General features: G+C 49.5%; 5 protein-coding genes across 9 annotated transcripts in view; 1 reads left to right on the top strand and 4 right to left on the bottom strand.

The window, feature by feature from the left end:
• The window catches only part of LOXL2 (lysyl oxidase like 2), a 40,983-nt gene extending 35,012 nt beyond the window's left edge, over window positions 1-5,971 (bottom strand). The window contains exons 1-2 of one of the 3 annotated variants that reach the window (XM_082072448.1): window positions 5,900-5,971; window positions 133-258 (exon numbers count right to left, since the gene is read on the bottom strand). The gene's annotated coding sequence lies outside the window, so the exon portion shown is untranslated. Of the gene's footprint in view, window positions 1-132; window positions 259-3,475; window positions 3,583-5,899 lie in introns of those variants that run through there. The other 2 variants (XM_082072449.1, XM_082072450.1) reach the window with 2 other exon arrangements.
• A 9,480-nt stretch (window positions 5,972-15,451) lies between these two features.
• ENTPD4 (ectonucleoside triphosphate diphosphohydrolase 4) lies at window positions 15,452-23,293 on the bottom strand. 3 transcript variants are annotated; one of them, XM_082072672.1, is made up of 13 exons: window positions 23,236-23,293; window positions 22,271-22,389; window positions 21,806-22,003; window positions 21,191-21,396; window positions 20,698-20,848; window positions 20,508-20,611; window positions 19,829-19,888; window positions 19,450-19,604; window positions 18,456-18,622; window positions 17,924-18,248; window positions 17,203-17,288; window positions 16,816-16,977; window positions 15,452-16,551 (listed from the first exon to the last, which is right to left on the bottom strand). In XM_082072672.1, exons 2-13 carry the CDS (start codon window positions 22,276-22,278, stop codon window positions 16,323-16,325), a joined length of 1,851 nt encoding a protein of 616 aa, XP_081928798.1. In that variant the 5' UTR covers window positions 22,279-22,389; window positions 23,236-23,293; the 3' UTR covers window positions 15,452-16,322. The 3 variants fall into 3 exon arrangements, with proteins under 3 accessions (XP_081928798.1, XP_081928800.1, XP_081928799.1); XM_082072674.1 differs by having other exon boundaries at window positions 19,474-19,604; XM_082072673.1 differs by lacking the exon at window positions 23,236-23,293 and adding an exon at window positions 22,800-22,982.
• A 7,117-nt stretch (window positions 23,294-30,410) lies between these two features.
• SLC25A37 (solute carrier family 25 member 37) lies at window positions 30,411-42,575 on the top strand. The gene is made up of 4 exons (XM_082072446.1): window positions 30,411-30,705; window positions 37,308-37,536; window positions 38,740-38,796; window positions 39,353-42,575. The coding sequence occupies exons 1-4, from the start codon at window positions 30,490-30,492 to the stop codon at window positions 39,871-39,873; spliced, it is 1,023 nt and encodes a 340-aa protein (XP_081928572.1). The 5' UTR covers window positions 30,411-30,489; the 3' UTR covers window positions 39,874-42,575.
• A 7,401-nt stretch (window positions 42,576-49,976) lies between these two features.
• On the bottom strand, window positions 49,977-54,472 carry NKX3-1 (NK3 homeobox 1). The gene is made up of 2 exons (XM_082072687.1): window positions 54,181-54,472; window positions 49,977-52,488 (listed from the first exon to the last, which is right to left on the bottom strand). The coding sequence occupies exons 1-2, from the start codon at window positions 54,422-54,424 to the stop codon at window positions 52,100-52,102; spliced, it is 633 nt and encodes a 210-aa protein (XP_081928813.1). The 5' UTR covers window positions 54,425-54,472; the 3' UTR covers window positions 49,977-52,099.
• Window positions 54,473-67,417: 12,945 nt separating this feature from the next.
• The window catches only part of STC1 (stanniocalcin 1), a 9,955-nt gene continuing 8,404 nt past the window's right edge, over window positions 67,418-68,968 (bottom strand). Inside the window, exon 4 of the mRNA XM_082072597.1 lies at window positions 67,418-68,968. This exon is cut by the window's right edge and continues 1,262 nt beyond it. The gene's annotated coding sequence lies outside the window, so the exon portion shown is untranslated.

Raw genomic sequence — 68,968 nt, 5'->3', positions numbered from 1 at the left:
AAAAAAACAATCAGAAAATCAGATATACATACAGAGACGCAGCAAAACACATTAACCAGCCTGCCGAGATGCCACAGAAACTCCAGGCAACCAGCCTGAAGTTCCAGTTTAAAGCTCAGTTCTGACACTGACCTGCTGCGGGACCTCGGGCAGGTCAGGTCCAGGGCTGTGCCTCAGTTTCCCCTTGTGTTAAACAGGGCTGGTGATCCTGCGCTTCCTACTGAGGTGCTTTGAGACCTGGGGACCAAAGGCATTTGCCTAAGGAACAGACAAATGATGTAGAAAACATGTGGGTTACAAGTCAAGCACTGGACACCAGGGGAGGGAACAAGAAAAGCAAGTGGAGACTTTACAACAGGTCTAACTAAATCTCAGGGGTGAAAGGAGGAATATGCAGCAAAAAATTATTGGAAAGCAAACATTTGGTTTCAAGGAGCCAGGTACTTTCACCTTGGTTTCACGAGGTTGAGATTTATATATTTGCATCAGGCATTCAGGGAAATACTGCTATGGAAATGATGTATTTTTCACTTTTTTGCAGGTCAGGAGGTGAAGCTGAGAGAGAGAGGAATAAAATAAGTCCTGCCCCATGCCAGAGAGAGGGTTTCCCAAAGAAAACGCGGCCGACAGCACAGGATACATGTGTTCTGTACAAATAGAAGGCTCTCTGGTCAAGGCACATTAGTACTAGTCAGACATGCCCCACTTCAGTACCTACCAGCACGGATTTCAAAAGAAACCTCTTACAATGTTTTCTCATGGATACAAGATGCTTTTTTAGCCCAGAGGATAAACACATGGGCAGAGCAATTGCAACGAACAGCATACAAAATGCAAGTGACCCCCTTAGATCATGACAGAGAAGAAGAACATGTGCTAGTTATAAGCAAGGATACCAAAGCGGGGATGTCTAACCTCAAGCCTCGTGCTCTTTGGAAAAATCTGTTTGAGTTTTAATCTGCTTTAAACATCTGTTTTGACCTACTTCATTTCACGCAGCTGTTGTTTCTTGCTACTGCATACACTGGATTTTAAAAGCCTCAGCAAATGCTCATCAAACTTAAGTGGAACTGAAACAATCTCTCTCCAAAAATTAAGACGAGGGGTAGCAGGGCCCTGGCTTAGCTGTGAGTTCTTCCTAAATAAGTCATTATAGCTTTCCCATGGCTGTCCCACATACACTAGAATGTTGTGCTGGTTCTATATTGCCGGATTCTGAAACACCTGGATGTTCTTGCTGTGTATCAGGATATTTGAGAAGGCAAAGGCAGATAACGTATGGTGAGTGGCCCTACGGTCAGGTCCCGAAGGACCTTTAGCTCTCAAGACATCAGAAGGCACATCGGTTTAATTAACAGAACACACCAAATTCCCCTCTAAATTACAGTTTTATCATACTCCAGAGAGCCCAACAGTAAACTAAATAAGAATATTTTAGTGGAGAAAAGGCTGGACAAACAGTGTGTAACCAGCAGGTCAGCACGTGTTCCCTGGTTCCAAGGCAAACAGTGACCAGGTTAATAGGGGGTGTCGTGATCGGAGGCCAAGGAACAGCTAAAAACTGCACAAATCCAAATTCCAGGACCGCTTGCTATTCAAACCAAAGCTCTTGAGTCATTTTGCTGAAGGATTTCAGCCAAAAGACACAATGATGTGGGGAAACCATTCAGAGGCAGGATGTAATAGCTCCCAGCTGAGAGCGGTGCTCCCTTCGGTGTTAATTAACAAAGCAGACAGAGCACCGCACCATGTCAGAGCCGTTTAAAGAAGTCACAGCACTGGGAGATCCCGTGGTCCACGAGCAGCTGGAGGGTGGCAACAGACCTCAGGTCACTTTAATTGATACCAACATTAGCCAGGGAGACGCTAATTTAAGATTATAGTAAATGTAGGAGGTGTAATTGTCACTCCTGGCAAAGCCTTGTGAAGTCAGACACCCCAAGAACCTCAAAACTCCAAAAGACGACTGCAAGTGGGGTTTTGTTCCCCATTTAACAATAGAAGCGGGGTGAGGGAGGACAAGGTTGCCCCAGAGCTCCCTGCTCCACAGAGGCAAGTTTGACCAGCAAAAAGGAACTTTAGCAAGCCCGTAGGAACCCCATCCCAAACCCTCACTACGGCAAATCAATCAGGACACACATTTTGTGCTCAGGCCACAGGGCATCGTGTGTCACCTTTGTCAGGACCAGGTTGGGCTGGTCCAAAAAACCATCTCTCCTAGTCCAGTTCCACCTGTGGAAGCAAATCCCAGAGGAATTCTCCATGAGATCAGAGCGGCCACAACCCTCCACGCTTCGGGGACACCACCGCAGTGTGTACAGCAACCACAGCTCCCTCTTCCCCCAGGTCGTGTTACCGGCTGCTTCAAAACAGCCCCACATTCAAACACCGAGAGGAGACAAAGCTCGCACAGTGTTTGCATCACCCCAGAAATACCACCCCCCTACCCACAGGTCTTGTTCATTGAGGTGCTAAAGAGAAACTATTCAGACTAAGTCACCATGTCAGGAAAAGCAGAAGCCAGTGGAATTTGAACACGGGCAGGTTTTAGTGCTTCTACAACCCAGGTTCAGCGGGGAAACTTCAGGAGCCCAACAACAGACTCATTAAGAGCATTTAAACACGGACAGTATCCGACAGCAGCCAACTACACACACACAGCTGTGGCAGCATCATTATAAGCCACAACAACAAAATTTAATAAGGAAAATGTTTCAGTAAACCTCTGCAAGAGTTGGACACATTTTTTTCCTTAAATAAAGTTGCACATGAATTCCCAAGGAACAAATCTAGGCTTAGATCTGCAGGACGTTTGGTTTGGGCTGGCTATTCCCTTTATTGTGGGGCTCATTCCTCCCCTCACACCCTCTCCTTTATAGCCTCCAGATTTATTAATGACGTCATGCTGAAAGTATATATTTTGGCCTCCCCATTCAAAAGCATCCAAGACAGAACATTAAAAACCTATTGAATAAAGTCAGCGGAGAAGCCAGGAAAACACTCCAGGTCTCCTGGCTCCCCGTCCTGCACTTCAGGCTGTAAGACGATTCTCCATCGCCACATTAACATGTAATTTAAAGCTTGAACGCTCGCTCCTGCTGGCTGCTGACTCAGTCCTTTCCAGGGCTCTGGTCTAAAGTCTTGAAGGGGGCAGATGGACACAGGTTTATGGGGAAACACGCACCAGTTCCATTTCAGAATTATCTTGAGCTTTTACTTCTTCGGAGCCTTCACCAGGTAAAATTAACAGGCTGTTCACCTTCCCAAATCAACAGCGTGCTCCTCCCAGCAAGGACCCCCTTCTCAATGTCACCACGTCACCTCAGACCAAACCAGGAACACCAGCTCACTCAAGACAGAAATAACATGAGTTAATTACTACTAAAGAACCTTCCGGCCTCTGCTTCCCATTCAAAGGTACCTACACACGCGCCCTCTTTACTTCCTCCCAAAATCTTAGTGAAGTACGTCCTACCTGGAACAGAAAACAGTTTGGAGTGTTTGCCAGCTGATGGGGATAAACTACAGCAGACAGCACTTAGAATAGACAGCAAAAAAAAGATGTATATGGCCCAGGAATGTATGTTGAAGTTGTTGCTGTTGAAACTAAACACAAGAAGAGAAGCTCTGACAGACACACACAAGTTAGGAGAGGAGGAAAGAAAAGGCACTTGACTTGTGTTTTAAAAGACAGCTGCAAGTCTACCAACAGAAAAACCAGTGTTTGTGGGAGTTGCCTAACCAGAGTTCTTTAGGTCTATTTCTTTAACTGAAGCAATTCATGTTTGCTTCCAGTTTTAGCTCCGTGATGCATCCATTTATCTCAGAAGGCAAAAATAACTTGCCTGGGGATCAGATGGACACACTCAGCATCTTCCCTCCAAGTCACAGCTGCAATTCAAACAGGCTTCATTTTGGGAAGCTCTTTATTTTCCTTGTCTCTCCCCTTGCCTGGTGTCAGAGAACGAAGACGAATAGAGATGTGAACTGTGACATCTCAGGCTCCTGGCCAGCACCAGCTGGCTGCTCCACAGACCTCGGGCCGTACTCTTAATAGGAAACAGAACGTATTCCCAAATATTCTTCATAGTAAACACGTATCTGGACACGCGTGCTCCCAGAGGATTGCACAGAAAGCGCTTTACAAACCAGCGGCTTGATCTGCTGCATCATTCCATCCCCTGGCGTTGTCCCAAGACAGGACATCGCTGGCTTTTTAAACAGCACCAAGGATGTCATGGAACAGTTCAGGAGGAGAGAGAATAAAAGGTTAAAATAAATAAGGAAGAAACAGGAAAAAAAAACAGACGGGAAGTTAGTGATACAGTAAAGAAAATGAACTTAGGAGTCAAGATATTGAAAATAAATCCGGAGAATTACTAGGCATGCATTTTGGGTCTTCCCTTACCTTGCAAAAGGATGGTATGCTCAGCAAAATGCACAGTTTCTCTATTAAATCACTCTGCTGAAGACCAAGGCTTTGTCCTCTACTGCATCATCAAGACTGTCCAACCTTGGTGGCTTTTCTAAGCTGCTAAAGCTTTCTGAAACATTTATGTAAAGGCCTCATCCCTGCACTTGTGCCCCAGCACCACACTGGGCTTGACTGGAGAGCAAAGAGTCATCCTGAGCCTCATCACCCAAGTGAAGTATCCAGCTTCATATTAGTGACCCATTCTGGCTTCTCCCTCTGCGTTCTGCTATTACAGTAGTTCATGGTAATATTTTATGTTTCCTAACTGCTCTCTAGCTTCCAACCAAGGAAATTCCACCACTCTGGGTAGTTCAATACAGACAGAATGGAGCTGGCAAGTAGGAACCCTGAAGCAATTATTTTCAGCCCCTATTCAGTACAAATTTGAAAGCACTGCAATGTCATCTTCATGAGTTGATTATAGAGATGCTAAATAGTTTTCATACTATGCCTTCAGACAGCTAAACCAGCATCTTTATTGTCTTCTCAACTACCTAGGTGTATAAACACCTTGGTGTTTATACCTTTTTTACCCACACACAGTAACATCTGTTTAAATAAACAACAAAAATGAATGTAAAAGAAGGCAAAGCTATCTGTGTGCATGCTGAAGAACCACAACTCCACCTGGATCGGGTTTGTTGCAGAGACAAACACCCCACATTTCCATGCTGCAACTTTTCAGGTGGATATTGCCGCACAACCTGGAGTCATCTCCAAAAATACTGCAACTGCTGCACAATGAAACAGCCTCAAGAAAGCTGCTGGGAGGCTCAGGGCTCCTTCGCAAGGGGCTGCGAAGCCCAAGCAATGACAGCAGAACAGTTTCTTAAGTAGAGAGATAATTGTTTTGCACTTTCTGCCAATGGGAAACATCTGCACTGGAGCCTTTTCCCCTGAAAGAGCAGAGTTATTCAGAGAGGAGCATTTAAACTGCTCCTGAAGTTTAGCTGGTAACATTTACACAATGCTGATGGCATGTGTTCTAGCTTTCTGCTCTAAATCAAGCATATTTTAATAATATTACGGAATATGCATTGCCTGAACTTGTAGACAGTTTGCAACACGTCTTTTTTATTTCATCTGTGCATGCCTGTGAGCAACAAGGGGGGAAAAGCTGTAACTTGGTCACAACATGTGGCAAAGTGACACTGGATATCTGTGTCATCCCACCCCACCAAACCAAGTCTCAGGGGGCAGGAATTAGGAAAAAAATATCTCCCTTCTTCCCAGCCCTTTACATCTAAACTTCATACTTTCTAACAAACTAATGGGGAGGAAGAAAAGACATTCAAAGAGAAAAGAGAAGCAGGGGAATCAAACTTTCAGCCCCGAAGCAAGAGAGGGTTAGAAATGTTTAAACTAATTAATGAGCTCCTTCAACTCTAGCAATAATTGGGCTGCTCTGGGCAGGATGGCGTTTACCTGGGAGCCAGCGGTGGGTTGTGCGGGGTGACCTCGCTCTTGTCCCGCTTGGCGAGGTTCTTTCTGTGCCGGCCGAGTGGTCCCCTCTGCGCTGGAAAATATCCTGCAGGCTGAGAAATAGGCTGCGAGGAGCTGCTGCTTCCTGGCAAATTTCACTAGAATTCGCCAAGCAAACCCCTCCCAAGACCCGGCCCCTTCAGCCTCAGCTCATAGCGGTGATATCATGGGCTTGTCTTGTAATCCGAGCAGAAGGACTGCAAAAAAAGAAGAGAAATGGGGGGGGAAACGTAGCCAGAGCTGCAAGGAAGGAGGCGCATTAGGTACACGAATGCTTTCTCGGGACATTCCTAGAGAACAAATATTGCGAATCACACCAATACTGGGGTTAAATCAATAATACAGTGTGATCACAGGGGGTTTTAAGCACCCCAATTTGATGCAGAGCATCACAGTGCCAAGCACCCCATGAATACAGAGAAGTGCAGGATCGTACAGCGCAGCATCTTCAAACCCGCACCCCCGCCCGCGCTCTGGGGAGTCCCCATCGTCAAACCCGCACCACTGCCCGCACTTTGGGGAGTCCCCATCGTCAAACCCGCACCACTGCCCGCACTTTGGGGAGTCCCCATCGTCAAACCCGCACCCCCGCCCGCACTTTGGGGAGTCCCCATCGTCAAACCCACATCCCTGCCCGCGCTTTGGGGAGTCCCCATCGTCAAACCCACATCCCTGCCCGTGCTTTGGGGAGTCCCCATCGTCAAACCCACATCCCTGCCCGCGCTTTGGGGAGTCCCCATCGTCAAACCCGCACCACTGCCCGCACTTTGGGGAGTCCCCATCGTCAAACCCGCACCCCCGCCCGCGCTTTGGGGAGTCCCCATCGTCAAACCCACATCCCTGCCCGCACTCTGGGGAGTCCCCATCATCAAACCTGCACCCCTTTGGGGAGCCTGCAGCTCTCCCCACTATTCAGGAATCACCCACCTTAACCCTTCGCCATCCAGCAACTGCTTTTCCAGCCGCTCGATGTTCTTAAAGCTCACACGGACAGCAGCTCAAAGCAAGGCACACACGTAAAAACCACCTAGATCTGCAGCAAGTTACTCCTTGATGTCCCAAAGACTAACCGGATGCTAAAAATCTTCATTAAAAAATGAAAAGACCAATGAAAAATCCCAATCTCTGCTGTGTCAGGGAATTCAGAGCATCTGTGGTGTGAACAGAACCAGTGAAATAGGAACACTGCTTTGAGCTGGTTGAAACGGTTCTTCTATCAACAAGAAGTTGCCAAATCAATTAGACATTATTCCGAGGCAACTTTAAACTTCTGCTGTTGTTTCAACTGGGGGTGGTTGTATCTTAAAACTATCCTTTTTTTTTTTTCCATTTAGGCTTTTGATGCACCGTAACTATTCTATACACTCCCATTTTTCTGTTACTGTGAAAATACCAAGAAAACAGTGGCTTTCAAATCTCTGTTACAGAAAAGACCTTGAAACTTTGTCTTCTGACCCAGTTTGAGACAGCAACATATTCTTTGGGAAATGCTTACACTGCAGAATAGAAATGTATTTTCTCATCACCTTCGACCTTGGGTTTTTAAATCTATGTTCAATGGGTTTTCAAACAAGCCTGGAGAAAGAACAGGGGGTATTCCCAAAGGCTGATTTTGGAAGGAATATCCCCATTTATTTCAGTATATTCATATTTGTAAATGACTCTCTAGCAAGCCTTCTCATAGCACAGGACCACTGCATCCTCTTCTAGGTTAATTCCTATTATTGGAACGGGACATTGCACTGAACTGGGTGCCAATAGAAAAGGAATCCGCAACATGCTGGCAACAGCCAGAAAGCTCGTTTGGAAGCGTAACGCGGCCCTGAATAATTTAAGGAATGTCATAACTCTCCACTGAATGAACTGACAATACCAGAGCAGCTCAGCCTTGCAAGAGACCATAAGGTGTTCGGCACAAAGTCTCTCTTGCTTTTCGTTTAACAGACTCTACACAAAGTGGTCTGGTCAAGAATCAACACGGGTCTGGTTCAGCTCAACACAATGGGCCCAGTACTTACTGGTTTTGGAGGTGATACCTACCCAGAGGAGACTACACCATCTGATAATACGGTAATGGACATGACAGCCACGTTGCCATGAGTTGGAAAAGCCTCCTGCAGGGTCAATTGTGTTCTTAAAAAACAAGAAAAAGAAATATTAGAAGGAGGACAGTTGTTTCTTGGTGTGATACACAGCACATCAAGATGTCAGGACTTAAACCCAGGATGCCACGGAATCAAAGCTTGGCTTTTCTCCCCAGAGAAGCCAGCACCAGCGGGTTTTGCCCACCACAGCGCCCTAATTCTCCTGTCCCCACTCACAAAAGCAGCGAAAGGCTGCAGATTGCAATTAGCACCATGGCAATCAGCAGGATGCCGGACTCGCCTCGTTCAGTATCAGGAACGTCGTTGCGCAGCAGAAGCTCCGCAGAGTTATTTGGGACTGGCAGGAACCCGGAGGCAGTTTGGCCAGGAGGAATGTGTGAGCGTCTGCCGATCGGGGCACGGAGAAACATGACAGGCTGCCGAAGGAATGTTTGCCGAGTGCCCGGGTCGGGTAAGGATACGAGCAGCAAATGCCATGCAGGCTTCCAGCTGATGGAAGGGTTTGCCGGTTGCATAAAGCGAAGCATTCAGCAGGAATTCAGCAAAGCTCTTCGAGGTTAACACGCTGGATTCAGGGAGTTTGCTGCCCCCTTCATATTGCAGCTGGTTAAGACCAAAAGTGGAAAAATTAGGAAACTGCTCAAAATCATGTCATACAGAAAAAAAAACGCTGCTTGAACTGGATTTGCATCATCTGGTCATGCAAACAGGCAATGAGGGAAACCACTTGCCAAGCCCACCAGCCACCCTGTCACCTCTCAACCTGTTTAATTGCGACCTCATTGCTCTTTGGGCTCTGTGGAGTTCGCTGCCGTTCTCCAGAACGGACGCACAGATCTGCCGCCCCATATCCCATCCTCTCCCTACAAAGGGCCGAAGATGCACCCTGTGGCAGCAGCACCATCGCTAACGGCGGGCACTGCTTTGCTGCATTCAGCAGCTCCGCAAACATTGGATATTTTAATGCAAAACACTTGTACAAGCACCAGCATGGCTGAATTGGTCTCTTGGCTACAAATGCAGCGGCTATTCCACGTCCACATCCTTTACCTGCATCTTTTCTTCTGCATCTGCCTGCAGGACACACCTTGCCACACAGACAAGCAGTCACAGTCACGGTCTACGCTCCCAAAAATTAGGTACGCGCTATTAGGTTCTATAATCTCTCGTCTCCAATTTTGAGTTCTTCTGAAAAGGAAAGGCTCATTGCCTCCCCAAACCTCGTGTGTTCACTCTGTAGACTCGCTGGAGCCGCAGGTCGACTTGCCCTTTGCAATTCACGCAGCAGATCCGCTCAGCTCCGTAAAGGTTGCTCCGCACACAGATGATCGAGGCGATACCTGAAGAACTGCAGGACCTGCCCGCCCTGTAAGAGCGTTAATGACACGTGGCAATTTTCACACCAATTGGCCCTGGTGGAAAGTTCCCACAATGTGTAATTACAGAGCTCAATCCCTGCTTTTCAGCTTGCAGGCCGGTGAAAAACACCAATTACAGAGCAGTATGTCCAGGCATCCCCCAATTTTATGACGGGTTTAATCCCTACTGAAATTTCTACATCAGGAGCTTGGTAGTGACTGAACTGACCATCCAGAGTCCCAGCCCCTGCTATTTGGTTCTTACTGCCAATGTGCTGCCAAGGGGACTGTCAGCTTGCATTGCTCCTGTTGAGGGAGGGACCCTTGCGTCATAAAGCTTTTCCAGCCTACAAAACCAGGAAAATGAGATTCATTTTCCATAAGAAGTAACTTCAGTCCTTTGAGATCAATCTCTGCATGTGCTCCAGTGCAACGGTCAACGCAGCGCAGATGATGACCACATCACGATTACTTCCTCCATCACCCGCTTGATTTTCACATCAGGTGGCTAAAGGCACAGCCGACCTCCATGCTCCACAAAAACACTCAGAAACAAGATCCCCACCATTAACAAACCCATCTGAACAGGAGCACAAATCAGCTTCACCAGACCTGCAACAGAGTCTTCCAGCTCTCAGTTTGACGCATCCTTTAGAGATTAACGCACCTTCAGCATCCATCAGCTACACCCATCTCTGAGCAAACAAAAGGCTCATACACCCAGGTGGGTGAAAGCCTGAAGCCCTGTGAATATTCACAGCAGATACGTTGCTGTAGGGGACCCAGGGGCTCAGAGGTGACGTCTGTTCTTGTGCACGACAGCAGCACTTCCTTCTCAGCCCCTGAACAGTGGAGCAGCGCATACCCAGATAAAGCACATTCTTATATTTCTTTCCCTCACCTTTCAAGAAAGTTAGTACTGAAATCTCCCAACAGGAACGTGAGCTGCTGGTTTTCCTAGGCCAAGGAAGACTTGAGCACAAAGCACTTAGCAAGTACTTTTCATTCGCTATCTCTAAGAGCAATTACTCAGAGATCTGAGCTGTCTCTGAGCACCGATTCAGCTGTTGAAAGGCAACTTCCCCCAAGCAAGGTCCTGACAAAACGCAGGCGGCTGCAATATCTGAGCAGGACGCACCAGCATCCTTCCCCATACCTACAGCTTCCGGACAGCTTCTCTCTTGCAGCTCAGCCATCCACAAGATGAGCACAGAGGGGTGCAAAGAGCTTTGCCCCTGGAAAACACGAAAAGAGGTGTCTAGAAAAAGAGTTCGAGAAATCCAGCTTCAGCAATTCAGGATGGTGGCGACACTGTGGGACCTCATTGATGACACACACTAAAAGTTCAGGAAGGAGAGCTATATTTTTGGCTTCTTACCCCGAAGGGATGGCAGAGGCGCTGAGGTTTCCCATCCCTTCCCACTAGATGGCAAGAGTCCCCCTCCTAACAGCACAGACACTGCGGATGGGGATGAGGAGCCCAAAAAGGGACTTGTAGCCCTGACAAGCAGCGAGCAGATAGAACTGGGCTCTCCTCCAGTCTGCCAGGATTTGTTTTGCTATGGCTGAGGAAGCTGCATGCAGGAGAAAGGCAGAAGAAGGGAGGAAACGAACAGAATAAGGCATTTGGTTGTAAAAAGGGGGAGGAAGCTCAAGAACACAACGTACTGGTCTCCATTACTCCCACGCAAACCTCCTCAACCTTAAAAGGCATTATGGAAACATCTGGTTTAATGTCTTCTGGGCTGATTCACCATGACAGGCCACAGAACATGTCCTAATAAGGACAATCTCTGCTGGTGGTTCTGCTCTTACGCAGAAACTTGAACAATGAGCTCAAGGACAGAGACTCCACTTGCTGAATTTGCTCACAGAGAGGGCAGGACATGGGATGCAGGAGGGAATGTGGTGGATGCATTCATTACACACCCTTGCGTCTGATCCCACCGTTTTATTAACGCCCTTTGTTCCTGTGTGATCAGGAAGGAGCTGAGGAGCCTCAGTTTTCACAGCAGGTGAAGCCCCAAGAGTTACCCAAGATTACCACCCTCCAAAATTGGGCCACATCAAGCTGGAGAGGCCAGAGAATGGCTAGAAAACATGGCACTGTTGGAATCTCATTTGCAACTCACCACTGGAGTTATCAGAAGAGAAATGCTGGCAAAGAACCATACACGTGAGAGCCAGGAACAGAAAACATCTGCAGCCTGGAGGTTCAAATCCTGCTCATCATTTGTGGCAGGGAACGTAGAGCTGTAGCTCCTTCCAGGACCCTGGAAAGCATTTGGATTTCAAGTGTCATGTTAGTGTTTTGGGTGCATTTCTATGGTGCTGAGCACTCCCTTTTGAACACCAAGGCTCTAAAACGTATCTCCAGCAACACAAACCACTCATCACCCACCGTTAAACCAGTCCCAAGCGATTTCCCAGCACCACTTCCCACCAGTCCAAAGACCTTCAAGCACAAGCAGGCGAGAAAGTCATTGTCATCCTCCCATTCTTTAAACAAAGGGAGGGTGACCTGAAAAAAACCAACTATCGGGACCAGGTCCCCTGAACACAACACACAGAGGCTGGTGGCCAGGGACAGGGACACAGCAAGTCCTCACAAGGCTCGTTTGGGCTCTCAATGAGCTTCATGCGTTATTTAGTAGCAACAATGGCAGAAACAATGGGACAAGAAAGAACACGGTGCCCCCGATCGAGCAGGCCATCGAGTCGCTATTGACTGCCCCCTAAGTGCTGCAGAGACCAAAAACCCTTTTGTTTCCACAGGCTCTGTAGGGCTCGTGTTCCCGGAGGAGCCCTGTGCTTCATCCCTTCCCACCCTCTCCATCACACTCTGCCTTTCTCATGGGCGTAACTTGTGCCTCCCAACCACTTCTTCTTCCATTAGGGGCCACATTTGGCCTTACTTGGCCATTTTTCCCCACACAAAACCACAACAACACAAAGAAGAGCGATATGTTTAAGAGGCCGTGAAGCCAAAAGCTTTGGTATCACCGGCCTGTCCGTTCCAGGTCACTGGGACGGGTCAAAGAGCGGGGCCCTCGCCCCCACTCTGCGCTTTTCCGCGGGCTTTACCTGCCCCTAATGGACCTGGAGAAAGGACGAGGTGAATAGGAGACGCAGAAGAAAGGAAATAAAGCATGTTAATGCAGAAACAGACACAAGCAGATAAACATTACCATTGCGACTTGGGAATCCGAGCCCAGCAACAGGCGCTGAGTGAAAACAGTATTGCTAAGTCTCTTAAAGGAATCGTGTTTCCGCTGGTGCTGTTGTTTAATGCAGTCTCTGCAGAGCAGGCTTGTCCAAGGGTGGCTTTGAAAGGCTTCCTTTTCTTTCTTTTTGCAGCTCCAGATAAAGGTGGGGGGAAAAAAGAGCTGTAAGAATAATATGGACATGTTACAAACTTCTTCCTCATCCTGCAAAACCCTATGAGGGGAAGGGAAAAAAACCAAAGAAACACAACAAAAAACCACCACACACACTCTAATTCTAACGGTTAAGACACTACGGTCAGATTTTCAAAGGAGCTAAGAGCTGAATTTGCAAACCCTTGCCACGGGATGGTTCAAACACCAAAAAGCACGGCGGTCTTGTCGATGCGAGCGTTTAGGTTCAGTATTCACTGATCACTTTTGAAATCTGCGCCTCCTCCCCTTTAAGCTTTAAGCTTGTGGGCTTTAAGCTCTTAAAGCAATTAGAGGCACTCGCACATCTGTCAGCCTCAATAAAGCCAACACGCAGTGAACTCGCACAGAGGCCTCACGCAGCCCGTGTGCTGAAACCTTGCGTTGCCTGGTGCCAGTTTGCTGCCCTGATGGTCAAGATTGTATTCAAACCCGGTTTTTGACGCCCTTTCTTCTAAAACACGTTTTCCCAGGACAAAACCCCTACTCTCATACCCTAAACTCAAACCCATCCCAGATACAGCATTAAAACCACCTCCTGAAAGCATCAAGTTCCAAGTTGTTTGTGTTCTACTCTTTCCAAGGTATAAAGCAAGGACAACTGACCTTTTTAGATCCACAGCCTAAGAACCTGCTGAAATTCCCCTCAAGACACTCAGTCCTCTCCAAGCAACAGCAGGAATGGATTCTACACCCCTATGGACTCTATGGGGTGGTCTCCATGCCCTAGGAGCGTTGATAAATCAATCCAAGGCAACCAGTCTCTTTTTGGCTTGTTTTTCCACTCCAGTTCTTGGCTGTAAACCCCTCTGCACATTTCACTGCCTGCCACAGCATCCCACCCCACTTCTACTGCACCTTCTCCACGGCAGCAGCAAAACCCACAATCCCACCCTTTCTCCAGAGCTCCAAACCTTCATTTTGGAGCTGGATTAGCTCAGATGAGCAGTAATGTGCCCAAAGAGCACAGCACCATCCACTCAGCCTCCTGTTCTCCCAGCCCTGATAGGCTCTTGCTTCTAATGAGTATAATCACTTTCACCTGTGCACCTTAATTAACTCAGCTGCCTCTCACTGTGCCTCCTACACCTGAGTGAGATCAAGGGGTGTCACTCTTTATTCTGAACCAACTCACTAGAAAAAGCGGGACAATACCACCATGACCCAGGAGGAGAACAAAGTCAATGGAAAAAAAGCTTCCTGCCCCATTTTCCCCGAACACTTTCTCACCACCATCCATCACCTTATCTCCCTTCCCATTCCAAACACTCCTGCTCCATATCTTCATTCCCCAGCGTGGTGCTTTCAAAAAACCTGAGTGTGGAAACCCTAAAGCTCCATGTGAGCACAAGCCCCGTCTGTGTCCGTTCTCCCAGTGCTGTTCCTGTTCCTCCTGCATTCACCTGCGGCTCGTTCTACCAAAACCTTCCCGCTCTGAGGCCATAAAACACACGCTCCAATCTTCACAGCCAGGGCTGCTCCATCCTACAAGATAAAAAAGCAGCGTTGAAATCCTGCGCTCGGTTCAACCGTGACATCCTACATAACTTCAGACAACCGTTTTTCCTTATAGCACCTTGGTTAAGGCCGGAATAGTTGTTTTTGTTTTTCTTCATGACTGTCCATTATTTAATAACAATTTGCTGGCTTTATTAAAGAATAAATTTTAAAGTTATATATTACAATGATTTCTCTCTTTTTGACGTTCTCTTAAGTGTTAAGGATGCCACTAGGAAGAAAACGCTGCAGCGTCTAAAAGGAATTTCTGGTTTAGGTCTGACACATTCCTTCTTTTTTTCATATTTTTATGATTTTCGTAAGTTTCTTTATTGGTCTCTTTTGGGTTGGACTGTTTTCTGCTTGCTGCACTCAAGACTCTTTTGCTAAGAGATGCTCGGCGTCTGCCTGGATTTTGCCAAGTCCCACACTGATACTTCCACTATCATGGAAGGAGCTGCTTTATCTAAGGGTGCAATTAAAAGCTCCGGCCTCTCATTTTGGGCATCTCAGAATCGGGAAGTACAAGCTCTGTAACAATGGGCACTGTCAGCTTCCTGATAATTCTTATCAGCCCAGGACTGCACCAAGTTTGTACCACAGCTCCTGACTGTGTATTATCTAAGTGCTCGAAAAGTAGCAAATTGCAAACCCAGCGCTTGGATTGGAAAGGCACAAAGGATCCTTTATAAAAAGGAGTCATTGTTATTTCTGAACGTTCAGTTCAAGATTCTGTTGCCATTTCAAGAATTACCTAGATACATGATGGAATTTTATGACTGCAGCAGCCATCTCCAGACACGGGTGGAAGGGATGGGAGGTTTAGCACCTAAATTTAGCTGCAGTTCAGCAGATCAGGCCTAAGTTCCCTACACAAAGGCAAAACCAAGCATATGGAAAGCAGACAAACCAGTTCAAAGTATCTAGACTTTTAGATGAATAAACTGCACCTTAAATATGACCAAAATGGTATGAACGTGTCCAGTTTCCAGCACTGCAAACAGCATCCAGTTTTCCAGCACATTCACACCTACTAGAAGAGAATACAGTTTGGCCAGTTGGATACAAGCAGCGAAAACAAAAGGGATATTGTGCAATAAAATACCCATACACCAGAAGTTCATAAAAATCCCACTTTTAATCATGGACAAATTTGCTTTCAAGTAAAATCAACAGTTTTAAATAAAATATAAATTAACAAATCAGAGTACCCAAAAAACAACAAAAAGAGACACTGTGCATGTCTACTCTAGCAGAAACAGAAGTCTGGGCGTATTCCAGTTCTCTTCACCTTACTGGAGTTTCAGGGAGATCTCTGAATGATTATGAAACAGAAATAAAGGATTAAAAACTAGTGACTTTTGCCACTACGAGGATATCACTTCCGAGACAAATGGGGCAAGTGTCACATAACCAAAACTGATTTAAGCAGTTTTGTGGAAGCACAGCATTGGGTGCAATAGATTTTTCTTCTCCATCACAGTACTTATTCCAGAATATAAAATCAGATAAGCTGTCCTAAAAGGTTCTCTTACTGCTTTTGAAAACCCTGCACTTCCTTTTCTTTGACTGAGCAGGCTCAGAATCAAGGAGTCAAGTGATATCAATCCTGGAATCTGGAAAAGAAAAGCAGTCCTCATTCACCCCAGCTAACAGCATTTCACAACCTCACCCAAAGGATGAGAATTCACACTCATTCTCTTACCATACATAGCTTAAGCTGCTACTACTCATTTACTGACAAGTCTTTGCTTGTCCCATTACACGCAAAAGTGCAATATTAAAAATAAAACACATAATTTTTGGCAGATATTGTCTAACGAGACTAAGCCAAGTTGACCCCGTTTTCCCACGTTTCCAAAGCCCAGCTGTATCCCACACTCTAGGCAATCTGCTTCTTCAATGGTTTAAAGGGACAAAAAGGAGGAACCCTGAGGCAAAAATGGCTTTTTGTGTAGCAAGTCCAATAAAAAGTCTCCGCCGCAGTGTCTCATAAGGGTCCTGCGATCTTCTGTGCTGGGAGACCCTCCTCGATCCAGAGGGAAGAGGACGAGCCGTTCCGCAGCATCCGCCGGTGGATGCGCCGCAGCCTCAGCAGGTAAAGCAGGATGGAGAGCAGCACGATCAGAAAACAGACAAAAAACAAGTAGTGATTGTACACGAAGGAGAAGCTCCTCCAGTGGGAGTGACTGCCACGGAAGTTTTCTTGCTGGATGTCTCTGAAAAGAATCAAAGGGATAACAGACCTAAGTTGCAAGTCAAACTTTGCCTCCAAATTATCCTACCAAACAATACAGAGCCCGCTTGAGTAGAATCATCTTTATAAAGCATTAATTGAGCTGCCTGAAATACATACTGAGGACATATACAAGGCATTACAACATCATCAGCTGCTTCACTCTCCCCACGTTTCTTCCCTTCACAGGACTCCCACACCTTCCACCCCAACGCTATTTCCAGATATTTGAGAAAACAGCTGGTACCTTAAAGGTAAAAACCGCGTTCGGTAAAGAATGGCTCCCAAGGTCCACTGCACCTCTTTATCATAAACCTGCAGAGCTGTTTTCAAATTGTTGTAACTCACAGGAAAAGAGAAGCCGCTGTGAAATACTTCATACATCCAGGCGGACTTAAAACACTGGTACCTATAGAAAGAGCAGCACAAGGTCAGACCAGCAGCCAGAGAGTCCCAGAGCACCAGGGAGCACAATTAGACACATAATTACCAGTACTTTGTAACGGCTGATGCAATATTTAAGGTTATATTCACACCTTCAATGATTTCATTAAATGGATCATTGGGACATGACCTCGACCTCTCCCTGGTGACTCTGCGCAAATGAATTTGCTGTACAAACACAAATACTCACTTCAATCTGTGGAGATCAGCATGTGATGCATAAAGACCACGGTCAAAACGCTCCCGGAGGACGGACCACTTAGTGGCACAATAATCCTTCAAGGAAAAAAAAGAAAGACTTCAACATTGCTTCTGCCTCCAGCAGAAAAAAAGCTGGAAAACTCCAAAAACCAGCTTGCCTCGCACTGCTTATAATCCAGATCACAATTTTCATGGTATTTTCTGTAACATTTTGATCCATACTTGGCACATGCAGTTAAATTATATCAGTAGCACTTAAAGTCTTTGGTCAGGTACCTGGAGATGTTTTTAGGGCATTAAAGCAGCTCATATTCATTTATTTTATGTTGTAGCCTTACTTGAAACTGTCCCAAACAGACTGAGCCCTGTCAGGAATAACACCTGAGAAACTGCTACAAAATGCATGAAGCAAGAGGAATTAATTTTTCTAACAACTAATACATTCCTATAAAGAAGCAAGGGATGGAATCAGCACAGATTTCCTCATTATCAATAGTTGACTACCATTCCCTCTATGGCCCATTTTACTATTGTGCCTTAAAACAAGAAAGAAAACCCAGTGAGGAAGAATGATGTTCTGCGATAGTTCACTGCAGGATAAAAGCATTTTGGATCTTCAGAAGAAGAGTTTTGTTGCAAGACTTTCAGAACAAAACGCTTTTGGAGAGTTGTTTTGATTTAGAAAAAGCTTTCCCTCCAGAACACTTTACCTTTGCAGCTTTCATGAACTTGGCAGCATTGTAATCTCCTCCCATGCGTAACACGTCCTCGGTGCAGTAGTAGAACTCTGAGAAACCGTAGAATTCGCTGTTCTGGAAGTGCACAGCAGGCTGGTAGACACCATTCAGGGACGTCTGCGTTTCATTGGTCTTATTCATGAAGGGCTGAATGATCTCCCGACACAGATTGAAGTCTCCCGTTCCTCGCAGATACATGATCTGTCCGTTCTGCTGGATCTCGTCCTGAGCATCCAGCGGCAGGCAAGGATCTAGGTAGGGTAGATCAGAACTCATGCCAGTCTGTTTGCCCAGCAGTCTGTAGAAAATAAAAGAATAAGCACAGTAACAACTCAAAATCAGAAACATCAAGCTCTGAGATAAAACAGCATCAAATTTAAAGAAACTTCAGCATTGCACACAGAGAAATTAAGTTTTATATCAGGACTTTTTGCTAAATATATCCAGGTTAGGGGCTTCCTGAGCCCAGTGATGCACAGAACCATATTCCCAAGCAGACCCTTACTTGTTTTTAAGCACTGTGCTGGTGAATACACTGTCTTCGTATCTCTGGCGCGCTGCATTTCCTCCAAAGCCAAGGAACGTGGCTACGTAGACTCTGTACACGTGCTCAGTCTGATGAGCGTCACAGCCCAGGTTGAATTCTGCAAGTAAGTTTTTGGCTACTTCCTCCTGTATGAACAAACACCCAAGATTAGCTATAAACAATACGAACCAGAATCTAAAAAATTAGGGTTTTGGACAACTGCGTGCCCTTGACATCTTTAAACTTCACTCCTTACTTATCTGTATCTATAATTTATACAACCTGTGATAATAAAAACCCATCATTTCATGCGAAGATATATATCATTATAACGATGCATTGAGAGTCAAAACATAGGGCTTTTATGTTGTTCTTTAGATAATTTCTCAATGAAGCTAATAGGAGGTTATTCAGCTTCAAAATTCAGGAATTCCTCTGGAACTCAGTGAACTGAAGTTACAGCAATTTATGCTCCATTTAAGACTTGTAACAAAGATATTTGCTTCCTACAATAGATGAATTGTGCTGAGGATGTAGATGATATTTATATAAACTGTACTGTTACCCCCCGTGTCCGGTTAATTCCATTTCTTCCAACCCAACTTGAAAGAAAAGGTCATATTTTATACAACTTCTTGTATAGGAACCACACAATGTTTTGTTTCTAAACTCCTACAGTCTCATAAGAAATTCAAAAATGGCACATACATGCACACACACACAGAGAACGCATGCCCACTTAAATGAAAAAATTAGTGGCAAATTATAATAATGAAAGTGAAATAAGTGTTCAAATGAACAAAATACAAATGAAGTGCTTAGCTGATGAAGGATTTGTATTTGCCTTCTTCTCTTGCCTTGGTTTTGGAACGTGATGTAATGAAGAACAGGACTCGCAACAAAGAAAACCAAACCAACGACTATGCATGAAAATAAACCAAAAGGAAAAGAAGGAAGTTGCACAGATAATAACCTGCTGCGAAGAGGCAAAGCTTACAGTTTTAGGGACTTCGTACGCTATCTGAGTCGACACGCCGCCCATGTCGAGAATACCCACTGTCCTCTTACGGAAAATGGCCTCTTTGTTCTCACTGCCTGGGACGTGCACCTCCACAATCGCCTCATCCTCTGCACAAAACCATAAAAGACCAAGGAGAAATACAGCTGAGCTGGGCCTAAAGTTAACTTTCGGTTTTTAGCAATGCAGATCATTGAAGTTTCACAAAAAATTTAAGCCAACATCAGCATCTGCACACGCACTGTTCACTAATATCTGTCTAAAATCAACAGGGAAAGCACAGGGAGGTACTCAAAGTCCTCCCTAAAATCCAGTTCACAATTAAGATACTTACCATCATCTGTGTGTTCAAATCTCCCAAGAACAAAGTTGATGCCGATCCACGCGTACACTCCTACGTGCATAAGAAAACAGATTTCAGGAGTATCTGGTACATATCATCTTAAAAACAGTGAGGGATCTTTTTCCATGTGAGTTATTACGATATATCACTGCTCATAGTTTATTACCTAAAATATTTACAAGTTAAACATTCCTGACAAGATAGTCTATTCCATCTCTCCCAAGTCAAGGCTATAATAAAGTCCTAATTCTATGTAATAAAGACAGTCTGATGTGTAAATTTCACCAAAAATAAGCACTTTATCTTTCAAAGTGATTTTAAGCTGCTCACACCAGAACATCGCTCCTTTAGAAACTGTTTTTCCCTGCAAAGTTTCTTCCATCAAGAACATTGTGCCTTATCCTCACCCCTCCCTCCCCAAAGCTGGAGAAAATAGATTGAAATTCCTGCTAAACACAGAGAAGTTGTTTTCACGGATAATTAGAAAACATTTAGACAAGTTAGAGGATCACAGCAGATGATCATCTCCACACTCCACATGGTGCTACTGAGGAATAAGGTCTCCCAACCAAACTAGAATTTTAAAAAGCAACAGTAACAACAAAATTATCCAAGTTGTACCGTGAAAATAATAAACATTTCAAAGGTCGCTTTTCCAACGTTAACCTACCTTCCTGCTTCCCTGAAATAACCTCTGCATGCGAGTCCGAAAACAGAAAATCAAAATGCACGGGAATATCAGTGAGCAGATCTTCAAGTATCGCCTTCTGCTGGCTGCAAAATTACATTTGGGGCAGTTAAAAAGAGTCAGACACACCAAGGTCACTATTCTAAAGGCTAAAAATAAGATGTGCAATAACCTTTCTGGCAGAATCCTCATTCCTGCAGTACACAGAATGTAAAGAGGCGTCTCTTTGTGTTTTGCGCGTGGCACGTGTTCGGCAGCAAAGCTCAGAAGTGGAGAAATATAATCGCTGACCTTTTCAGGAGAGCTGGCAAACTCCGATATGCCTGGTGAAACAGATAAATACGAGGGTGAAACAACTCAGGCATCAGGTATTTCCTGGTAAATCTCAATAACCAACACAGCAGAGAAATGAGCAACCCAAAGCCAAACCCAGGAAATCGGCTACAGGAATACAAACCAAGTTAACAGTTAATCATCCTCCAAATATGAAACAAAAACCTGCATTAGGTTTATTACCTATTTATATAATTGCTGGGGGGGAGTGCCACGCTGACAACTCACAAGTGTCCTTTACCCAGAGACTTTAAATATGGGCTTCGAAAAAGCAAATTTGGGACAGGCAACTATTTAGAAAATTGCATCTAATATTAATTTCTTTCCAGTACCTGGTTTAATTTTCATAACGACCGGTTTTCTGGTTTTGTCCCTCATCTGCTTGATGTCCAAGAGATCGTGTGGATTCCCATTGTGCCGTGGCCAACAATACACAAAAATCCTCGAGCCGCTGCTGCCACAGTCCACGACGATCCCATAGTTCAGATTGGGGTTGTTTGTATCTGTGGCTTCAGTGTCAGTTACTCGGGCAAGATATCTAGAAGAAAACCAGATGTTGGGTTGAATATAGAAGTTTTTCTCAACATCAGACAACGCTTTCCCGATAGGAATCACTCAGTTTTCACTATTGCTGAAGGAAGTGAAGTGCCACCAATAAGAATCAAATTCCCACAATAAATACTGAAAGCACTTTTCAAAATAATTTACCATGCAACATTCTGGCACCAATAGTTTTACTGAGCTGCTACAGACAGATAAAATATTAGAAAACTGAATTATTGATAAGTGATAATCAACTTAGACAAGGAATGCTTCATAAAAAGCAGGAAGTTTTACTCATCCATTTCCCCCCCTTCACATATTTTACAGACACAACCTGCCAGTGTTTTCTCTTTCGCACCAAAACTACATTTTGTTCCTTCCCAAAAAGCCTCTCCCACTCTCACCTGTGGAACCTTTTGTCCCTGTACGCACGCCCATATTTATTGCGGATAACAACCAGCGAGTAGTAAAGCAAAGAGACGGCAGCAGCGAGAATTCCTATGACGAGGATCTGCCGCAGGGTGGTGTTGAGAATCCGGGGACACCCCACCGGGGAGATGCTGAAGTGCCAAGAAGCAGGAAGCAAACACGAGATGCTGATCCTAAAATTCAAAGGGGATAATCTGCTTTAAAAATGGACTTTACTACCAAAAAGAAGCACAGTGCATTTTAAAACAGGCTAAGGGCAAACAGATTCTTTACAAAACTTCTTACTCTGCTCTAGCTTTGCTCATGCTCTGGCTTGAGTGTAACCGAGACACTATTCCCACCTTTGAATTCATCATTAGCCACGAATTAATGATTAAGTTCCCTGTCCTTCACTCAACAGACATCACAGCTTGATCTGACAGTTCCTTTGGGATTCTTACCTCCCCATTTTGGGATGCGAGGAGCAGAAAGACCAGCTGGTGCTCCGACATCAGCCGGTCACCTCAGACTGAGCAGGCACGTCCCCCATTCCCAAAGCCATCGTTCTTCTGTTCCTGAGCTAGAAAGAAAACACAGATGATCTAGAGAGCGTTCAAAGGGCACTGTCAGCAGATGGATCTTCAGCCCCGCTACCACCTGCAAAGCCAGTCCCCAAGATGTAAATCACAGGATCCCAGAATGTCAGGGGTTGGAGGGCCCTGGAAAGCTCATCCAGTGCAATCCCCCCATGGAGCAGGAACACCCAGATGAGGTTACACAGGAAGGTGTCCAGGCGGGTTGGAATGTCTGCACAGAAGGAGACTCCACAACCCCCTGGGCAGCCTGGGCCAGGCTCTGCCATGCTCACTGAGAAGAAGTTTCTTCTCAAATTTAAGTGGAACCTTTTGTGTTTCAGTTTGAACCCATTACCCCTTGTCCTATCACTGGTTGTCACCCAGAAGAGCCTGGCTCCATCCTCCTGACACTCACCCTTTATAAACAATAAGGTCACCCCTCAGTCTCCTCTTGTCCAGCTCCAGAGCCCCAGCTCCCTCAGCCTTTCCTCACACAGGAGATGCTCCACTCCATCCTCTTTGTAAGGGCTCCAGACATAACATAATAGAAGCAATATTTTAAAAACCCCACGAACGGTGACAGTTCAACACAGGCCAGGACTGCCCGTCCTTCCCCACCGCCCCCGCCGCTCTCACCGCCCACACACGCCCCCCGCCTAACAAACCACCAAGGCCCCGCTCCGAGCGGAGCGAACAGGCCCCAGCAGCCCCCGGAGGACCCTCGGCCCTTCCTCCGGACCCCAGCGGCGGGCAGGCCGCACGGCCCGGCCCGTGTAACCCCCGTGCCCGCAGCTCCGCTCCCGCTCCCCCATCCCCTCGGCCGGGCCCCGGGCAGCGGGCACCGCGCTCACCTCCCGCCCCGCCGCATAGCAACGGACACCGCGCCACTTCCGGGGCCCGCCGCCGGACGTGACGCACGCACGCACGCATATACGTGGCGCGGACGTTCGAGATGCTGGGCTGGGAAAGGGATTCCCCGGGGGGGGCGTGGCCACGGGTGCGAGGGGGGACGTGGTTGGTGGGGGGGGGCGTGGTTGGTGGGGGAGGGCGCGGTGGGTGTGAGGGGCGTGGCCAAGGCGCGGGGGCGTGGCCAAGACGCAGGCGTTGAATTCATGCTTGTTTAATTTATTGATTTAATTAATAAATTAATTAAAATAATTAATAAATTAGTGTATAGCCTGGGGGCAAATGCTGCGGGGTTCTGCAAGCTGTAGATGGCATTGCTGGCATAACCATAAACATAAATACAGTAAATAAACATACAAGCAGACACTTCTAAATACAAATATACACACAGAAACATTCGTTTATATATTAAATGTACGCAGTGCATGGTAGCAGCCATAATAAGCATCTAAATGTTTATATTTTAAGTAATAAATAAATGAATCTGGTTAAGTAAAATGAGTTAAAAGCCGCTTGGTGCCTCGTAGGAGGAACCGTCCTGCGCGTTGCCACTGAGCGGCAGCACCAATGTGCCCACGCAGCGCTGGGAGCTGGAAAGAAAACGTTTATCCAGGCAACGATAATGTGTTAATAACAGGATTAACCTCGTGGAGAGGCCGGGGAGCCTCGCTGGAGCGCTTCCCGGGATGACGGGTTATTTTGCGTGCTGTGTTTTGCACACCGGGTTTTGCTCGTCGGGGTTTGCACACTGGATCCTGCACACCAGGTTTTGCACGCCAGGTTTTGTACACTGGGTTTTCCCTGCTGGGTTTTGCATACTGAGTTTGGCACGCTGAGTTCTGCACACTGAGATTTTCACACTGGATTTTGCACATTGAGTTTTGCACAGTGAGTTCTGCACACTGAGTTCTGCACACTGAGTTTTGCATGCTGGATTTTGCACGCTGAGTTTTGCACACTGAGTTTTTCACGCTGGATTTTGCACGCTGGATTTTGCATGCTGAGTTTTGCACACTGAGTTCTGCAGACTGAGTTCTGCAGACTGAGTTTTGCAAGCTGAGTTTTGCACGCTGAGTTCTGCACACTGAGTTTTTCACCCTGGATTTTGCACGCTGAGTTTTGCTGCATAACCAGGCTGGGACCACAGCTCCGCTTCCCACCATATCTCACTGCAGCTCCTTTGCCATGCGCTGAGAACGAAGTCACTTTTCTCTAACACGTTTTTGCACAACAGTTAAAGTGTTTCAATTAACTTCTCATAGAAGCAAAGCAGAAATACACTAAGCCACACCATGCGTGGTGTGCCACGGATTGAGGGCAGGGGAGAGGGATTTGCTGGGGCTGGAGGGAGGACTCCAGGTCTGCAGCTCCAAAATGGGCGAGACATTTGGTGTCTTCAGGATTTTTGCGTTTTAACTCTTGTCCATGGGTGTATATCCCTTGTTACATTGGGCCCAAACGGAGCGGGCAGCCTTGAACTTGCAAGGAAAGCTGCGCTGGGTGTGCGCTGGCAAGAAAGAAAATGCTTTGGGACGGCAAATTATGCCTAATTAATGAGAGGACCTGCAAGGAGAAGGAGCTTTAGGACCGTCCTGGCATTGCACAGGCTCCCACCGGCCACACAGCAGCTGTCACAGCCCTTTCCGAGCTGAATTTCACCAAAAAGCAGCTGCTGCAGATTGCGCTTGGGGGAAATGGCTGCGGGATGCTGCCGGCATGCATGGAGACGAAGGCACAAGCAGGAGCATGTTGGCGGCAGCAAAGGCTTTGTGGGCTGAAAGAAACACCCATCAAACCACGCAAACAAAACCGCAGCGCTGGGGGGTGGTTTGCTGGGAGCTCAGGGTGGATTCTGCATCTCCAGGGGTCGCCCTGGGCCGAACCGGGTGTTCGAGATGCTGAAAAACGTGCGGGAGTTGAAGAGCCGCCCATAAAACCCTCATTGCCAGAGTCCGCGGGCGGCGCAAAATGGAGGAATGCGCGCCGGTTGTTTCTGAGCGTGCTAATTGTTTCCAGATGCGCGCTCCTCGCAGCGAAAACATTGGTTGTTTGCGAATGTATTTCATTCCACCGTTAACAGCACCGCCAAGCGGGAGTAAAACCTTTCGTGCCGGTCACACAGACCTGGGCTCTGCCTCTGGGCTCCCAGCGTTCTGCAGGGAAGTTTTCCCCTAATCCTGCTGTGCTCACCCTGTGCAATGCAAGAAATTTGGGTTAAAGCTGCTAAAATCCTTTGGTTCGCTCTGAATTGGCGCCTGGAGTGAGCAGCTTGATGCAGAACCAAAGCGCTGGGGCATCAACCATTTCCAAAGAAAACCCATGTGTAGGACACGCACAGGTCCCCCCTGAGCCCCCGCTGAGGTGTGTGCGGGGTGCCTGGTCACTATCTCGGGGCTGCACGTCGCCCATCCCACCGCACCCTCCCCAATATCAGCCCCCGCCGAGCACCGGGACCAGCAGATATCACCCAGCGCTGAGCTGTGTCTCCCAGCTGGACTGTTCTCCTTGCATTTTTGTGTGTATTTGTTAGAACACCCCTCTGCCCATTTCCAAGGGCATCCCTGCTGCTGGCCGCGCTCACTCTGTGGCGAATAAAGCTCATTTCTCCTTTGCTTGCACTGCAGCAGCAGGTTAGGACTGCCCGCCAGCCACGGCCCCATTTGCAGAGCCTTCATCTCCTCCTTTTCTGCTCTTTTAATCGCACAAAACCCTGCCCAGAAGAGGCTGGTTAAACAACATGACCAAGGCCATGCGAGGGGTCAGTGGCAGAGGAGGATCGTCCCCAGCTCTAAACAACAAGCCAGGATTTTCTCCTTTCTTTCTGGTTGTAATTTTGCTAAGTGCTAGAAACAAGGCAAAAATAAATCAGAAGGGCTGTAGCCAACCCCAGCAAACAAACCCCGTGGGATCCTTCCAGCCGCCTCTGCCCAGTGCCACCAGTCACTCCCGGCAGCACCACCAGCATGTGCTGCGCCTTCCCCATTGTTTCCCCAGGGCTTCAAACTAGAAAGGCAAGTCGATGAGAAAAAACTTGGGTCCAGGAAGTAATACAAAAGCCAAGCTTAATTATACACATTGGGTATTGCCTCTCCCTGTGCCATTCATCCACGGAGCGAGGCAATGGTAAATTAGGTCAGGTTATGTGAGCACTGAAATAAAACCCACAGGCCAAATTCCTGGTGTCCACACCTCCTTTACCTCCGAGGTTGCATAAGTGTCGACATATGCTGGATCTGTCTGCGTTGCTGAGTTTTCAGATTTCGGCTGTTTTGGTGTAGGAATAACCCCGCAGCATCACTAGGGCTCAATTCTCTCTAATTCAATTTGCATTCGTGTTCATGGCTCTCAATGGCATCAACCTAATACGCTGTGGTTGATGTGTTACATATAAACGCTGGCTATGAAACAAATAACTTGGTCATCTAGAGTGGTGCTTTGGTGAATTGAAGCAAAGAAAAGATGCTCTGAGTTTGTACCGGAGCAGGATTAATGTTCTGGGTGCCTGATGTTCTGATATTAATCCACCTACCGGCACCTCGCTGTGCTGAGCAAGGGCTTAAAGCCAGGGGATGCTTTCCACGGATGCTCTAATAAGTGGGTCAGTCCACCCCGAAGACAAAACAATACCCTTTGGTTATTTTTATGGTGTTTGATAATATAGAGATGAAAAAACAACTGGAACGCATTGTGTTTCATAGAGCTTGATATTCCCCTGCAGCTGCTTCTACCATAAAATGCACCCGGGAGGGCAGGAAAACCCAGGTTGGTGTCAGAAAATCCCTTTTCCAGGGTGTCTTCTGAGCCTTTGACCTAAGGATGGTTTGGGGGCATGAGGTCCAGATTCACTATTGAAATTGTTTTGAGCATTTCTAAGGAGGGATGGGGCTGGTGGTGGCCAAGGGCTGGTGTGCCGTGGTCCCTCTTCTAAAGTGAACACTTTACACCGTGCCATAAACAGGTGCCTTTTCCTTTCCACGATAGAATATACAACTACCTGTCATTTGCTGCTATGTGGCATCGTGCTGCGGGGGGTGAAGTTGCGTTCTGTCTCCTCCCCCGAGCTGGCAGCTTGTGAACAGGATAAACCCCCCCAAAACACAAGGTGCTTGAGAACTTGTAGATTTGGAAAGCGCAAAAAAAAAAGCAGACGTATCTCGCTGGATCTTGCAGATAAGCCACAATTTCTGCGGTTCCCGGAAGGTGGACACTCCTGCGTTATCGACGCGGGTGCAGCCGCCGTGTCCTGCAGCTCCTGCCTGGCCAAGAACCACGATAAGCACAACTGGATCCTCCTGATCAGCTGGGGAGCGCCCGGCAGATGCTCTGGGGGCTGCAGCCGCCTTCTTTGGGTGGCTTATGGAGCATTTCGCTTCGTTCTGCAGGTTGTTTCTCATTTCTCATTACATTCGTGTTGCATTTCTGCTGTGCAGAAGCCCCATGAAGAGGGTTATACACCAGACCCGTGGGGCTGATTCATCATTTAGCTGCTCGCAGTGATGCAACGCACGTGCAGATTGCGGCGGCGCATTTCGCATCGACTTGTCGGTGTGTTAATATAAATGAGCGTGCTCCGTGCAGCCTGCAGCCAAACTGTGCTTCTAGCGGTGCGAATGGCTTTGCCCTGCGCTGCTTCTCTGCCGTGATGGGGTTTGGGGCTCGGGGAGCACCCAAGGGACCCACAAACCCCAGGGGAGCTCCGGGGTGGGATGCACCGAGCAGTGGTTGTGCCCTGGGAGGCAGCGAGGGAATCGTTGCGCAACACCGAGTGGTTTTGTAAATGGAATCGAGTTCGCTCTGACGATGACTCTTATTTACCATGCCAAGCACGGATGGCAGGAAACCACCCAAGAGACACAGGCTGTTCCTTTTCCCGCCGGCGGGATGTGTGATGTGACAAAGCCACAAGCCAGACCAGACTCCCTGCCCTGTTTTCCCTCCACAAATGATGAATATTTTTGTCCCTTCTTCACAAACACAGGGAAAATGCTCAGTTTGTGCATCTCTTGGGCACCTCTGGCTCCCAATGCCCCAGGGTGTCACCAAGCAGGGGCAGAAAGGAGCCCTTAATTCAGGTTAAAATATAACCCGTTCCTACCTGGAAACAGCGCTGTATGTCAGACTGATTCATACCAGGGAGCAAGACCTAAGACTGTAGGGGAAAGGGCTCATCAAGGTAAGTGACACTGCAATTTCCCCACCCTCCTCGGCGCTGCCGAGGGAAGATCAGCTGCTGTTGACTGTTGTTTGTGGAGTAGAAAACCGAGATAAACTGCGTGGGGCAATACTGGAAAGTGTTTCTCTCCGGGTTTTAAAGCATCTGTTTCCTTGAATAAGGCTGCCTGACGAAAAGGAAGCTCTTGTGCCCGTGTTTGATTTACGCCTTGCAGACGGGGGTGACCAGCGGGGAGGACTCTGCTGGAATTACGTGGGTGCACGTGGCTCTCCAGCTCCAAAATGTCATTTCAGCTGGAGAACACAGTGTCAAACCATCTGTCAGCAACGTGTATTTTGTTTAGTGTCTTTGGGAGGTAACAAAGCTGTGATAATCCAGGAGATCCTGCTACGGGGGCAAGATGAGGGGGAAAGGAAGGAGAGATGTAGCGATCGCTGTGTTCACTTCCACATTGTTGAAGGATTTGGTCTGATCTCTGCTTTCTCCAGGTTTTGGGACTGGTTTAATGGGACAGCGTGATGGTGAGGATGAGAACGGACCAGGCTTTTCTTGCCTCATGTGCGTTCATTTCATGGCTAACAACAAAGCCACTTTATTTTTTGGCTTTTTTGGGCCCTCGGAGGATGGTTTTCTTACTTCCCAAGGCTCAAGCAGCAATAAATTGCTTTTGCATTATCTCAGCGCTTCGTGCAAATGGTTAACCTTGATTCCTGTACATGCTACGCAATGCCACCTTCCCAGCAAGGTCAAATTCCAAATCATCCTTCAAGGAGGAATGAAATGAAATGAAATGAAATGGAAAGTCGGGGCTGTTCCCGGAACCCTGGCCCATGAAGGCTCTGCCTCCATCTCTTTGAGTCTGGTCAAATGTAATTGGTTTGGGCCGATTTTGTGGTGGAACAAAGAGATAATCCAAAATACAGGGGAAAGCGGAGGTTTTTGGGAGTGCAGGGCTATGGGCTGAGCTTATTTCTCCTGCAGACAGGAGATGTGGCGAGGGATGGTGGTCCCTGCGGATCCCATCATCCCAAAAAGGCTTTGCAGGGAGGGGCAGCAAACTCTGCTGAGCCCTTCCATGGGCTTTTCTTGCCCAGGCCAAGGCTCAAGCCCACGCAGGGGGGATGATGTGGTGTCTCATCCCCCTGCCCTGGCCATGCAGGGCGGGGAGATGGGAGAGGGCACTGGGCTCAGGGTGAGCCAGAAAACCCCAAAAAGCACAACCAGAATTAAATCCTATTGGAGGCAAAACGCCTCGGGGAGAAAGTGGCGGCAGTTTCGCACCCCGACACCCTGCGGGGCCGGCCCGGCTGCTGCACGGTGCCCCGGGGGGAACCCTGAGCCCCCTCCTGCCCGCGCTTGTGCTTGCCCGGGGACACACACACAAGTGCGTGCCTGGGGGTGTCCACTTGTGCAAGGGGCACGGCGCTTGTGCAAAGGGCACAGCGCCTGTGCAAAGCGGCGCAGTGTTTGTGCAAGGGGCGCAGCGCTTGTGCAAAGGGTACATCGCTTATGCAAAGGGTACAGCGCTTGTGCAAAGCGGCGCAGCGTTTGTGCAAGGGGCGCAGCGCTTGTGCAAAGGGTACAGTGCTTGTGCAAAGGGCACAGCGCCTGTGCAAAGCGGCGCAGTGCTTTTGCGAGGGCCACAGCGCTTATGCAAAGGGTACAGCGCTTATGCAAAGGGTGCACCGCTTGTGCACAGGGGCGCAGTGCTTGTGCAAGGGGCACCGCGCTTGTGCAAAGGGCGCGCTCGTACGGCGGCGGGACGAGCCATGCGGCCCCGACCCCGCCGCCAGAGCCAATCATACTCCTCCACCCCGCCGCCTCCACGCCGCCATTCGCCGACGTCCCCGCCAATCTCCCTTCCGGGAGACGGCCCGTAGCGGTGCCGCGTCGCGATTGGCTGGCGCCCAGCGGGGCGGGGCGGGGCGCGGGCGCGGCTTTAAAGCGGGGCCGGGGCGGCGCGGGAGTCCCGTGCAGGCCCCCCCCGGTACCCACCCCGGGACCCCCAGACACCGGCACCGGGCGGATGGAGCTGAGCTGCGGAGTGGGGGGCAGCGCGGCGGCGCCCCCGGGGCCCGGCCCCCCACACCCCGCCTCTGCCGCCGCCCCCGCGCCGCCTATGGAGGGTACGGAGGAGTACGAGAGCCTGCCCAGTGGCGCCTCGCTGGGCACCCACATGATGGCCGGGGCGGTGGCGGGTATCATGGAGCACACGGTCATGTACCCGGTGGACTCGGTCAAGGTGCGTGGATGGGGGGGGGTGGGATCTCCGGGATCTGCTCTGCCGGCTGCCGGACTCGGGGGGTGTGTGCACGGGGGGCGTGCAGCGGGGTACCGGGGGTGTGTGCACGGGGGGCGTGCAGCGGGGTGCCGGGGGTGTGTGCACGGGGGGCGTGCAGCGGGGTACCGGGCGTCTGCGGGGGTGCATGCACGGTAGTACCGGGGGCGCACGGGGGGGTGTGTACGGTAGTACCGGGGGTGCATGCCCGGGGTACCGGGGATCGTGCCTACACAAGCGGGAGAGCCCTTGCGGGGTGCTGGGGGTGCGCAGTGGGGAAGTGTGCGAGTGTTACACGGGGCTCCGGGGGGGTTGTATGTTCTTGGGGGGAGCAGAGTTGTGCCAGGAGTGTGCGAGAGGTGCTGGGGGTGTGCAGGGTGCCTGAGGTGTCACCCCAAGATGCTGGAGCTGTGCGCCCACCCTGGAGCCGTCCCTGCAGCCCCTCGGGTGCCGTCCCGGTGTCCTCGGCCCCGGCGAGCTTTGCGCAACCCGCGGTGCAAAGGTGTGCGCTGGGCCCTGCAGCAAGCAAAGTCCTCACCCTGCTCCCCGCGATGCCACCCGTGTCCTCCAGCGTGGGGCTGCAGCCCCCCAGGCAGCTCTTCCCTCCTGTAGCGTTGGAATCCCAGCCCGGGAGGGGAAGGCGGGTGGGACAGAGCGGTCGGTCTGTCTGTCCGCACGCCAGGATGGCTGCGAGTGGTGTGAACCCAACCGCACGTGTCACCCCAGCCGCATGGGAGGGTGGCTTTACCAGGGTTATAAAGGGGATCGCGTGGCTGCAGATACGTGGAGGGGTTGGTGGGTTTTGATGCCGGGACTAATGAGTTTTGTCTTGGTGCTGTCGAGTGCGCACGAGGGAAGACTTCATGGTGTCGCCGACGCGGTAGGAAGCATCGTAAAGGGTATTTCCTCCCTCTGCCCTACCAGTGTGCTGCTCTGGAGGCTTAAAAAATTGAAAATAAGGTTGGGAGAAGCCCAACGCTCCCAATATTGTATTACTGGCCCTGACAGATCCTCCACGCTCCTGTGTTTTCCCTCTGGGTCTGTGCCTGCTGGACCACATAGCAGGGTGCCCCCGAGGGTTGGGGTCCGTGCCCACCCCGATGCCTCCGCACCGGCTCCTTTCGCAACCAAGCCGGCGTTTTCTGCCAAGTCACGGTCGGAGCAGTGTGTCATCACTCCGGACTTCACGGCGTGGTGTGTTGGTTTTGTTTAAGAGGGCATTTCCTCTGAGGGGAGAAGGGAGAGAGGGAGAAAACGAAAGTCCTGCCCGGTTTCCCAGAGTGGGAGGTGCTTTTTGGGAAGGTAAAAGTGCTCGTTGCACTGGGCAGTGAGTTCTGTGGTTGCCAGCAGGACGATACCTTATGCTGGGAATAATCCTGCTCAGCAAACTGCCTCCAAGTGCTGGGAAGCACATAAAACACTCAGGCTGTGCAAAAGCTCCTGCGGAGCCATGGCCAAAGTCACCCCATGTGTCAGGAGCAGGGGGAACATTGGAAGTTGCAGGTTTTGGGTGCTGCTGCTGCTCTGTCTGCTGCGGCAAAAGGTGAGAACTGACCCCAAAAAGGCGCTTTGTTTTTTTGTAATGGGAGTAACTAAACACTGCTTGAGCTTCAATAGGAAATGTGCTGCTCTCCTCTCACGGAAAAACAGCAAAACTCCTTCCTTAGCCTGACTTTTTGGGTAATAATTCCTGGGATTGGTCATGGCCGTGCAGAGCTCATGGAGGAGGTTTATGGGGTTGTGGATGCTGCAGAAAGAGGCATTTTGGGCACCTGGCTACATCGTGCCGTAGAGGAAATGTTTTGGTTCCAGCAAGTCATTTCCTCTCAAAGAGAAACCAAAAATACGTTAATTTGGGGGATTGTTTGCTCCAGACACTTGCACAATGGCTGAGCTGGCCGGGGTCAGGGTAGGGCAGGCTGCGGTGCCGGTGTCCTGCACCGAGTCGGGGCGAGCGCTGAAAACTGAGCCCTACGGACCTCTGTGGAGTTCATAGATACACCACTACATCATAGATACACCCGTGACACAGCGCAGAAAATGCACAGAGATGCCTTTGGTGTTTGTTGGGCGACACATGCTGGGGTGTGATGGGAGAGGGTGTAAATCCATGGTGTCTGTGCCCACGCACACCACGGTTCTGCTGTAACTTAGTGTTGCTGGTTGTATGTGTATTCTGCAGCAGTATTGCTATTTTTTTAGAGGGGAAATGCATATAGGCTGTGTTTTACCAGCTAGAGCTGCATCTGGAGGCTTGCGATTATCTCGGGTTTGCTTGGTGCCTTTCCTTCCCATCATTTTCCTTGTAATGCTGAAGACCCCCTTGCAGCTTCACCCTTAACTGCACCTTGACTTCTTTCTTTCCCACTTGGTGCTGTGGTTGTCAGAAAACACTGGCTTGAAGTGTAGATGTTTTTAAACGAGGTGTTTCTCATGTGCTGGGGCTTGTTTTGTTCTGTAGCTGCTGCAAACACAGCTGTCCTGGCAAGCCTGGTCGGTCTCCACGTTAACCAGAGAGATCAGCATCTCAAGGACTTGTTGGGGAGTTTCTGGAGGACTCCCCTGGAGCCTCCTCTTGCTTGAGCCATTTGGTGGCTTTTCTGCAAGGCTGTTGGAGCTGCTTTCCCGAAGCAGGTAAAGTAGCTGCCTTGAGGATGTGAAAAAAGGCTCTTGTCCTCATCTGGAGACTGGAGATGTGCTGGGCTTGGACCTCCCTTCCTTGCAGAGGATGGCGGTTGCATAAATGACCAAAAGTCCTTGTTCCTCCAGCGCTTCTTCATAAAACCTGAGCTGCTCCTAACTAAGCTGGCTCAAGTCGACTTTGTGGACACCGTGCATCATTCCTAACTGGTGTGAGAGGTCCTGTGCTGGGATGGGGCGAAGGGCAGGAGAAACATCTTGCTTACATTTGCGATGCCAGGGAGGGGAGCGGAAAAGAGAGGAGAAGACCGATGGGGCTTGTTGGGTGCCATGGAGCGGGTGTTTTGGTGGCTTCACCTTCGGTTTATTTAGACTTTGGGGTTAGGGCCGCTCGCCTTGGCTTGGGTTTGGCGGTGGGAGGTTCTGCATCCACCCATCTTGATGCATGTCCAGGGGAGCAGCTGCTCCTGTTCCAGCTGATAGTGTCGGGCTGCTGGAAAGTCACGGTCAACCCATCTGGCCCCACAATCCCCTCCCATGGGCTTCTGCACACACAAGTGGGTGCCACACCAAGTGCGTTGCTTGGCTGGGGAGCTGCGAAACAGCCCGGCAAAATAAAAATGCAATAGCGAAGCCTTCTCCAGATCTGACCCATTCACTGCAGAAATGCTGCTTATTTCCTGGCAAAAGCATATTGTGTTCTCCCTGCCTTTTGTCAGCTGCGGGGAGAGCGGGCTGGTTGTCTGTCACATGAACGGGCAGGCTGAACTTTGGGAACGCATGCGATGTTCAGAGGGGAAAAAATACCAACAAAACAACACAAAGGCAAATTATATCCCAGCTTGTTTGTACAGCGGCGTGTCAAATCGGTGACCCTTTGCGAGAATATGCAGAATTAGGGACCTGACTCTTGTTAGGAGAGCCTTTCTGGATAGAAAGCTGGGTGCTCTCCCCCAAACAACAGCCATGAAGACGGTGCTGGTCCACAAACAGCAGGTAACCTGGGGAACTTGAACTTGGGGCTTTTGGTGGTGCCTCTTATGCCCAAGCTGAAACCAGGACTACCGGGATGCTTGTGGTTGTCGCTGCCTTATGCAATGAGGATTAATCTAAGTAGGTGGAGAGGTATTTTTTGGCTGATTAAGAAGAGGTGGGGGAGCTGCACACTCCAGATAGGTGACCGGGCTGCAGAGCTCACAGAGCAGCCCTGTTCACACCACGATAAACCCATCCTGGACAAAACCCAGAGCTGAACCTGTTTGCTGAATCTCTTGCATTGCAGGAGATCCTGGTTTTGCTCACTCCTTAGGCTGTTTGTCCTGTTTGTGTCCACAACTCTAATAAGAGGAGGAAGCCTGTGGGCCAGGCTGCGGTGGTGGTGATGCAAACTGCATGGTGGTAACCTATGAACAGTGCTGGGAATAAACCCAGGGGCTCAGAAAAACCCTCCTGTGAAGGCAGCAACGTCCCTGAATTATCTTGCAATTTTAAAACGGGTTTTAAGTCCAGCTCGCAGCCTCGCTGAGCAGGTTTAAGGGTTTAAACACCTCCCCAGGTCTCTGCACTTTCCCGTACTGTGGATGTTCATTGGGAGGGGTGGGTACAACAGATGCTTACTACCCATTTTGGGGCACGGTGAGAGCTTTGGAATGGCTTGGATGACCAACAGAAAAATAAAAATGATGTATTTTTGTTATTTATCCACTCATGTGAAAGCCGCTGATTCACAGTAAGGGTGGGGATACTCAGGGTCAGCACCATGTGCTTTGTTTCCGCACATGCCAAGCCTGTAATTTATTGCTCCACAGGAGCACTTATCCCTCATTACCTGCCTGACAAAGTGATGCTGCTGCATGCTTAAAATTATACCGGCTTCGAAGGCATCCCAGCAATAGACCGGGGCGAGATGGAGATCTCCTGGAGGCTGCCTTCAAGTTAAAACTAGCAGAGCAAAACACAACCAGCAAAACCCTATGGCACACAAAGCCCAGCCTGCGGGGCTGTGCTGAGTCACGCTGGCCGCGAAACGGCTGCCGGGACATTCCGGGGGCATCGGGAAATCCAGCCCCTCCGCATGAGCATCCGCGGGGCGGGAAGGTTGCGAGACCCTTAAACCTGCTCAGCGGGGCTGCAAGCCGGGTTTAAAACCCGGTTTAAAACAGCAAGATAATTCAGGGGTGTTGCTGCCTTTACGGGAGGATTTTTCTGAGGCTTTGGGTTTATTCCCAGTGCTGTTCGTAGGTTACCAAGCATTTAGTGCTCTGAAATGGGAGGCTTTGCTTGAGGCTGCCAAATTCCTTGTTGTAGGTGATGGCTCGTCATGATCACCACCTGATGCTCAAGTCTGAAATTCAGCAAGCTGCTGAGCTAAGCCACTTGGCACACGTAATTCCTATGTGACTTTTCTAGAATCTTTACTACAAATGCAATGATTTGTTTGGCTTAGCCACACATATTGCATTACTGCTTTTGTAGCTCGGTTTTATTATACTGGGTTAAACTCCTGAATTCAGCTCTAATCTCTTCCTTGGTCTCAGAAAGCGCATGTGAAAGTGCCATTCAGTTTCCACTAACTAGAGTGATCTGGGGAAACAAAAGGTCCAAACCTGCAGCACTTTTATTGACTTAATCGTGCCTGAAAGCTTATCTGTAGTATTGCCTTCTGGTTAATTACTGAAGTGAATTAATAAGCTTGAAGGGATGTGTCCCCGAGAGGGAGCACGGAGGTGACACGGACAGTCCTGGCTGTTGAATCTCTGCTGAGGATGGAGCTGCTCGTGTTGCTTTGCCAAATGTTTGGGGGAGACTTATTCTGCACATGGGGCGTCCCAGCTCATGGGGTCCAAACCTCTTAATTGCAGTTCTTAATAAAAGAGCGTTAATTTGATGGAGCCTGTTACACGTCGCTTAGCTCTCGTCTCCTGTGGTTATGCCTTTTGCCAGGAGCTTTGTGTGTTTGTGTTTCGAGGTGTGAAACCACCTCCAAAACCTGTATCTGTTCAGGCCATTTTTGTTGTGATGGGCTGGACCAGACTTGGGGGCTGCTCAGCATCCCGATGCTCCAGGTTTACTCGCTCTCGCTGGGATGGTTGTAAAGGTGGCGTCATCATTGCAAGGGCTTTGAGCCTCAAACAGGCTAAAAGAAGTAACTTTTCCCACGGTGCATAATTAAGGGATGACAATGAGTTTAATAAATAGGACGCTTTGGATGCCAGAAGCTTCGCAACCTTCAAAAATCCGTGGAAGAGAAGCCCGTTGAGGACTATTGAACGAAGCTGCGGATGGAACCACTTATTATAGCTCAGGAACCTGGTGGGAGGGAAGATGGGGTGAAGGAGGATGGGGGTGAAGGGCAGCCCAAGCCATTCTGTGATTCTACGATTCTGTGGGTCACTGTGCAGAACGGGGTGGCCTTTACCTGTCTCACCTTCTATGGGGGGGTTACTGGTACCCTGTTTTTCCTGCCTTGCCCTTCTAGGAAACTTGTTTCCCAACCGAGCAGTCTGACTCCGAGCACCAAGTGTCAAAAGCAGCTGAGCAACTGCAATAGAAACAAGCCGGGGCAGACACGGTGTTGTAAGCAAGAGGCAATTACAGACCTAACTGTATTTCTTCACCGGAGTCTTTTGAACAACGGCGTTACCTTAATTCCTTGTACTTTCCCTGCGCAAACAAGAGCAGAGGTTACACTTCCCCCTGAGCGCTTGTCTGAGCAGCCTTGTAACATTTTGGTGTCGCAATGGGAGCGTAGAGTTAATTTTGCTGGTCTGGCAGGCAAAGCGTGGATAAAGTGCCGTGGCCCCGGCATGGGAGCGAATTATTGACCCCTCTAATGATCTTGGAAGTCTCTTTAACTCTCTATGGCTTGTGCTTGTTGCATTAAAGACGGGTAACTGAGGCGTCTCCCTTCGTGTGCTTTGTTGCAGACACGGATGCAGAGCTTGCAGCCGGACCCCAAAGCCCAGTACCGGAGCGTGTACGAAGCTCTGAAGAAGATTGTCCTTACAGAGGGTTTCTGGAGGCCTTTACGTGGGATTAATGTCACCATGCTGGGGGCCGGCCCTGCCCACGCAATGTACTTTGCCTGCTATGAAAAAATGAAAAAGTCTCTAAGCGATTCTATCCAGCATGGAGGAAACAGCCACTTGGCCAATGGTATTTTTGGGGTTTTATTCACAAAAATAGCTTGCAATTAACAGCCTGTCCCTTGCTTGTGGCATCTTTTGCTGTGCTCAGCCTGTAAATACCTGTATGGGAGGGATGCAAGATGCAAATGTAGCCCCAGGGTTTTGCAGGTCTCAGCACCCGCTTTGTGCGCCCTCCAAAGCAAAGTCTAACCTTCTGCACTATATCTTTAATATCAAATGAATCTAACACAGGTCATCAGTGCGTTGTAAAGAGGCGTTCAGATGCAGGTGCAGCTTCTGGCGTTACGTTGAAGGCATCATCTAAACCTCTTGAGGTCTGCAGGGCAGGTTGTTCCATGCATCTCCAGCATGGTGAAGGGCGCTGCATCCTTATGTCCTCGCATGTTTTCTGAAAGATTTTGCTTCCACCAGGAAGGCTTTTGCTTTTAGATCCAGCAATTCTGCTGTAACAGCAGAAACGCTCAAACTGAGCCGGGCTGTTACAAAAGGGTTTGTGCAGAAGACACTTCTGCCTGGTGTTCGACGCGATGGAATCTGCCGTGGCAGTCACTTGGTTTAGCTCCACCAACTCATTTGAGGGTATATAATATCCTTTTGGCTTGCTGCTTTTTGCTAGGAAGGTGTGTTTGCCTTTCAAGTAGCTACAGGCTTTCAGTCCCAGCAGGAAAACGAAGCGCTGTGTTAATGAGAAATGACCGAAAGTCATTTGGGCAAGAGAAAATTTGACATGGAAACCTACATCAAAGGACAAGGTGTGGCTGGAGGGGCCCATCCTAGAGCCAACTGCAGAATCATTAACGGCTGGCTGGATGTTTGCAGAGTCCACGCAATTAGCGTTCAAATGGATGAAAATGCCTAATTACGGATGCGCTGAGCCGGTTCTAAGCGTTGCTCACCTCTCGGTCCAGCGCAGGTTGAGCGAAGCCGGTGGTGTCTTGTGTAGGCAAAGCCTTGTGAGTCGCTGTCGGGAGTAGCAAAGCTGGGATCCTGTGGAGCGGATCCTGGTTTCTGTTGAGCTGCTCGGGGTGGTTTTATGTCTGCTGTTGGTGCTGGATGCTCCCGTGGGTTTGTTGTGGAGCTGGTGGTACCGGGATGCTGGGGGCACGTGGGGTCCGGTGCCATCGGCTGCTGCCTCCGCAGATATCGATGCCCACGCAACCCTATGGCTTCTGAATGTTATTTTTTTGAAGGTTGCTTTTGTTTCTTGCAGGTATAGCTGGGAGCGTGGCCACGCTGCTCCACGACGCCGTGATGAATCCTGCTGAAGGTAATGCCCTGCGCTGACTACATAAATTAATTGACCTTTTGCGTAAGTCAGTGGGAGCTGTTCCATGTCATTGGGGTCTGTCACACTTCCCATAGTTATTTAATCACCTTTCTGCCCTTGTCCTCTTGGTATACCAATTTTTCCACACAAGCTCTGCATCCTTACAGATGCATCCAAAAGTCCTTATCAGGCTGATATAATGCCTTTCTAGAATTAAAGGTGCCTAATTAGGCTTGAGGAGAGGAGTGCATTAGCCTGTGGAAGCGGAGAGTGGTGGGACCAGCTCTCACCTGCTTCTCTCGCTTGTTGCGTTGAGGTTTTTGGGGGCAATGGGCAGGCTGAGGGAAGCAGAGGGTGTAAAATGGTGAAATCCTGTCGATAGGGAGCTCGTGGCTGCCTGATTTGTTGTAGCAGATTGGGGTTGGCAGGGGAGGTTGGCTTTGGATGGTTGGGACTTGGTGCTGGGTGTTGCAATGACCAGGGAAGTTGTGCCGTGGCTCATGAGTCGTTATGTCCCCGTGTCTGTCCTGCCCGGTGCCGTCTGTCCCGCGGCCAGTGGTGAAGCAGCGGATGCAGATGTTCAACTCGCCCTACAAGTCCGTCCTGTCCTGCATCAGGACAGTGCAGAGGACGGAGGGATTCGGTGCCTTCTACCGCAGCTACACCACCCAGCTCACCATGAACGTCCCCTTCCAGGCCATTCACTTCATCACCTACGAGTTCATGCAGGAGCAGATCAACCCCCGCCGGGACTACAACCCTCGGTCCCACATCGTCTCCGGTGCCATCGCGGGGGCCGTGGCCGCCGCCGCCACCACCCCCTTGGACGTCTGCAAGACCCTGCTCAACACCCAGGAGAACACGGCGCTGAGCTCGGTGAACATCAGCGGGCACCTCTCGGGCATGGTCAACGCCTTCAAGACTGTCTATCAGCTGGGGGGCGTCTCGGGGTATTTCAGGGGGGTCCAGGCGCGTGTCATCTACCAGATGCCTTCAACAGCCATCGCCTGGTCCGTGTATGAGTTCTTCAAGTACTTTCTCACAAAGCACAAGCTGGAGAAAAGAACATCCTTGTGAAGGGACTTGGTGAGGGTGGCTTGGAGCCCCCGTGTCCCCTCTGGGGCTCTGCCAAGGGACACACCAGCTTGCTGGGGTTTCACAGCTGACAGCCGCTTTTCCCTCCCCAGGGAAGATTAAAGTGGTCCTCAGTCACCCCTTCCCCCTCCTCGCTTAAACAATGACATAGTTTATAAAGACTTATAATAATATATCTATTTAATAACTTTATTTTGGAGAAGTGAAATTGCTAACTGATATTTTTCTCGAAGTTTGAAGATATAGCTTACTCCTCAACAGAAGGCTTAGGTTATACAGCCTAGGCTGGGATTTGTTTTTTTACAGCAAAGATGCAAAATATCTTGTCACAGAACTTACTTTTTATATAAATATAAAATAGATGGATAATGTTTATCCTTTATTTTTCTATGTAGGCGTTTGGGTTGTTTTTTAAATACTATAACAGCTAAATGCTAAGCTGTTGAAGAAGGGATAAATTCTTCCATCCTGTGTAAGGAAGACAGAAAAGCATTTATTTTTATAGCCAGATTGGCTTTAATTATACAGCATTTAGCCCCCAGACAGTGGCCTGGATCCTCTTGTGGGTGTCAATGTCCTTGGTAGCCCCTTGAGACTTGCTGGGATGGGGGAAGGAATGGGGACACCCCAAAATACCCGGTCGCTCTGTGGGGGAGAGGAGGAAACTATCAACTCCATTTTTTTTTTTTTTTACAAGGAGACTCTTTAAAAAATATATAGATTTTAAAGAAGAATATTTTTTTGCAAACTTTTGTGTTTTAAAGGTACATTTTTAATGGTGTGTGATAGCTGAACAGCCTTCATCCTCCCTTAATTTATTCGTACTTCTTTTTCACTAAGGCCCTGATCCTGCTTATGGGAGCAACCGTGCGCATCTCGCTGGCTGGGGGGGTCGAAGCCTGGGGGGCACCAGAGCTTCTGTTCACAGTTGGGCTCCTGGGTCGTGTCCTGGCAGCACCAAACCAGCCATGGGCAAGTCCCACCTGCAGAACCAAAGCCACCTCCCGGCCCTTGTTTGACAATAAGCTGCTGCTCGTCTATGGGAGGAGGAGAAACAAACAGCCTAGAGAGGTTCCTAGTGCTGTAGGTTTGGTTTTAGCTGCGGGATGCTGAGCTTTGTGCCTGCTTGGGATGGGCTGCAGCTTTGCTGCGTGCCCTGCTCCTCCTGAGCATCCCGTAGCATCCCCAGGTTCATCCTTTAGCCAGTGACTTGGGTGAGCAGTAGCCAACAAGGGGATTTTAGGGACCTGGACATGTAAGTATAAGTTCCAGGACACCACTTGGCAAATCTCCATCATCCCTGAGACTTGCCAGCAGCTTGTGGAGATGCAGCTCGGGGTCCTGGGGGGGTCCGGCAGCTTTTTGGGCTGGCACGTGTCCCTGGAGGTGTCCCCTCAGCCGGGCACGTTGTGTAGGATGACACTAAGCAGAGCTAATCCTTTTGCTCCGTTATTTGGAGAAGGTAAATCAAAGAGCACCTCTCCGGGTGGTGTTGCGTGTGCCTTGTGTAAATTAACCTTGTACCGCTGAGAGTGGTGAAAGGAGCTTCTCGATGCCTTTTTGTCACTTAAATGGAATTAATCACTGTGTCAAATGCACCCTGTGTCTTAAAAGTGTACGAAAATTGTAAGCTTGAGGCCGCTGGTGTTGGTGGTGTGGCCAGAGAGAGCCCTGGCCCTTGGGCTTCAAGCTGTCTGTGAGCCTTGGATGTCTTTTTCTATTGACTTTAGAAACTGGAGAATCACTAACAGGAACCAGAACTGCACAAAATATTTCCGTCAGGGATGGGCATAAACACTTAGGTGAAAATTTTGGGTCACTTTAATGTTAAAGAGGCAAATTGTAGCATAAGGTGGAAGGCGACAGCTTTTCAGTGTGGCTTCGGTAGGTTGGAGTCGCACTTGGCAAATGGTCCCTAGTGCATCATCCTCTTCCTCCGGTCGCTTAGCTTTAATATTTCTGACTTCTGGGAGAAATTAGTCTCCTAATTGGAGTAACCTGTGAGTAGCTGGGATGTGAAGGATGGACTTGCCGAGGGGACAGAGCTGGTGATCATGGGTTTGGCCATCTGAGCATCGTACTGGGATGGGGATGCAGCATCCCCTTTTGGTCACTAGCCAGAAAAATGTCCTGAGTTTTGAGCACATAATTATCAACCAAATTTTCTCGGGAACTTGTTCTTCCTCAAGCTGAGGGTGGGTGAGGAGCCCTTGTATGTTCACAGAGCTCTTTGCAGGTTCCTCCGACCAAACCAGCCTTCCCATTCTGCAGCTGGAACGTGCCCAGCTGGTCTAATAACTGCAGAAGTCTCATGTGTTTAAAATGCTCCGTGCTGTACGTCATGCTGGATTCCTCAGGCGAAAGCCCCGTCACCAAAGCCGTTGCTCCTGGTCTCTTCTACGTTTGCATTTGAAAGTTCTGCTGCGGGTCTGAAGTTGTATTTTAACCTGGTATGTGAAACATGTACTGCTGCTTCGTCTGCAACAAACGCACATATTATTTAAGGGGGAGGATGAGTAATTTTGTCTGCAGTTCTTAATTTTTATTATATTTTTTTGGCCTGCCTTGGAATTTAATGTGTTTCCTTAAACGTGTATTTAACAGTGCAGGAGTTCGTTTGTGAAATGCTGCTACAGTTGTACCACTGGAGCTCAAGGAAATAAAGTGTTCTGATTTGTTTTGGGGTTGGTTGTTGTTTTAGGCTCACGTTTGGCTTTCTGTAGCAATACATGGTGGGATGGTGCCTTCTAGTGCTGCCTCAACACTTGGCAGGCTCAGGGGGCAGAAGAAATCCCTTCGTCATCACACTGGAGATAAACCAGCCCTTCTGGGAGGGGTTTTGCAGCCTGGCAGGCGTTGATGTCTTTATACCGGGTTTGCGTTCCTCTAGGAGCCGCTGGAGAGGTTTGGAACGTGCTCAGATTGCCAACGCGCTTGGAGATTTGCAAAGCGAACCCACGGAGCGGGGCTTGTTCAGCCCATTCCCACCTGCAAGGAAAGTGAAGGCCCTGGGGGGACCTTTGCTGAGGTTTCGCTAATATTTCCTGCAGAATTGGAAGGGGGAAACCCCAGAAGATATGAAGCTGCTGTAAATCTTACCTTCCCCTTCAATAAAAAAAAATACCCCAGAACGTTTCCACTAGGAAACCTGGTTCTTGCATCTTTTCCTCCTTTTCACCTCTAAAAACCTGGCAGAACCACAGTCTGTGCCCAGTCTAGCCTGAAAACCAGGTTGGGCTAAAATCACATTTCAGCTTACCATGCCTCTCATTTAAAGAGCCCGAAACTCCTTGGTGTAAATCCCCAGCCTTAAAGATCCACAGCTGGATCTGAAGGATTATTTGGGGAGCAGCCTCGTGTAATTGCCACAAGGGGATGGAGCGGGATGGGTTTTGTTGAGGAAATGGCAGGTTTGGAAGAGATGCTGATCCGGGGGTACTGGAGGGGCTGATTCTCAGTGCAGATTCACCTAAAATCCTGAAGATGAACTTGTGTTGGGATGCAGCCCCTCAGCTGGAATAATAATGATAATTACAGGGTTTAGCAGCAAACACCAGCATGGGGAGTCAAACTAGCAGATTCAAAGACTTTCCTTTTCTCACCTATTCTGCCTTTTCTCTTTTCCTTGTTTTTTATTTTGTAATGTTTTTACTGTCAGTGAGAAATGCAGAAGGTGCAATGGACCATCAATGTGCGGGGGTCTCACCCAGCAGATGAGCTGAAGAGACAAGATCAGCAGATAAAGCGCTATTTACACTCAGCACACTGTTTGTGACAGGTTTATATTTGCTTTCGTCGTGGAGTAAATATTTAACCCCCTTCCCCTGTGTAGTAAACGTGTCCTGAAAGGTGGGGTATGTCACATGCTTCATGCACACCTCTTAAACACTAAATACTGGTTTATATGAAGGCTATTGAGCATCCCTACATTTCTCTTTATCACAGTCACCGTTCAGCTCCATCTTATTCTCAGTGTTCTCACAAGAAGTGAGAAATGGCCCTAATATGCGTCCGCACAGGAGGGAATTATTGTGCCCAGCTGCTGTGTGCTCCCAGGTGCTGTGAGTTATCCCATTAAACCCAAAGCTCTGAGTTAACTCTACCCAAATAAAGGAAAACCACCTAGGAAAAGTAAAAACACACAGAAAAAGCCTCTGTGCCCTTTGCAAGGTGCCCTGGGAGAACATTTCCTCACCTGAGCAGAGATGTGGCCGTGGCCCTTCAACCCCAGCATCCCCAAGGGCTTCAGGCTGCTCTCCCTCTGTCTACCTGGTGAGTAATTTAAGCTTTTCTTATGTTTTCTCAGCTTTTGGTTTGCCAAACAGTTGCCTGAATGCATTAAATGCTTAATTTATGTTGCGTCCTACCGTTGCTGCAAGTAATAATGGAAAATGTGGCTGGTTATTGAGGGAGATAAAGCGATATTGTTGGTTAGGAAGGTGTGGGGTGGCTGCAGAGCTGGGGGTGTGTGGGCTGAGCCTGTTTTCTCAGTGGAAAAAGGTCGGGAGCAGGGGATGGTTTTCCCTGGATGGAAAGATTACTGGAAATGCTGAGGGGCCTCTGCAAAATATCACATCGATGGTTCTCTCTGCTTCCTTTCTGCTTTAAACCTCTGGCTTGAAATGGGGAATTCCTGCAATGGAGCAGGATGGGACACGTCCCCAGGGCACCCAAGGGTATCACCCCAGCTCCCCCATCACCTCCAGACTTTGGGGATGTCTACGTGGGGGGAGGAACGAGCTGCTGGAAGTGCCACCCGCGGGCATGTGGCACTTGCTGAGATCCACAACACACCAACATCCTCGTCCCGCTCCGGGCTGGTGGCATCTTGCCCTGGGAACGCATCCGATTTTGTGATTGACGCTAATGGTTTCTTTGGACCCGGTACAGCTGATTGTGTAAACACCTTTTGAGGGTATTTTTTTTAGTGCGTCTTATTTATCTGGCAGAACACAGCAGCTCCTTAAACCTGCAGGATTTCCTGCAGAAGGATCTATAGGGCAGTGGGTGTTCGCGTTGCCGTGTTCAGGACTTGGTTGTATATTGATGTCTTGGGTTGGTACCGAGCAATAAATTCCCTTCTACTGCGTGTAAACTTCCCAACTGATACTTTTCCTAAGGATCTATAATTATACAAGACAAACAAAAAGGAATAACTGTAGTAACTCGAAGCTGTGTGGGTGGGAGGAGGAATAGCAACCGAGGCTTTGCTGGGGCTGGGAGGTGCATCCTGAGCATCGGTTGTGAGTACAGCGGGATGTCGGGGGACAAATGGTCCTTGGGACACGTGGATGGTGGTGACAGTGATGGGCGCATCCCTGGGACCTAGTAGAGACGTTGGGGACAGTGCTACGTGCCCCACAGAACATGGGTGCTCCCCCTGCGCCACCAAACCCCCGGCATTTGGGTTTTTTATTTAAGTCGTTTGATGAATCCGGGATCTGGGTGTTTGTTCACCGCATATGATTATTATCTCGTTTGCCCGATTCTTTGTTTCTCTTCAAATATTGTTTGTGCTTTAAAGGGTAATGAACATAAAGGCAAACATCTCACCTTTTCCCTCTTGAGATTTCACTAAGCTGCGTGTTTGCCTTGGATGACAAGATGCAGATCATGGAGTGAAAGGTTTTCCGGCCACACCTTAACCCGCTCTCTTACTCTGCCGCAATTGTCCACAAAGGGAATAAAAACACTTGTTATTTATCCACAAGATTTAATTCCTTTTAACAGACAAGGGCTGGCTTTGTAGAACAGGTAAGTGTTTTCCGCCGGGCTCTGCGGGTGTAAATCTGTCCCGGAGCGTTGCAGCGTGGCCGAGCCCTGGCTATGGAGACAGGCAATGTAATTCCAGCCCAAATATTGCCAGGTTTAGGCAATAAGCTTTTTGGTCCTGGAATTAAACAGGTCCCCTACCCCCATATACAATATATATCCCCAGTGCAGCATCTTCACCTTTGCTTCACTTATTTCCTATTTTACTGCCAGCAGAGACCCCACTATTCATCAATTTGGTGTTTTCTTTTTCACCTGCTGTGATTTGCACAGCAAAAAGTGTTTATTCATCACCCTCCAAAAACTGCTCGGAGCTGCAGGTTTGCAACAACCCAGACGCAACCGCTGACCGACCGAACCCTCCAAGCACGTTAATCGCCTCCATCTACACTTTTCTATTCATTTATTTGCTTTAAAGCTTTGTCCCCTGGGATGTTTTTAGCGGGTGGCACAGGGAGCGTGTGCTGATCGGTGCCCCCGGGGCTGCTTTGCAAAGCAGATGAGCAGAAAGAGCATGTGGTAGATAAATATTGCTGTAATTCCTCCTTGCGGCAGCGCAAATAGAGGATGAGGAGGGTTGATGTGCCATCAACACCCTGTGAAAAGCCGCTGGGCAGGGAGGGGTGAAATGTTGGTCATTTGTTAAATAATTCCCTCCAGAAACGGGGAAGTTCTGCTGGTTTTATTGGTGATCGTCGCCATCCCCTTGTTTAATTAAGCTGAGATCTTGAATTGGGATGGGAAACGACCCGAATCATTCTGGATTCGGCACCTCTTCATGCTCATCCCATCAAATACATCGTGTTTCTGGGGAGAAGGTGCCGTGCAGGGCTGGTGCTGACTTGTTGCTTTGTTTCCATTCCCCCCTTTTTAAGGAGCAAAATGATAAAGCTTGTAACATGGAAATACCATTTTGTGGGGCACGGTTGATGCAGGCAGCTGCTCACTGGGGAACAGCATGGATATCCAGGCTGAAACACGGGTATTTGGGGAAAAAACTCCATTTCATCATGGAAACTCACCTGGGATCATCGCAACCTGCATCCCCACCTCATACGTGACGATACCCAGCGGCAAACAAACCCAATGGGCGCTGGCAGAGCTCAGAGGCTAGAAAATGGATTAATATTATCTAGCTGGTGCAAAGGCAGCTCAGGTTCTGATTGCTCCAGACCCGGTGTGGGGGGGGCAAACATCTGCGTGATTTCAAGGGGAACATCTGGCGTTTGTTGCAGCCTTTGGGCTGCGCTTTCCTCCGCTTTGCCCCGGCCCCGAGTGAGCGGCGCAGCCGTTGGGATGATGTTTGTAAAGCGTTGGGACATCCTTCTGCAGAGCAAGCTCTCCTGGGTGTACTCCAGGTTTACTCCATCCTGCGTAAACCCTGCAAATCTCCAACCTGGCAGCCGGGACGCTGAGAAAGTGGCTGCAAGTGAATAATCGCTTTGCTAGAGCGTTTTCCTGGTTTAACTCGGCCATTTATCCTCAGGGGAGTGCCGAGGAGCCCTGGGTGCCCCCACCCAAGCTCTGTTTGCAAAGAGACTTGTGCTAATCCCTTGGCTTCCCGGCGCGAGCAGGACCCCGTTGTGCAGGCCGGTGGAAAAATACCGCGGGTGGCATTGCCAAATCACCGATATCCCCGCTTTTACCTCATTTCAATAGCATGGGCTCTTCAGGAGGGGGTTTCTCTCTTTTTCTTTGCACTGTCGCTGCTGAGAGCCCTGACCCAGCCTGGCTGGGGTTGGGTGAAGTAAAATCATATTGCATGGGAAAATCAATCTTAAAGGTTGGGAATAGGACCCTGGGAGGCTCAGGGTGGGCAGCTGGGGCTCCGTGGGGCTGTGCGTGGGTGGGGGGGGGCACAAAAGTGCTTTTCTGCAAATCTGGTTGCCCCTAAAGGCTCCGGATGCAAAGAAGAGCTGGGGTGACCACGCACAGTTGATATCTCTTAAAAACCCAAACCTTAGTGCTGGAAGAAGCCTGGATAGGAATAGAATTGGGCAAACCCAACAGCTACAGCGCCCTGAGCATCCTCCCTCGCTGACTGTGCAGAGATTCCTCTCCCAGCTCTGGCCGCGGTGGGAACGTCCCCTGTGTCCCCCGTGTCCCTGTTCTCCGAGCACAGGAACGTTCGCTCCCCGTGCACAGCCCAAGATGCCGCAGCTCCTCCCATACCCCTCGTCCCCCTTTGTCCCCAGGGGGCTCCACAGCCAGGTGATGATGGGTGCCACTTAGTGCCCCTTTTCCCCCCTCACTTTCCTCTTTTGGGCTGGGGGATAAAGCGATGAGCCCGTCTGCTCAGACACCAAAAGCCCCCTTGCCTTTTTCTTTCAAAACCAGAGCGTTTCGACACAAAACGCTTCGCTCCAAACTTCTTTTCCCGTAAAAATACTTGTCTTATCACTTGACTTTCCCTTCTGCGAGTGGGCTGCCATAAATTACCACGGGCAGGCAGCTTTGGAAACACGTCCAGGGTTATTCGCTGTGGGTTTCCCTCCGCGTTTGGCTTTTCTTAACAAACGCTGCCCAGACCATACCAGAAGAAAGAGGAATGTGCCTTGGATTTTTGTCAGAGGCAGCGAGGGAGTTTCCCATGGGAAGACCAATCTGCAAAGCTGCGTTTTGCCACATCTCCACGTTTTTGCCACAATTTTCCCTTTCCTTTTTCTTTCCCCATTCGCTGTGGTGCAAATCTGCATTGATTACTGTGTCCCTGTGCTTCCTTGACCCCGCTTTGGCATCGCTGGTGGCTCAAGGATGGAGGGAGCTGGTCCAGCCCCCTGCAATGGGCTGGGGGACTCTGGGTTAGGAAGAGATGGGGTGTTGCTGTGGGTGACAAGAGTATCCACAACAAGAACAAATATTGAAAGTAATATCAAAAAAACCCAAATATTGAAGTAAAAAAGTAAATATTGAAAATCCTCTGGGGTTTTTAAGAGCTCTAAGTCCTGGTGCTTTGTGGCTTAGTTCGCCTCTCTCCTTAGGAAGCATCCGCACACCCTAAGAGCCACATCCTGGTGCTCGTTGCTGGAAGGTTTTATGTGCTTCTCTGCAAAGCATCTTCCTAATAACCGGGTACCAAAACGGGGAGGAAACCCTGGTCTGGTACAGCCTGATGCTTTGGGTGTCCTTGCATTTTCTATCCCCTGTGTAGCTCTATGTAGCGAACTTGTTCCCACTCCTCTGTTTTGCAAATGTTGTGTAGGTCAAGCTGATTTTTCTTGGCTCTAGTCCCGCAAGTCCTTGCCAAGTATGTGGTTTATTGCATGCAAATGTTAGTCAACAGTTACATTATCCAAAGGCAGACTTTCTTCTTTTTTTTGCTTTAAATAAATTATTTGGCACAAACAAGTGTAAATGTTATGTCAGCATTAGACACCGTTTAATCTTGATGGATACGTTAGCGGCGGAGCGTGACACTAATTGACAGACATTAAATGATGCTTTCTGGTTCTGGTTGTGTACAAACAGGAGTTCTGCTTCGTTAAGGCTGATTAAAACTCCACATCTCCATGGTTAGGGTGGGATTTCCTTTTCTATATTAATGAAGGAGATATTTATCACCGGGAAAGCCTGCTGTGTCGTTCCCCTTGTTGTGATTAATGCTTTAACACTCTGGGATGGTTTGGTTATCCAAATGGTACAGCCCTTTTTTTTGTCCTCGTGATTTGGGCTTGAAAAAGGGAGAGAAAAACAAGTGGAAGTAAAGAAACCACTTGGGGGTTGGAGAGGAAAAGGGTGGGAAGGAGAGGATGGAGGACAGAGCTGCATCCCTGCATCGTCTGCATCCCTGCATCGTCTGCATCCCTGCATCGTCTGCATCCCTGCATCCCTCCATCCCTGCATCGTCTGCATCCCTGCATCCCACTGGCACCCAGGCTGGACTCAGAACCTGCTTTGGCTTAATTTGATTGTACTTAAATTGTGGGATTTATGAGTAATTTGGGTGTGATAAAGAAAACACTTCAGTATATAAGCTCTTACTTTTGGGAAATAGTCACCTGTTTGATGCTCATGGAACAGTAAATGGGATCAGAGGATGCTCAGGGGTACCCTGGACCTGGCCGGATGGGTGACGGAGCGGTGTTTGGTGTTGAGCACCTAGAAATAGTGATGAATGATGATTTTACCACCTTGTGAGCCTGTGTTTGTGACAGTTCACTGCACAAAACTCATCCAAGTGCTGCGTCTGCAACAGTTTCTCATGTGCTGGTGGGACACCCGCGGTCATTTCATGGCAGAAACAGGGATGAAAAGAAAATCCAAACCCAGGGCAAAAAAACCCTAGAGAGGCAGCTTGTTTTTAGTAAAGACTCTGCACTCTTTATTCCAAAGGACAATGCGCATCAGACAAAATAGTATCCAAAAATATGTACAAAAATAGCAACTATTGGCGCTGGACTTGCTCTCTACCAGCAAAGTGAAGTATGAGCAGCTGGGTGTTGGAGCAACAAGATGTTTTACTGGTTAATAAACCATCAGCAGGAAAAAAAAATAGCTACAACACAAACATTTTCCCGAAGAAGCATTCAAGACGTTCGGTTTATATCTAATTTTTGGTTTATATCTAATTTTCCCAGCCCAATTCAGTCCTTCCCAGCATAACGTGCCCGTCCCTGTTGCTTTTCTGCTGTCTGTGCAAAGGACGCACCACGATTTCCATGGAGGGGCCGCTCCGGGATGGTCGGAGCTGCAAATCCAGTGTATTTAGTGCAAATAGAGCGTCTCCGCTTTGATTTAAGCGGCATCCCGAGGGTCTGGCTGTGGGATTTTGGCAGAACATCCTCCCCGTGGAGATGCCATTGGGAGGGATGCGGGGGCTTGGATTCGAGGCCATAAGGGCTTTTTATATCCATTTTTATTATTATTATTATTATGTTACTTGTTTCAAGCAGTGGATAAGCAAAATTCAGAGTGGATAAGCAGCTGGGCTGGGTTTGAAACATATTGAAACAGCAGAGAGGAGATGTCCTTCTGGCCCAGAGAATGGGCTGGGGGATCCGCGGGAGATGGGAGGAAAATGTTGTCTGAGATATTAGCGGATACTTTCAGACCATTAAAAAGCAACCGCGTGTCCTCCAAATCGGGCAAACAGCTCCGATAGCAAGAAAAACTAAAGAGGGGTTGAGTTTGCGTGTTCTCCTTTCCCTTCCCGTGAGATTTTCCTCCTCATACTGAGCAGCTTTGTATTTGCAGAGTCTGTGGGTTTGCAAGGTCGATGGGTGAGGCAAAAGATCAAGATCGCTTCCCAAATAATCTGGTTTAAAAGGTCGGATCTAAGCAGTTCCTCAGTATTCCTAATAGTCTGTATTTCCCTACTGCAGGAATGGGATCGCTGTGATTTTTAATTCTCTTGCAGAAAGAACAGGCGCCACAGAAACATTTCTGGAGGTTCACAGGGAAAAAAACCCTCAATTTACTTGATTACATTTGTTCCTGTAGAGCTACACTGATTTACACTGAAAAACAGCAGTTGAGGTGTTTCCTCTCTTGGAAATCCCATTTATTTCTATGCTTTCTCCCATGGATTTAGTGGCACCTAAAGTTTTAAGTATGATTACTTAAAAAATTTGCACTCTGTTAGTGCAAATAGTTGTCATCTCGTTAAAAAATAACTTGTAAAGATGTCACCCTCTTGCTGCCCTGATGGGAATCGGGCTGATTTCACTTGCAAACTTTGCTGCTTTTGAACTCTTGGAGCTTTTATTTCAAACGGCTTAGATGGGAAACGTCGGAACAGCGTCGCCACCCGGATATGCAAAACCCGTCTGTCATTGCGCTATTGTCCGTGTTCCCCAGGTTTTGTGGTTCGGGGGGGTGAACTGGCACCGCTCCACCCCAGCAAACCGGGGCCATCGAGCACTTCAATTTGTTGCTACTCGTGGGCAAAAAAGGGGTTTAATTCCCCCCAAAAATGCGTCGCTGCAGGTGGAGGCTGCAGAACTCATTGGGGGCTCCAAGTCCCCTCTGAGACCGTTTGCAATTATGGTGCCAATGGCAGAAACGCAAATATTTTTGCTTTTAATTTGAAATTTAAACCAAATTTTCAGATTGTACAGCAGCTTGTGGCCCAAGCGGCCAAACCAGTCCCAGTCCCATCACCACTTTGCTTCTTGCAAAGGCCTCGGGGGGGTATAGGCAGTTTGAAAGGGGCCATCACCCTCTCTGGGGCTGGATTCTCCCTTTCTGTCCCCAAAAGAACCTGCGATATTTTACAACCCCAAAGCATCAGTATTGACCATGCTGAATTACGCACTTTTAAAATCTTTTTTTGGGGTGTTTTTGGCTGTTAGTGGCAATTTGTGCAGCAACCCGAAGATGCTGATGGTTACAAGCGGGGCCCCCCTCTCCTGATTAGCACTACGCAGAGCGATGCGGTATTAAAAAAACGTGATAAAAAACGAAGAGAAAAAGCTGATTTCTGCTCAAAACCACTCGGTTACCACCAGGAGGGGCTCCAGCCGCTCAGGTAGTAGAGGCAGGGCAGGTATTGCCAGCCGCCCCGCAGCGCCACCAGGGATGCTCGGGGCAGCTCGGCCGCTTTGTGCGCGGCCGCGTCCGTGTCCGTTGCGCCGCTCTCGGAGGCGATTTGTTTCCTTTTAGTCTTGTACCTCCTGTTCTGGAACCAGATCTTCACCTGGGTCTCGGTGAGCTGCAGGTGCTTGGCCAGACGGGCTCGCTCGGGGGCCGACAGGTATTTTTGGCGGCTGAACTTGCGCTCCAGTTCCAGGACCTGGGTGTGGGAAAACGCCGCCCGCGAGCGCTTGGCCGCTCTGGGGGGACACTGGGCTGCCCTTGGGGGGTCACACTCTGACGTTTCATTCTCATCTGCAAGAGGAACAAAATGAGAATTACCCGCTTGAAAATCACTCGCTTTTTCCCTTCCGGAGAGCAAAATACTCATATTACCATGGAAATATTTTCATTTAGTGGAGTAAACACCACCTCAAAGTCTTCCTTAATCCCACTTTCTTAATTCATCTAAGAATGCGTTCAATATTAACATACGTTCAAGGGACTTAAATAATGCAGAAAGGGATATTTTGTGATGCTGCTGTGCTTAAAACCCCAAGGTACTGCTGTTATGTAGCAACAGCTCTTGGGGTTTTTATGGCAGAATTTATACTATTTAGGCACTTCTTTGAAATATCTTCCTGTTCCTGTGGGGAAAACCCTGATCCCCAAAGAAAACAAGTTTGTGTCCTCGAGCTACAGAGAATAGCTCAGAAATGGGAAATCAGTGCAGCTTAAAGCAGACTGCAGTTAGAAAGCATTGACAATAGATGATTCTCTTTTCTCTTTCATGACTCCAAGACATTTTGGGGCAGATTTTTAAACCTCAAGACCTGGTTTTACAGATAGAACTGCAGACCCCAACTCGGATCACAGCTCCAATTTCAGTGTTCAACTTATTTCTCGTGCTGAGCTCCCTGCAAAGTGTCACCTATAACTTTTTAAAAGTAAATTCATTTATACAGTTCGTTCCTTTTTGTGTATTACCCAGTTTGGCATGGGAATAGGCCTTTTTTTTCCATTTAGTCATTTCTTATATTTTCTTAAGATGTGAACATAGCACTCAAGATAGAAACAACGGGCTTAATTCCCAGCCTATGTGAATCACGGTTGTCTCACTGAAATGCCCTGATTTACACGAGCTGCTTTCTGAGATGCTTGGTCCAGCTTTTAATGATTCTTGTAATAATCAGCCTGGTGGCTGTTTCCGAATTTGCTTTTATGTCGGAACTTATTTTAGTAGGATTGAAATGTAAAGGCAAAATTCACCCTGCAAGGGCTCTTCTAGCAAGCAAGAGCTGGTCGCTGGAGAGCTTAAAATGGCTTTTTATGGCTGTTGCAGCTCAGTCCGGGACTATTTGGGCAAAAAAAAGGCTGAGTCCTGTCCCGTATCCCCAGTTGCTGCAACACGAGAGGCACCGGTCACAAAATTATGCTTCTGAGTGTGATTTGCTTCTGCACTGAAACATTACTCCCTGCAGTGAATTTAGCAGTTGCATGCTAGGAAGAGATGCTGGTGGTGTTGTATCGGGAGGAGCAGGGTGATTATTAATAAATCACAGCGCAAAATCAGGGCTGAGCATGCGGGAAAGCTGAGCCTTGCTGCAAATGGCACTAATTCAGCACGGGGGGCTTTCTAAATACCCCCAACCCAGGGGCACAAACTGCTGCTCCGATCCAGCAGCCCCCAGTGACCTTGCTGGGCACCTCCTGCATTAAAATAGAACTTTATTTCCCATGATATCACAGAAATACATTGTGTAGGCTTTATTTAGGCAGAGTTTTAGGCAGATTCGGTCCCTTGAGTTATTTGAAGCGCTGGGTTTGCACGCGGTTGCAATTTGTCTTACTTTCCCAGTGCTGGAGCCACAGATACTCCCTGGTATTTAAAGCGCGGCTTAGCGGGCTCCGCGGTGCCCAAGATCTAGATCCTGCCCCTTGGTTTAGCTAAGCTTAGATGTTACTGATCCATCCCCCAGGATCAATCAGGATTCCCCACCCCCTTACCTGCATCTGCCTCCTGGGGTGTCCCTTGATCTTGGGACGCTCCTGGGGGACGAGGGCTCGCGGGGGGGTCCCCCGGGGCCGAGCTGCCCTCGCCGCCCTCCATAGTGGCCACCCCATGGTCCTCCGAGCTGCCGAACCCTCCGCTCTCTGCCCCATCCCAGAGGATGTCTTGGATGAGGAAGGATGTCCGGGGCCTGGAGGAGATGGGACGGGGCTGCCGGGCTGCCGTGGGGGTCCAGTTCATCCCGTCCGGGGTGCTGCTGGGTGCTCTCTGCCTCCCGGCCCCCAGCACCCCAGCACTCATCCTCCTCTTCCTCTCCCTGCCCAGCGGCTCGCTGGCTCCCCAGCCTCCCGGCTCGGCATTTATCCGGCAGGCAGCCAAGCCTCCCGGGCCTGATTGGAGATCCCTGGCAGGAGTTTACGCCCTTCGGTTGTGTCTTGGCTCCTGCGGGTTTTTCTGGCTGTTTGCTTCTCCCTCTTGCTCAAGACAAGCCCTTCCCCACGGGTCCGTGGGGTCCCAGCCAAACCTCAGCATCCTCCTTTGCCCCCCTGTTGCTCCTTTGCTGGTCAATCACCCCCTGAGCTTTTTATGGATGCCCAAAGGGGAGTGTTCAGTGTGATTTGCCTCGTTTTATTGCTGAAACTCTAAAAGCAAAGCTCTCAGTGTTGTTAGGACTTGCAGGTGAGCCCAGGTGTTGGGGGTGCTGCTGTTTGCAGCATTTCCCAGTGCAAGGATGCTGCTCCAAAGCTAATTTGGGGAGAAATCCCCAGGTGAGCGTGGATAAATGAAGAGAAGGAGACGGGGCAGCACCCAGTGCTTCTGTCACCTTACCCAGAACTTTCCAGGGCCTCGGTGGGGCTGCAAAGCCCTGGAGCAGTGGGACGGTGACCAGCACTATCTCACCGAGAGAGTTTTTCTGGTTTGAGTGTCAGGGATGTCCCATTTGGGAAGCGAGCGAGCACCGGAGTGATGGGGCTGAGTGCGATTAGAGATAACAGCTTAATTGCCTCCTGCAAGTCTCTTTTCACCAAAGGCAGGGAGGATAAGAAGCTGTGGGGAAAGGAGGAAAGGAAGGGGCAGCATCCTGAGGGTTGTGAGGGGGCATTTTCCCTGTCCCGTGCGGTGGGAGTGGTGTGCAGGATGCTGTCTGGCTCCATCACTGGGATATCTTGGCATCATAGTGGAAAGATCTCTGTTAAACCAATATTTTGCAGCAAATAATGATCTTTGTGTGTCTTTCCCCCTCTCCTGTCCAAGTAAAGTCTGCACTGGGGGCCATGGGCGGCCCCATGGTTGCATCCATCTAAGGAATGGTGAGAGAGTGGAAGCACACCATTTCACCAATTTGGTTTTTATTTACAAATAATAATAATAATAATAATAATGATGAAATTAACACCTATGCTGGGAGATATTAAGAAATATAAACCAGAAATGTATCTCAAAAAGATTAGAGGAACTCAAAGCATTAAATACTGTTCATAAAAAAGCGAATGCACGGTGATGTGCACAGACCCTGTTTTCCTTAGGAAGAAAACCAGTGTTCGTACCTTCCTGATGGCCACACACCAGCAAATCCTCTGCGGGAGCGGGAAGGGCCAGGCTCCAAAATATTTGGGTTGAAATAAATAAATACCCTCGGTCGCTGTGTCCCCAAAGTCACAGCACTACAGCGCAGTGTCCCCCTCTCTCCTGACCTGCCTTTGCGGAGATGTGACCGCGCAGGCGGAGGGGACAGCCGTGCTGGAGTTGTCCCACTGCCCAGGGTGGCAGGAACCCTCTGGATTTGGCTCGTGTCCCCATGAAGCTCTGGAATGGAGGGGGGACTTTTCCTCGGTGTTTTCCTCGGTCCTCACCTCTGCCTACCAAGCCCTGATCCCTGTTTGCACGGCCGCTTGCAGACACGCGGGCTGGTGCTGAGCAGCGCTGGCCATGCCCAAGCTCCTGTGCATGGTGGGGCTGCCCATGGCGGCACTGGGGGGCACCCCGGCGTAGCCCCCCCCATAGCCAGCACCATACGGGCTGCTATAGGCGCTGTAGTAGGAGCTATAGGAGTAAGGGCTGTTGGTGATGCTGTACAAGGCTGGATAAGGCTGCGAGCCCCCAAGACAGGGTTTGCCGTCCCGGACCAGCACCGGCACCGCCACCCGCCGCGGGGGCAGCGGGTGTGCAGCCAGCTCCAGGGACTTATCCTGCCTCTGCCTCTTGCACTTGTACCTCCTGTTCTGGAACCAGATTTTCACCTGCGTGGAGGTGAGCTTGAGCGCATTGGCGAGGTGCTCCCGTTCCGGAGCGGAGAGGTATTTCTGCTGCTTAAATCGCCGCTCCAGTTCGAACACCTGAGCTTGGGAGAACAAAACGCGGGGTTTCCTCTGCTGTCGCTGCTTGGGATGGTGGTGGGGGTCGGCTTTCCTCTCATCCCCCTCAAAAGGATGGGCGAGCAAACGTTTTCCTGCAGCAAGAAAAACCAAAAGCAAAGTGAGAGCCGAGCCCAGTGCTATTCCCAGTGAGGATGCTTTTTGGAAGGAGGGATTGAGTTGGGAATGGGGACCTTTGGGAGAAAGACAGAGGGTTGATAGCTGATAAATTTAATGTTAACTTCCTTGTGATGTTAAATGGGAATTCGAGAAAAATCTTTAGATCTGCAAGAAGATGGGAAGTAGCTTTGTTTGGTTGTTTTTTTAATTTGCTGGGGTTTTGTGCTGCAAGCGGGATGCGCTCAGGTACCTGGCAGCCACAGCAAGGGAGCAGGGAATTTCAAGGGGGGGCTGTAGGGAAACGGGGTGCTGGGGGGATCTATCTGGGGTGTGAAGCGGGCAGGGAGATCCCCCCGGGCTCCTCTCACCCTCCTCGGGCTTCTTTCGCCCTCTCCGGCTCTGGTCCTACTGGTTTCCCCACCTGCAGCCGCCGGGCAATAGGGAAAAACGAGCAAAGGAAGCTTTTTTGCGGGATTTAAACCGCGGGGAACAGGGGACCCGTCGGGTCCCCCCGCGGCGGCCGCTCTGGAGCCGCATCCCCGCCGCCCGCTCCGCATCGTGTCTTGGCGCGTTGGTCCCTGTCCCCAACGGGGACAATTTACGGAGCATCGAAACGGGGGGTTGTGTCACCGAAAACGGTGGCGATTTGTGCCTTTCGGGAGAAAAACCCCATTTATAACCATTCTCTTCCCCAACCCCGGGGCCGTTTGGTTTCCCCGAGGGCACACGGGGCGGGGTGCGCGGCTGCCCGGAAAACGACCCAAACAACCCCCAAAAAACAAACCCTGGGCAAAAATGGGGGGGAAAGGAGGGAATTTGCCATGTCCCGCAGCGGGGACCATCGGCTCCGGCGGGCTGGAGGGCGCGGGGATGCTGGAGGGCGCGGGGATGCTGGAGGGCGCGGGGATGCAACGGGCGGCTCTGCTCCCCTGGCTTTTCCAGCCCGGGGGAACGACAGCGGCTCCGCGGGGGGGCTCCGTTGGCCCCCCGGTTCCGCGGGTCACTTACGCGGCAGCGGCGGCTCGTCCTCCCCGCCGGGGCTGCGGGGGCCGGCGGCGGCGGGGGGTCCCAGGTTGAGGATGTCCTTCACCGAGAAGGGGGTGGGCAGCATCTTCCAGGGCCGGGGGGGGTGTGTGCGCTCCGGGACCCGCTCCCCGGCTCTGACCCTCCTGCTGCCGCCGGCCCAGGCGCCACCCCCGGCCCCCGAGGGTTGGGGGGAGCAGGGGAAGGCGGGTCGGTCCCCAGAGGGGCTCTTCTTGTCGCCAGGGATGCTCTGGAGCCCGGACACGGTTCCCAGTGTGCTGCCCCCCCCCTTCAGATCCCGAGGAAGGAGCCAGACCCATTCCCCTCTGTATTTCCAAAACAAGGGGAAGTGAGAAGCGGGGCGGGGGGGGGATTTGGGCTAAGCGGCAATAAAACAAATCGAGTCGATTTTAGCTCCATTAAGGTCACATTAGCGAGCGGCTTTGGGAGATAAGAGCTGATAAGGGGCGCAGACCACCAAGCTCCTTTGGGCTGGGGTGGGAGGGATGTTCCAAAACCCCCGCCAATGTGCACTGCCCATTGCCAGCACCTCTGGGCCCCAGTTCCCTCCCAGTTTGTCCCAGTGCCACCTTGGTGGGTGGGCACTGAGCTGGCACCACGGAGTAAGACCAGGGTCCCCCACATTAATTTGGGGAGCCTGGTAGCCCCATGGGGCAGAGGGGAGCCCCACCGGCTGTGGGGTGATGCTGGGCCTTATCTGAGCTCAGTGACCGGCTATTTCAATTAAAATTCCTGGCCGGGCTCAGGGGCTGGTGTTTGCTGACAGCCCTGACAGAGCAGAGGGAGTTTTTGTCTGGGTTGGGTCGGTATCTCTCGCGCCACCGAAATAGCCAAACCGGACTGTTAGGGGAGGCTGAATAAATAAACCACCCAAATGCAGGCAAGGAAGTGAGGGGCTGGAACAGGAGGGAAAATAAATACAGTGGCTTGGGGAGAAAAGTGCTCACAGCCCCACAGGTCAGTCCTTATTTCTGCGTAATACACGGGTTTATTCCTGGCCCTGCTAGTCCGTGTTTTTAGCTTTGTGTGCGTTCATGTCCGTGGCACACCCTGCACACAGCGCTTTATTTTCCGGCGTAAAGTGGGAATTGTGACCGAACACATGGCGAGAAACACTGAGCTCGCCTTCCCCAGGAGGGTTTTGGAGCCCCAAACAGCATCTGCGAAATCCCTTTGGTGCAGGGGGGAATCTCAGGCTCTGCTAAAGCAGTTTCCTTTGGGCTGCCCTCCCAGGGAGCGCTTGTTCTCCTCCGAGATGATTTCTAGCCGTGCCGTCCCTTGCTGTGCCTCATCCCGCTCTCTTTACTCTTGGTAGGAGTGTGAGTTCTTTAGCATGGCTTTTGCACGCTGAAAGGATTCCTGGAGGAATCCCATTTTTGGCTATTGCACTTGCTTCCCAGACCCCAAAATTTCCAGTCCTGTGCAGGAATGACACTGCAGCTCGTTTAAACCAGCCCAAGCTCCTCAGGCTGGACCCTTTGCCATGGTCCCTATGGACAAGGTTTGCTCCTCCAAACCCATCCTTGGAAGCCAGTGCTGTGCCCCATTCCCAAAGCCCTTTCCCAGTCCCCAGCTGGATTCATTGCCACGTCTAAGTGGCTTGTTTGGGACTCCAAACACCAAAAGGCAGAGCAAACAGGCAGTAACATTACACCTCGGGCTGTTGATGGCGGGAGGCGCCGGCACCGGGGGGAAAATGCTTGGCTGGATTTGAGACAAGCAGGGAGGAATTGGGGTAAAGTAGCTTTGTCCGTCTCTAATGACTCGATGCGCTGAGATTGATGGAGAGGCTGGAGTTTGGTGCTCACGACCTGCGGAGGGATGAGGCAGCGGGTGGGTTGATTTGGGGGAGAGGGAAGGAAAATGGAATTGGATGGACCGCGATGCTCGTCCAACCACTTTTTGGCAGTGAGAAGCCACTGGGGGATTTATGGGAAGAAGACTAGAAGGGTCTATCACAAGTATCACAAATCATCAGCTTCTTTTTGAACGGGGAGGTAATTTCATTGTAACTCCCCAGGGACATTACTCCTCATTTAACTAGGTTAGGTGAAATCAGGAGAAAGCTGCTTCTGGCGCTGAAATAGGAGGATTTCTATGGCAGCGGCACAACCGCGGCTCCGAAGGATCTGATTTCTGGCAGGGGTGCATCAGGATCCCGATGCGATGTCGCGGGAGCATCCGAGGCCCTGGAAACCCGACTCTTTCTGTCGGGAATATAATGGGAATAAGGGAAATATAATGGGAATAAAGGGAGTATAATAGCAATAATGAGTGAAGGGGGTGCATGGGGGGAATGCAAGAACAGAGCACAGTTATAGACATCTCTAAGGAGTTTGCGAATGCTTTGACGCAGCTGAAACTGAACTTAGGAGGGTGTTCTGCATCTTCTTCCCTTTTTGTTTCTATCAGCTACTTTCTGTGCCTTTTTCATCAGTGAAATCAAACAAAACGCAGGAAGGTGGGAACGATGGCAGAGATTGAACTGCAGGCGGGTGAGGGAAAGCAGATTCCCTCCCCAAAGCTCTATAATAAGCATCGAGACAATAAAAAGCAGAAAAATGTGCTCAAATGCCAAACCTGGGACAGGCTGTCACCTCCTGCCCTCCATTTACCTCATTTTCCCCCTATTTTAGCCAGCTCTTGTGCTTTTGAGACGCTCCAGCACTTCCCCGGTGCTCTGCTCCAGGTTGCTCTGTTAGGCTGGGGTTTATCACTCTTTTTAACATCTATTATTTCTGGATTTGGGGGGGGGACCTGTTGACATCAAGGGGTTTAAGTGGAGAGAGGGTTGCCACAGCAATACCTGCCAGCAGGAGAAGTTTTCTGTGCCAGAAAGACTTTAGGATTGACTTAAAGCCGAGCTCTGTAGCAGAGCCCTGGCTCAAATCATGAGACAGCAGTGCCCTCTGCTTGGAGCCCGGAGATGTGCAGCTTTGCTCCTCTCGGCTCCAAAACCGAGCACTGGAAAGGGGGGAAAAGGACAGAAATCCCCCCATGCTCCTCTGTTAAAGAGAATTGGGTCAGTGGTGGGTACGGGGCAGGAATTGCTGAGATTTGGGGCTTCGCTGTGTCACGCTCGGGAGATAAAAATACCGGTCGGTGTTAAAAGTGCTCTCGCCATCTTTTGAATAGGGGAGTTATTTTAAAGTGGGGTTATTCTGGTGAGGCGTAATGAATAATTCAGTGTCCCCCAGCGCTGGCAGCTGGAGGAAATTTGAAGTCACAAAATTACGCTTGGAGTACTTGTCTGTCGCTTTTTCTATCGAGGAGCATCCTTCATCCACCCTGCTTGTTCCTTCCCTGTGCGTTCCCATGGTAGATCATGCAACCCTCTAGTTTCCTGCTTTCTACCCTGTTTTTCTGCAAAACCAGGTTTTAATGCAGCTGGGGTGCAGATTTTCTCCATCCTCCTCTGCTGTTGGTGCCACTTGGGTGGCTGTGGAGTGGATGATCAGCGACAGAATTGTCTCATCTTTGGGTTTTCTGGGATTTAGCGGAATTCTTAGGGATGTTTTCAAGTCAGGACTGGGCAGGAGGTGACGTTGGGAGCGAGGAGGCGGCAGGAGGCACCCAGGGGTGCTGGGGGGGAGAGGATGGGTGCGGGCAGGCCGAGTGGGTGCTGCGTGGATGCTGGATACAGTGGCCTTCGGTCAGCAGGTGGCACAAGAGCCGTGTCTGAGCGCCTTGGGCAGAGCTGCTGGGAGAATAGAATTGGGAGAAGAATATAACGCAGCTCGCAGGGCAGAGCAGGAGGCACCGCAGCCCGCCAAACTGGTCCCTTCCTCCACAGCTCCTAGTTAGTCCCAGTAGGAACCCAGTCTAACATCTCCCCCACCAACGCTTTGTTAGAGTTGGAGCATCCCAAACTCATCCTCGGGTTCCTGCAGCTGCATGCTGAGGCTGTTAGAACTGGATGGTTAGGGGGGGACATGAGGGTTTATTTAACCCCCCCAGGAGCTGAGGGGGCTTGTGAGCACGGTGGAAAGCCAAGAAAATAGGGGTGAGACGTGGTGGGAAATGTGGGGGGTGTTTGGGATGCAAACGCTCCTTGGGAAGGGGGAATTTGGTCTGTGGTTCTTGGATGCTCGCGGTGCAAAGCGGCATCCCGGGCGCATCCTCTGTAAAACCCTCCACCCCCCTCGGAGCCGCACGGGACACACGTTTCCAACAGGAAAAACTGAGCTCAGCTCTCCTCCAGCCTCCCAGTTTCACCTCCTCAAACCTCAACATCCTCACTTAAAAAGGGGGGTTCCTCCTTCGCCCCGTGTTCTCCATCCGTCCCCATGGCATCAGCCCCGCGGTTTGCAGAGATCAAGCTCTGCACAAATGTTCTTCATTATTGGCTTTGACGGGCTGGGTTAAGTGGGCGGACGGGTCTGGCAAACGTGCCGGGGTTTGCTTTCTGCTTTGGAACAACCGCCGGGCTCGTCACATCTGTTGGCTTTGGGGGTTGTTTTGTTTTGCTTCCTTCTTTCTTCCTTTTTAAACGGGAGGCGTTTATTTAGATTGAAGAAAGATCCCTTGGATACTGAGACAAAAACGTAACTTTAAATATCTGGAGTAAATAAGCTCTTAAAATAAGGAGAATTGCTCAATTCTTTTTCTCTCTGATGTCATCTGTGGATGCCACAGGCTGAAATCCCAGGCGTGATAGTATTTAAATAAAGCACAGCCTCACATAATTCACAGGGCAGGGGGAAATGCATCATGTGTTATCAGCTATTACATGTCATAGATTTCCTATTTGTCAATCTACCCACCCTTAAAATATATAAACTGGCTGTGAGCAACTTCCTGAGCCTCGGTGAAATACGTGCTGAAGCAACGGGAGGTCAAGCCGAGCGGCCCATTCAGCGTTTGCGGCGTCCTCTTTGGAATATCTTTCTTTTTAAATTAAATAATAATAATAATAATAAAAACCCACAAAGATTAATGACAGGGCCATCAGATCCGAGGGCGAGCTCTGTAATTTCCCGCTTCCAACTCAAAGGCTGCCAAAAGGAAGAGCCTCCTTCAAAACACAAGTGTGTGAATTGTGCGTGTCAAGGGTTAGAAGCTCCGGCTTGGAGCCTCCCAAGAGCCCCGTCCCAAATGGACCATGTCTCCTTCATCCAGTCAATGGGTTGCGGAGCGGAGGGACAGACAGCGATGCTGCGGGACCACGCGGATCCCGCATCCTGCCCCTGCCAACGGGGCGCCCAGATGTGCCCATCGGCAGCTGCAGCTGCTTTCTAACGTTTTCACCGTCTGCTTTAAACGTTCTCGCAATATTTAGGTTTGCCTTTCGCGGTTTTCACGGGTTGTCGTTGCGCTCGGGAGCCGTAGAGTTTGGCTTAACCGTGGCCTGGGAACCGGCGCTGCAGGGAGGGAAGACCCAGGTCTTGCCTTGTTTTGGAGGAAAGACGCAGGTCTTGTGATATTTTGGAGGAAAGGCCCAGATCTTGCATAGTTTTGGAGGAAAGACCCAGATCTTCTGTTGTTTTGGAGGAAAGACCCAGATCTTCTGTTGTTTTGGAGGAAAGACCCAGATCTTGCCTTGTTTTGGAGGAAAGACCCAGATCTTGCATAGTTTTGGAGGAAAGACCCAGATCTTCTGTTGTTTTGGAGGAAAGACCCAGATCTCGTGATATTTTGAAGGAAAGACCCAGATCTTGCCTTGTTTTGGAGGAAGGGCCCAGATCTTGCGTCCTTTTGGAGGAAAGACCCAGATCTTGGATAGTTTTGGAGGAAAGACCCAAATCTTGGATACTTTTGGAGGAAAGACCTGGATCTTGTATTATTTCCCCTCGTGCCATTAAAATCACTGGCAGACAGGGCGCTGGGACATTATCCCGTCTCAGGAGCTCGTCCCAAGGCGAGAGGAGCAGAGGGGCGGCTCGGTTCACTTAAAAGGCTTTCAAAAATCCGCCGAAGTTTCTTTACATTATTTAAAAGCCTCTTTAAAGAGCAGCTGCCTCCTATTAATACCGCTCGGGCCGATAATCTCTGCCGGGATCTATCTTTAGAGCGTTGCCAGCAAAAATGGGAGCTGGAGGTGCAGCGGGGGGTGACGTCAGGCTGGGGACCAGCTGAAAACACATCGGAGCCTCCCGGGGGGAGGAAAGCAAATAATCCCCCCGGCTTTTTGGGTGGGTTTGGAGAAAACAACCTTTGGGTTGCCTGTTTGCTCCGAAACGCGTCTTTTTGTGTCACTCGAGAGGAGTTTTGCGCTTTGCCGGCTCAGCTGTGAAGTGCTTTAAGCCCAGCTTGGGGAGAAGGGCACAAATAGGCTTTGGTTTTCTTGCTGCCCGGTGCAAACCCCGTAGGGTGCTGGGCAATGTGCTGGGTGCCCGCAACCGAACAAACCCCACCGGGGTTTGCAGAGATGAGGTTGTGCCCCAAATCAGCCCCCGCGCTTCTCTGTCTCCAATCCGGGCTGGAACGGAGACGATTCCCCGTTTTCAGGTGTCATCCTTTGACGCAAACGTGGCTTCAAAGGGGACCCTGACTAATCCTGCTCCGCGGCGTCAGCGCCGTGGGGGGAAGAGGGTGAGCGGGATCAAAACTCTTGGACTTGCTTTTATTTCCTTTGCTTTCTTAATGGTTTCCTGGCAGCCCCGGAGCTCCATGAGAAATCCCGCGGAGCGGTGCCTGACGCAGCTCTCGCCCCGTTCCCAGCAGGACGGGCTTTGCTCGGGATCAACGCTGAGCTTCAGCTCTGCCCTTCGCCATGGCGACCAAATCCCAAACTTGTCGGGATTTCGCCCATAATTGTCTTAAAATTAAACTGCAGCTGAGCTCTGGGAGCCTGAAACGCGGGAGAGCATCCCCGTGTTGTCTTTCCTGTCAGTGCTTAAACCAAATCCATCCTCAGTTTGGCTTAGTTAGACTCATCCCATGGCAAACAGGACTGTCTGGGAGCTCAAATCTCAGCCAGGCAGTCGAAGGTGGCAGTAAGATGGGAGGCTCTACTCATTTCTTTTAAGGCATTAGGGGGTAATGAACGTGGCTAATTGTGTGAGAAGCTTATTAATGCGTTAAAACAACATTTACAACCTCGGTAAGAAAGTGCTGCCTGCGTGACGAGCAGCCAGAGCACATCAGGTCTTTCTGAGCACACATGTCATTAAAAAACCCATAAATGTAATTTAAAACCCAAAACACTGTATTATTCATTCGGTCATATCGTGCCCATCAGCTGCATATCAGGGGATGCTGAAGAAACCAACACACGTCTTGCCAGAGCCCGACCACACAGCGGGATCTGTGCTGCTCCCGCTGGCCTTTGGTCGGTGTCTTCTTAGCAAATTGCTGCAAATTCAGGTTATAGGGAAGATTTTCCTCTCTGTGTGGCGAATGATGAGCTTTTCTGGCAGTTTGAATAGGAGAGCAGAGGGTTATTTGCTGTTGTGATGGCAGAGGGAACCCCCAGCTGCTGCAAAACCGAGCAGGAGATGGTAAAGCTGAGCTGGGTACCGATGCGTGCGGGATTTCTATGGCAATAACGCGGCTTTTGGAGCTCGGATGTGAAATTCGGGAGATGTCGCAGCCAGATGCTCCTGGGAACGCGGATGCACGTGAAGGGGATGTGGATGTGCTGGTGTTCGGGTTGGGGTTGTTCCAGTTGCTTTGTCCAAGTGGCCTGAACAGCCCCAAAATGGAATATGGGTAAAATCCAGGGGATTTGTGTAAAATTCCTCTGGACGCCAATCTTCCCCAGAACCCCCCACCCTGAGCCTTCCAGCAATAGGTCCCTGGGACTTGCTGTGATTAGTGAGTAACGATGGGGCTCGGTGAACTCCAAACCCAGCCCTTGGCAGAATAAAGCGGCACAATGGTGGGAGCCGAGCAGAACGGCTTCCCACACCCCAGGAAAACCAACCCTGGCCTTCTGGTAATCTCGTTCTTCGGCCAGAACCTACCACTCCCCATCCTTAAGGGAAGTTTGCTCCCTGACCTGGGGCTGCTGCGTCTCCCTGGGGCTCCGTGGGTGGATCTGCCCGGAGCCCTTTTCCTCTGATAAAACATCTGCCCCGCCGCGGCGCCGTCAATCAGAGCGTTAATTGTGTCACCGGGCGCGAGTGACGAGGGACAAAAGGCTGGTGCGCGGTTGGGATGCTCCGGGCTCGCCCACGGCAGCTCCACCAGCCGCCTCCTTCCTGAGGACAAAGTCCTGGCCCAAAGGAAGGAAAGATTTCCATGGGCTTTAGGAAAGATTTCCACGGGCAGGAAAGATTCGCGGTGGTTTCTGGCAGGGAATTGGATGCTCTGTTACTTGCGCACGGGAGCACTGGAGTGAATAGATGTGATGGGGGAGCGATGAACCCCAAAACCAACTGTATTCTTATTGCTCGCGGCTTCTCTAGAGTCAACCCTGCGCTCCTCAGCGGGGCTGGAGGAATAAAAGCATATTTAGGAAAAGATCAAAGGGACCTTTATTTCAGATAATTAGCCACGAATGTGGACTGGAATCCCACAGGCGGACACCTCATTCCCATGAAAATCACGGCCAGTGAATAAAAGCGATTCTAAGCAACACGTGTGAAAACGGTTCAGGCTCGGAAAAAGAGTTTAAGTCCTGAAAAAACTTTGAGGATTAATTATCAGCACAGTAATAAAAGAGCTGGTTCGGACTGTTTGAATTCTCAAACGGTGCTGAGGTTTGGGTCCGACTGCTGATGATTTTATGGAGCCCGGTTGGTTACTCCAAACCAAACAGCACTTGGAGTGGGGAGCAGTGATTTGTTTTCACAGCACAAAACGCTCCGAGCCTGCAGATGAAAAATAACCCCGAAGGAAATCCAGAGGAACCAACTGGGATTTTCCTTGTGAATACAGAGAACGCAGTTTCCATTGAGTTATTTTTCTCTTTAAATAACCATTACGAGCAGCTGGGATTTGTGCGCCCAAACCCGCAGCATCCGTCCCAGGTAACGGGGATAAATCTGCCTTGTAGCCCCGATCTGGGTTATCCTGGTGTTTGTCTGCTTAAAAATAAAACCTGAAATAACGCCATCTCCCCCCCATGAGCTCATACAGGTTTTACTGGTTTTTCCAGCTGTTGGCTGGGATAGAATTCCTGTTTCTCAGGGTGTTTTGTGCCTACGGGTGTCCAATGTGGCTCCCTCTCCATCGCCCAGATAAGGGGATTTACAGCTGGAATGATCTGATGTTACCACTGATATTAACTTGGACAATAGAGGTTTGTGTCCTGACGCAGGTGAGGGGGGAAAAATGCTCATTTATTGAACAAAAAGAATTTTTGCGAGTGTTTTTTGCCGTTGGACGATATTGTCCATAGGCTTTCCATACGTTCTGTGCGCCCCGCGCACCCATCGGGCCTCGGAAAGCGCGACTTCGAGCACCCCAGCGCCCACAAAATCCATCAGAACACTGGAATAGGTGGAAGAGAATTGCTGTGATTTATCCAGGTTACCCACGAATAGTACGTCGTATCAACAGTAATTATTTTATAGGGGTTATTAATTCCAAAGCAGCTGTGAAAGGCAACTTTTGCACTCTTTCCAAGGGGAAATGGTCTTTAACTCTGAATGAACCGGCCCGTCTTCCTCTGATGAGCATTAAACTTCCACTGGAAATCAGAGATTTCCTGAGCAAAGTGTAAATGCACATTTCCATGTGCACCAAAGCCAAAATCAAGGTATATTCTCTTTCCTGCAATGCTGTAATGGATGTATTCATTGAAAATGAAGAGCCAGACACTAAAACCCCTTAAATTTGACATTTTATTTCATTGCGGAAGAAAATCCAACATAGGCCTCGTTACGTTATGCATCTTTAATTATAAAAATAAGCAAAGAAAATAACTTGCATCTTTCTCATTACTATGATATGTTTCAAATAACCTTTATATGAACACACTGAGCTTTAAAAATGTAATTTAAACAATAAATAATGACATATACCAGATATGCTCACTGTTTATTCCAGTACTCAGCAAAAAAAAAAACAAACAACCCCAAACTCTCTCCCCCTTCTAAGTATCTTTAAATTATAAATACATAATGCAAATTTATAATGGCACAAAACATCTAAAGTGCAAACAAATCACAAGGAGAATCATGCAAACGGTTCTAGAGAAGCCCCCTCCCCGCCCCCAAGAGAAGAATCATTTTTGCAATGAATGCAAGATTAAAAAAATAAAGCCTTAAGAGGTTAAATAAATGGTGAAATAGCTGGACTTGGTATTGAGAATCCCCCCCCATCCCAGGGGGATGTTTCTCACCTATAATTAGGGTTTGCCCAGTGGACGGGAAGCGTCTCCCCCTCCCCGGTGAGGAGTTTTAAGCGACCAGCTTGAACGGCCAAAGTCGGGCAAGGTGACCCCGGGCTGCTCAGCCCCATGGATTTGTGCTTGTGGCTCCGGCATAGGGGGAAAAGGGCGGCTGGAAGCGGCTGGGAACGCGGGGCAGAGCTTTGGTTTGAGCAAACCGAAAACCCAATGGGGAATGGTTTGATTTCCCCAGTCACCTCCCGGCCCGCATGAAGCTGGAAAACTCAAGCTCATTCTGCCAACCCAAAGGTTTGGCGTAACCCTCTTCCCCAGCTGCACCCCAGCTAGGTAAAAACCTTGTTGTATAACAGCAACAAAGCCCAGCTCTCCCTGTTTAACCGCCCCGGGGGTTCCGCAGCACAAACCCAACTGCCGGGGTGACGCTATTTGGTTTCACCTTGCACAACGTCTTGGTGTTGGGCTCCATCTACCCGACCGATTGAAGCACGAGCAACAGCGCATCTCGCTTGGCCCGGACGGGAGGCAGAGTATTACAAAAGAAAACCAAACTAAAAGAACCCTCTACCGTCAGCAATGGGTTTTTTTGCCGCTTACCATGTTCTGACAGCACTTTTGGGCTACATTTAATGAAGACAGCAATATTAGAAACGCTGCCACTGCATCTGGTTTCAATATATTAGCAGCAAGTTATTGTTTAAAGGCTTTGTGGTTTAAAAAAAAAAAAAGAAAAGAAAAGAAGTTATATTGCTTTAGGTTTTGAAAAGAAAAAATAGATCCCTCCTTTATTAGCTCTCCAGCAGCACTCAAGGCTGGGTCTAAGCACGGCTCACGGAGATAGGACTGGCCAGGCTCAGCTCTATTTGCATTACTTCCCATCCATTTTAAGCAGGAGAGCACAGCCTTGCTCCCGGGCCCGGCCTTTCTGCCTTCAACATTTTCTCTCTTCCACTCTAAAAAGGCCACAGAGTAGAATGTGAACTCTTGAGTATGACAGAGATACTGTTTCCAGGAAAATAAAGAATTAAAAAT

The sequence above is a fragment of the Streptopelia decaocto genome, assembly GCF_964273445.1.
Source record: "Streptopelia decaocto genome assembly, chromosome: 25".
Lineage (NCBI taxonomy): Eukaryota > Metazoa > Chordata > Aves > Columbiformes > Columbidae > Streptopelia > Streptopelia decaocto.
Note: the sequence above shows the minus strand (reverse complement) of the source record. Positions and strands in the feature narration are given on the sequence as shown.

What these genes read in the sequence shown, in the direction of transcription:
- SLC25A37 (XM_082072446.1), top strand. Translation starts at nt 30,490, where the DNA reads ATGGAGCTGAGCTGCGGAGTGGGGGGCAGCGCGGCGGCGCCCCCGGGG. An exon ending in AAACAGCCACTTGGCCAATG is followed by an intron (nt 37,537 to 38,739) that starts GTATTTTTGGGG and finishes TGTTTCTTGCAG; the next exon opens with GTATAGCTGGGAGCGTGGCC. An exon ending in CGTGATGAATCCTGCTGAAG is followed by an intron (nt 38,797 to 39,352) that starts GTAATGCCCTGC and finishes TCCCGCGGCCAG; the next exon opens with TGGTGAAGCAGCGGATGCAG.
- NKX3-1 (XM_082072687.1), bottom strand. Translation starts at nt 54,424, where the DNA reads ATGAACTGGACCCCCACGGCAGCCCGGCAGCCCCGTCCCATCTCCTCC. An exon ending in ACCCCAGGAGGCAGATGCAG is followed by an intron (nt 52,489 to 54,180) that starts GTAAGGGGGTGG and finishes TTCCTCTTGCAG; the next exon opens with ATGAGAATGAAACGTCAGAG.
- ENTPD4 (XM_082072672.1), bottom strand. An exon ending in AGGGACAAAAGGTTCCACAG is followed by an intron (nt 21,397 to 21,805) that starts GTGAGAGTGGGA and finishes GTTTTCTTCTAG; the next exon opens with ATATCTTGCCCGAGTAACTG. An exon ending in AGCACAGTGCTTAAAAACAA is followed by an intron (nt 18,249 to 18,455) that starts GTAAGGGTCTGC and finishes TATTTTCTACAG; the next exon opens with ACTGCTGGGCAAACAGACTG.